This window comes from Rhinoderma darwinii, chromosome 1 (genome assembly GCF_050947455.1).
Source record: "Rhinoderma darwinii isolate aRhiDar2 chromosome 1, aRhiDar2.hap1, whole genome shotgun sequence".
Classification (NCBI taxonomy): Eukaryota; Metazoa; Chordata; class Amphibia; order Anura; family Rhinodermatidae; genus Rhinoderma; species Rhinoderma darwinii.
In genome coordinates, this window is record NC_134687.1 from 607,456,997 (window position 1) to 607,529,085 (window position 72,089).

Below are 72,089 nucleotides of genomic sequence, written 5' to 3' on the forward strand. Positions count from 1 at the left end.
GGAGCTAGCTCCCACCCTCTGTCTATTTATACCTGCCTTTCCTGTTCCTCCTTTGCTTGTGATTCTTCTCGTGTGGTTTCCTGGCCCAGCTACAGCTCCTACTATTTGATCCTGCTCCATACTGACCCTGGCTTGCTGACTACTCTCCTGCTCTGTGATGGGTACCTCGTACACTCCTGGTTTGACTCGGCTCGTTTACCTCTCTTGTTGCTCACGGTGTTGCCGTGGGCAACTGCCCCATTTCCCTTAGCTTTGTGTACCCTTGTCTGTTTGTCTCGTGCACTTACTGAGCGTAGGGTCCGCCGCCCAGTTGTACCCCGTCGCCTAGGGCGGGTCGTTGCAAGTAGGCAGGGACAGAGTGGCGGGTAGATTAGGGCTCACTTGTCCGTTTCCCTACCCCCATCATTACACAGGGGTTAAACTAAATTTGCAAATTATCTCTGTACTGATCTGTATTTGTACTGGTGCTGTGTATATGTACTAAACTAGGTTCTGATGCTGTATATATATATATATACTGAGCTTGGTTCTGGAGTTATATTCATCATAACAACCAAGCTCAATACATATATACAGCACCAAAGAGAAGCTCAGAACATATATACAGCACCAGAACCAAGTTTAGTACATATATACAACATCAGAGCCAAGCTCGGTACATATATGGAGCATCAAAACAAAGCTCATACACATATACAACATCAGAACCAAACTCATACACATATACTACACCAGAACCAAACTCAGTACATATATACAACTCCAGAACCAAACTCTGTACATATATACAACTCCAGAACCAAGCTCAGAACATAAACACAACACCAGAACAAAGCTCAGTACTTAAATATAGCATCAGAACCAAGCTCAGTACATATATACCCACCAGAACCAAGCTCAGTACATATACAGCAACAGAACCAAGCTCATACACATATACAACACCAGAACCAAACTCAGTACATGTTTACAACTCCAGAACCAAGCTCATATACATATATACAACACCAGAACCAAGCTCAGTACATTAATACAACACCAGAACCAAGCTCAGTACATATATACAACACCAGAACCAAACTCAGTACATATATACAACTCCAGAGCCAAGCTCAGTACATAAATACAGCACCAGAACAAAGCTCAATACATAAATACAGCATCAGAACCAAACTTAGTACATATATATACCCACCAGAACCAAGCTCAGTACATAAATACAGCACCAGAACAAACCTCAGTACATATATATCAGAACAACCAGGCTCAAAACATATATAATTCAATTCAAAAAGTGTCTCTTATATATTATATAGATTCATTACACACAGAGTGATCTATTTCCAGCAATTTTTTCTTTTAATGTTGATGATTATGGGAACAGTTAACCCCTTACAAGGAAGGAGGTTGCCTGCAAGCAGCCGAGCCCAATTTCACAACTACTAATTATAGATAAATTAAATAACCTAAAGACCGGACATAGACATAAATTACCTGTACGATTACAGGCATATATAGTAATTGACTTAGGAGCACTATTTCCTTCCCTAGCCAGTTAAATTAAAATCTTAACAGCCCCCCCCCCGACATGTTTCGCTACTAAGTAGCGTCCTCAGGGGTACACGGGGCTAATATCATTAGCCCCGTGTACCCCTGAGGGCGCTACTTAGTAGCAAAACATGTCGGGGGGGCTGTTAAGATTTTAAACACCTACCGCTGACCGGACCTACTGTTTATCTATTAGTTAATCTAACAATTTAACTGGCTAGGGAAATAGTGCTCCTAAGTCAATTACTATATATGCCTGTAATCGTACAGGTAATTTATGTCTATGTCCGGTCTTTAGGTAGTGACAATTTTAACTCAAATCTATGTGGTCTGTCTCGCTATACGTAGCGTAATAAAGGTTATTTATTTTATCTATTATTGGTAGTTGGGAAATTGGGCTCGGCTGCTTGCAGGCAACCTCCTTCCTTGTAATTGTTTATTGTGCCCGCCAACTACCAGGGGTCCTATCCATGTATTGTTCTCTACAGTTAACCCCTTAGCGCACCAGGACGCACCGGTACGTCCTGCATTGAAGTGCTTTAAGGCACAGGGACGTACCGGCGCGTCCTGGCTAAAAACTGTCACCCTGTCAAAGGACAAGGTGACAGAACTGTGCCGTCAACTGTTTATGACAGTTGACCGGCACAGTAAGACGGCAGGGGACCATTCACAGCGGTCTCCTGCCGGCGATCGCTGTGATTGGTCAGTCAAAGCAGACTGACCAATCACAGCTCCATGACGTGTGTATGTGATGTCACCGCCGGGAATCAGCTGTCCGACGCCCCTCTGCAACGGCCAGGACCGGAGCTAGGCTCCGATCCAGCCGATTAACCCCTTTGATCGATGCATCGAAGTGTCTTGTAGCCTGTCGGCAACCACGATGGTTGCCACGGGCGCGGGTGTCAGCTGTTTGTCACAGCTGACATCGTGCCCTAACGGCCAGGACCGGAGCAAGGCTCCGATCCGGCCGATTAACCCCTTTGATCGATGCATCGAAGTGTCTTGTAGCCTGTCGGCAACCACGATGGTTGCCACGGGCGCGGGTGTCAGCTGTTTGTCACAGCTGACATCGTGCCCTAACGGCCAGGACCGGAGCAAGGCTCCGATCCGGCCGATTAACCCCTTAGATGCAGCTATCGCTGCATCTAAGTGATTAGATCGTACCCTATGGTTGCTAATGACAACAATCGGCACCCGCGGGTGTTCCGATGGTCGCTATGGCAACCATAGCCTAACAATCGCTTCCTAGTACGGAAGCCTAATAGGCTTGCTGTCAGTGAACAGCTGACAGCTCTAATACACTGCACTATGTAGGTAGTGCAGTGTATTAGAATAGCGATCAGGACTTCATGCCTTCAAATTCCCTAGTGGGACACAAAAAAAAGTTAAAACAAGTTAATAAAAATGTTGTCAAAAAGTACAAAAAAATATGTTTCATGTTAAAAAACACTATAACAGCCTTTTTTCCTATAATAAGTCTTTTATTATAGGAAAAACCAAAAAACATAAAAAAAAAGTACACATATGTGGTATCCCCGCGTCCGTAACGACCCAAACTATAAAAATATCACGCTATTTTACCCGTACGGTGAACACCGTAAAAAATTTAAATAAAAAACTATTCCAGAATCGCTGTTTGTTAGTCGCTACCCCTCGCAAAGCAGAATAAAAAAAGGGATCTAAAAGTTGCATGTACCCCAAAATTATACCATTAAAAAACGCAGCCCGTCCCGCAAAAAACAAGCTCTCCCACAGCTTTTTTGACGGAAAAATAAAAAAGTTATCGCTCTCAGAATATGGTGACACAAAAAATAAATTATTTGAAACAAAAGTGATTTTATCGTGCAGACGCTTCAAAGCATAAGAAAAACTATATACATCTGGTATCACCGTAATCGTACCGACCTACAGAATAAAGTAAAATTGTCATTCATAGCGCATGGCGAACGCCGTAAAAAAATAAATAATAAAAAACATCAGAATTGCAGGTTTTTGGTCACCTTGCTTGCCAAAAAAATGAAATACAAAGTGATCAAAAAATCGCATGTACCCCAAAATGGTACCAATGAAATCTACAGATTGTCCCGCAAAGAATAAACCCTCACACAGCTCCGGTGGAGAAAAAAGAAAGAAGTTTTGGCTCTCAGAATATGGCGATGCAAAATGTGCAAAGTGTCCAAAAGCGGATAAGATCGGGCGCCATTTATCAGTGTGACATCGGCCACACATCTGTGGATAATTATTTATTTACCCCATTATTATACCCTCTTATTATACCCTGATGTTCTCCGCACAGATTACATATGCCCCCCCCCCCCCACATCATAACTGAAATACCAGCAAAACCCTAAACAAAACAACTAGCGAGCAAAATCCACGCTCCAAAAGCCAAATGGTGCGCCCTGCAGCGTGCCCAAGCAGCAGTGTACGTCCACATATATGACATCGCCATACCCGGGAGAACCCGCTTAACAGTTTGAGGTATTTGTCTTCAGTGGCACGAACTGGGCACAAAATATTGTGCACTAAAATGGCACATACCTGTGGAAATTTGCAATTTTCACTTTGCACCATCCACTGAGCATTCATTTCTAATAGAAAAAACAAACCTGTGTGGTCAAAATGCCTTGAGGGGTGCAGTTTCCAAAATGGGGGTCACTACTTGGGGGTTTGTTTTACTATTTGACCCCAGAGCCCTGCCGTTGTGGGCTAATGCTGCGAAAATCACCAAAATAGGTCTCACATGCGCCTTTCACTCCTAAGCCCTGTCATAACTGATTAACTTACATAAATATATTAATGGCACATACAAAAAATATGGTGATATCCTGTTCCTTGTAAAACCCCCTCAAAAAACAAGGGGGCACTCCCTCCGTCTGGAGAAAAAAAGGTTCAAGCTGCAGAGGCGACAAGGCTTCTTTACAGTAAGAACGGTGAATTTATGGAATAGCCGACCACAGGAGCCGTCACAGCAGGGACAGTAGATGGCTTTAAAAAAGGGCTAGATAATTTCCTAGAACAAAAAAATATTAGCTCCTATGTGTAGAAATTTTTCCTTCCCTTTTCCCTTCCCTTGGTTGGACTTGATGGACATGTGTATTTTTTCAGCCGTACTAACTATGTAACTATGTAACTATGTAACTATGTAATATGTCCAGGCAAATGATAAATGCCTTGAGGGGTGTAGTTTACAAAATGGGGTCACTTCTCATGGTTTTACACTCTACTCTGGTACCCAAGGGAGTTCTGCAAATGCGACATGGCGCCCGTACACCAGTCCAGCAAAATCTTAGCTCTAAAAGCCACATGGCACTTCTTCCATTTTGAGCTCTGAAATGTGCCCAAACAGCAGTTTAGGGCCACACATAGGGTATTGCCGTACTCGGGAGAAATTGGGTAACAAATTATGTGTTGTTTTTTCTCCTATTACCCCTTGTGGAAAAAAAAATTGGGTGCAAAACTACATATTTTTTGGAAAAAAAAATAATTTTTCATTTTCACTGCCTCATTCTAATACAATCTATGAAACACCTGTGGGATCAAAATGCTCAGTACACCCCTAGATGATTACCCTGAGGGGTAAAGTTTCCAAAATGGAGTCACTTCTCAGGGGTTTCTACTGTACGGGTACCTCAGGGGCTCTGCAAATGCGACATGGCGCCCAAAAAACAATCAACCAAAATCTACATGCCAAGTAGCACTCCTGCCATTCTGAGCCCTGCTGTGTATCCAAGCAGCAGTTTATAACCACATATGGGGTATTGCCGTACTCGGGAGAAATTGCTTTACAATTGTTGGGGCGCTTTTTCTCCTTTATTCCTTGTGAAAATGAAAACAATTCAACATTTTAGTGGAAAGAATGTAGATTTTCATTTTCACTGCATAATCCCAATAATTCAGCAAAAAAACTGTGGGGTTAAAATGCTCACTATACCACTAGATAAATTCCACGAGGGGTATAGTTTCCCAAATGGGGTCACTTTTGCCGGGTTTGCACTATTTTGGCCACTCAGTGGCTTTGCAAATGTCACATGGGGCCGCAAACCATTCCAGCAAAAGTTGAGCTCCAAAAGTCAAATGGCGCTCCGTCCTTTCTAACTTCCGCCATGTGTCCAAACAGCAGTTTATTACCACATATGGGGTATTGCGGTGCTCAGAAGAGTTTGCTTTACAAATATTGGGGTGTTTTTTCTCCTTTATCTGTTGTAAAAATTAAAAAATCTGAGCTAAAACTACATTTTATGAGAAAAAATTTAGATTTTCAATTTCACGGCATAATTCCCATAAATTCAGCAAAAAGCGTGTAGGGTCAAAATGCACACTATACCCCTAGAAAAATTCCTTGAGGGGTGTAGTTTCCAAAATGGGGCCACTTTTGGGGAGTTTCCACTGTTATGGTCCCTCCAGGGCATTGCAAACACGACATGGCACCGAAAACCAATGCAGCAAAATCTGCGCTCCAAAATCCAAATTGCCCTCGTTCCCTTCTGAGCCCTGCCGTGTGTCCAAACAGCAGTTTATTAACACATATGGGGTATTGCCGTAATCGGGAGACATTGCTTTACAAATGTTGGGGTGCTTTTTCTCCTTTATTCCTTGTAAAATCTAAAACATCGTATGTTTTTTCAGAAAAAAAGTAGATTTTCATTTTCACAGACCAGTTCCAATAAATTTAGCAAAAAACCTGTGGGCTCAAAATGCTAACTATACCTCTTGAAAAATTCCTTGAGGGGTGTAGTTTCCAAAATGGAGTCACTTTTGGGGAGTTTCCACTGTTATGGTCCCTCCAGGGCTTTGCAAACACGACATGGCACCGAAAACCATTCCAGCAAAATCTGCGCTCCAAAATCCAAATGGCCCTCGTTCCCTTCTGAGCCCTGCCGTGGGTCCAAACAGCAGTTTATTACCACATATGGGGTATTGCCGTAATCAGGAGACATTGCTTTACAAATGTTGGGGTGCTTTTTCTCCTTTATTCCTTGTAAAAACTAAAACATCGTATGTTTTTTCAGAACAAAAGTAGATTTTCATTTTCACAGACCATTTCCAATAAATTTAGCAAAAAACCTGTGGGCTAAAAATGCTAACTATACCTCTTGAAAAATTCTTTGGAGGGGTGTAGTTTCCAAAATGGGGTCACTTTTGGGGGGTTTCCACTGTTTTGGCACACAAGACCTCTTCAAACCTGACATGGTGCCTAAAATATATTCTAATAAAATAGAGGCCCCATAATCCACCAGGTGCTACTTTGCTTCTGAGGCCGGTATTTCAGTCCATTACCACACTAGGGCCACATGTGGGATATTTCTAAAAATTGCAGAATCTGGGCAATAAATATTGAGTTGCGTTTCTCTGGTAAAACCTTCTGTGTTACAGAAAAAACTGTATTACAAATGAATTTCGTTAAAAATTTACTAACTGTCTTTGTGTAACATCTAAATGTTGTGCTTTTTTCTAAGTCATTCATTTGTAAACTTCCTGAAGAAGGGGCCTCTGTGCTCTGAAAGCTTGCATATAGAACTTTTATGGTTAGCCAATAACGGTATCATACCTATTATACTTTTGTCTTTTTTGACACAAAAGTATTTAACATTTCATATTATCTCTGGCTAACACGGTACTACACTATTTTTTACTGTACTTCGTTAAAAAAAAATGAAATTTGCTTTATTTCCTGTGAAATGCCTAAAGGGTTAAAATAATTTCTGAATGTGGTTTTGAATACTTTGAGGGGTGCAGTTTTTAAAATGGGGTGTTTTATAGGGTGTTTCTAATATATAAGGCCCTCAAAGCCACTTCAGAACTGAACTGGTCCCTGAAAAAATAGCCTTTTGAAATTTTCTTGAAAATGCGAGAAGTTGCTGCTAAAGTTCTAAGCCTTGTGAGGTCATAGAAAAATAAAAGCACGTTCAAAAAATGATGCAAACATAAAGTAGACATATAGGAAATGTTAACTAGTAAATATTTTGTGTGGTATTACGATCTGTTTTACAAGCAGATACATTACAATTTAGAAAAATGCAGATTTTTGCAAATTTTCTCTACATTTTGGTGTTTTTTACAAATAAATATTGAATTTAACGACAAAATTTTTTCAGTATCATTAAGTACAACATGTCACGAGAAAACAATCTCAGAATCGCTTGGATAGGCAAAAGCATTCTGGAGTTATTACCACATAAAGTGACACATGTCAGATTTGCAAAAATCGACTGTGTCCACAAGGCCAAAATAGGCTGTGTCCTTAAGGGGTTAATGAAAACCCAAAATTTAGTGTCTCAGAAAATTGGAATATTATGTAAGCCCAATTTAAAAAAATATTTTTAATACCGAAATGTCGTCCTACTGAAAAGTATGTGCAGTATCTGCCCTCAATACTTGGTCGGGGCTCCGACTCTGCATAAATTACTGCATCAATGGCGTGGCATGGAGGCGATCAGCCTGTGGTACTGCTGAGGTGTTATCAATGCGGCGTGGCATGGAGGTGATCAGCCTGCGGCACTGCTGAGATGTTATCAATGCGGCGTGGCATGGAGGCAATCAGCCTGTGGCACTGCTGAGGTGTTATCATTGTGGCGTGGCATGGAGGTGATCAGCCTGTGGCACTGCTGAGGTGTTATCATTGTGGCGTGGCATGGAGGTGATCAGCCTGTGGCACTGCTGAGCTGTTATGGAAGCCCAAATTGCTTCATCACAGACTGGAAACTTCACAGAGTAAATTTTGCATTTCATTTGAAAATCTCGGTCCCAGAGTCTGGAGGAAGAGTGGAGAGGCGTCAATTAAAGTGTCTTGCGGTCTAGTGTGAAGTTTCCACAGTCAGTGATGGTTTAGGGGCCGTGTCATCTGCTGGTGTTGGTCCACTGTGTTATATCAAGTCCAGAGTCGGCGCAACGTCTAGCAGGACATTTTCCAGCACTTCATACTTCCCTCTGCTGACAAGCTTTATGGAGATGCTGATTTCATTTTCCAGCAGGACTCGGCACCTGCCCACACTGCCAAAACTACCAATACCTGGATTTAATAACCACAGTATCACTGTGCTTGATTGGCCAACAAACTCATCTGACCTAAACCCCACAGAGAATCTATAGGGTATTGTCAAGAGGAAGATGAGAGACACCCGACTGTAGCGTCCATGGCCACGGGCTGTCGGGTTTACTCACCTCCCGCCGCCCGCCGCCCGCCGCCATGGATCCGTGAGCGCTGGTCCCCATCTCCTTCCTAGGAGATGCCAGCGCTCACTTCCGCTCCGGTCTGCTGTGTCCCGTAGGGTACGCGCGCGCGCTCGTGCCCGCCCTTAAAGGGCCAGCACACGCACATGAAAACTATCATCATCATCAATCCACATGATTTCCTGGATAGCCCCAGCCCTTCTGATCCTTGCCTGAGCGTTGTTAATTTATCCCAAGTCTGCCTTGCAAATGGTCCCTTAGTGTTTCCCGTTCCAGTTTTTACCCGTGCCCTGTTACCTGTCCCTTTATCCCGTGCTGTGTTCTAGTTCCTGTGCCTACTAGTGTTGGAGTCGTGTCTACTGCACCTGCTGTCGTTTTCCACGTCCAGTGTCTTCTGCCACGTCCAGTGTCTTCTGCCATGTCCAGTGCCTTCTGCCACGTCCAGTGTCTTCTGCCATGTCCAGTGTCTTCTGCCACATCTTGTACTGCCCGCCATGTCTGTCGCTACCTGCTGCACCGACCTCCATCCATGCTGAAGCCACAGCCACTGTCTGGACTAGTTCAGGTACCCAAGTCTTACGAACTGCTATAGAGTTTTTGTATAGACTGTTACCTTGTCAGCTGCCTCTCCGCTACGGCGGAGCGGTCTAGTGGGTCCACATACCCTGTGATCATGACACAGAACCCAACAATGCAGACGAGCTGAAGGCCACTATCAAAGCAACCTGGGCTTCCATTACCCCTCAGCAGTGCCACAGGCTGATCGCCCCCATGCCAAACCATTGATGCAGTAATTCATCCAAAAGGAATACCGACCAAGTATTGAGGCAGATACTGGACATACTTTTAGTAGGACAACATTTCGGTATTAAAAATATTTTTTGTGAAATTTGGCTTATATAATATTCCAATTTTCAGAGTGACTTAAATTTTGGGTTTTCATTAACTGTTACCATAATCAACAACATTACAAGAATAAAAAATCCTGGAAATAGATCCCTCTGTGTGTTATGAATCTATATAATATATGAGATACACTTTTTGAATTGAATTACTGAAATCAATTAACTTTTGATGATATTCTAATTCATTGAGAAGGATTAGTATATATACTGAGCTTGGTTCTGGTGCTGTAGATATGCACTGATCTTGGTTCTAGTATTGTATTTATGTACTGAGCTTGGTTCTGGTGTTGTATATATGTATGGGCTTGGTTCTAGTGCTGTATTTATGTTCTGAGCTGGTTCTAGTGCTGTATTTATGTACTGAGCTTTGTTCTGGTGCTGTATTTATGTACTGAGCTTTGTTCTGGTGTTGTACTTACATACTGAGCTTGGTTCTGGTGCTGTATATTTGTACTGAGCTTTGGTCTGGTGCTGCATATATGTACTGAGCTTTGTTCTGGTGGTGTATATATGTACTGAGCTTGCTCCTGGCATCGTATCTGTTCATTAGCTGGGAGAGCTGTTGCGGCTTACTGCGCACTCCGCACTGTCCTCCACCCTTCTCATGTGCACAGCCTAACTAAATGGGCTGAGCACGCTTAGGATATTGAATGTGCCCATATAGGCCTATACGTAATGGGTGAGTTTAATATAATGTGTGGGTATGTCTGTACGCTTATGTAATTATATACATAGTGTAGCAATACACACTAAAGCATTCTGGACAGGGATTTTCTTTATTTAGAGTCCACTTTAATGTAGGGGGTATTTGGAATATCGTAATTGTTTTATTTTATTATTAAAATAATTTTCAATGGCGCGATACACCACAAAACACCGTGACCCCCACCCCCCACGGCGCGTATGTCTTCGTCCGAAAAACAGGGAACCTGTTGTTAAAAATTTGAATCCCACCCCTGCCCTTATGTACAAGACTATAACTACTATAAAACTGCTCCTATGTACAAGAATATAACTACTGTAATACTGCTCCTATATACAAGACTATAACTACTATAATACTGTCCCCTATATACAAGAATATAACTACTATAATACTGTCTCCTATATACAAGAACATAACTACTATAATACTGACCCTATGTACAAGAATATAGCTACTATAATACTGCCCCCTATGTACAAGAATACAACTACTATAATACTGCTCCTATGTACTAGAATATAACTACTATAATACTGCTCCTATGTACAAGAATATAACTACTATAATACTGCCCCTATGTACAAGAATATAACTACTATAATACTGTTCCCTATATAAAAGAATATAACTACTATAATACTGCCCCCTATGTACAAGAATATAACTACTATAATACTGCTCCTATTTACAAGAAAATAACTACTATTATACTGCTCCCTATGTACAAAAATATAACTAGTACAATACTGCCCCTATGTACAAGAATATAACTACTATAATACTGCTCCTATGTACAAGAATATAACTACTATAAAACTGCCCCCTATGTACAAGAATAAAACCACTATAATACTGCTCCTATATACAAGAATATAACTACTATAATACTGCTCCTATGTACAAGAATATAACTACTATAAATCTGCCCCCTATATACAAGAATATAACTACTATAATACTGCCCCCTATATACAAGAATATAACTACTATAATACTGCCCCCTATGTACAAGAATATATCTACTATAATACTGCCCCCTATATACAAGAATATAACTACTATAATACTGCTCCCTATGTATAAGACCATAACTAATATAATAATGCCATTATATACAAGATTATAACTACTATAATACTGCCCCTATGTACAAGAATATAACTACCATAATGATCTTTTTTATTTGAAAACTTGCAACAAAATATTACAATGTATTTACAAGACACTCATGACAAATATAGGACAAACCTTGTCTCTTAATAACATCACAAATATTAAAAAAGCATGACATATTAATATTCCTCCAGTATAAATTCAAATTATTTTTTATATCTTTCCTATACACAGTCTTAAGACTTTCCAAGATATTATGCCTGACCGTATTACAGGAGAGTTCTTCTTTATTGATGACCAGGCTGCATCGCGCACACCACAGATGATATAGGGTCACCACATTTATGACATATAATGAACTTCTATCATATACACTAAGTTCGGGCTGGAAGTCTCCATACAGCAACTGAGAGTATGACTGTCCCACTAGATGTGGTAACTGCAGGGACAGGGACACAGCTTCCCATAATTGTATACTGAAAGGACACTCTAACAGTAGATGTTCCATGGTCTCTAGTATCTGGGGACACTCTTCTCTAGGACAAAATCTGTCCATTAGCCTTACTAATATACCATCACTGTCAAAGAGCACCTTATATCCTATTATCTGGTTGCATATCAGGCATAACCAGTACATTTCATGCTGTCATCCTATTTCCCAGCACTTTATTTATACCCTATATGTATTATCTGTGTCCCACAATCGGCTGACGCCATTTTTTAACATTGTATGACTCATAATTTTTAATCTTGTTTGTATCTATCTGTTAATAAAATGAACTTCTATTTATTTGTTATATTTGTATTAGTTTTTTGACTATTCTCTATAGGTTCTCTGTATATTCTTAGTCAAAAACACCAAGTCACACTTGGTTATATATTTTCTGAGGCTATCCCTATTTATAAATTGTTTAAAAAATCAAGATATAATTCATCGTATTACTTGATATATTATACTGTATAGTTTTTTTAGATAGCCCATTAGCGCTTCATGTGTACAAATTGGTTGTATATAGAAAGAGCGGGAGGAGGAAGCACTTCACGAGGCGGACCTTCTCCTGATACGTCAGCCGCCAGTGCTTCCAGCTCAGCACCTTCTGCTCACACAGCGCTAACTTCCCCTCCCAGTTCACCTTCCCTTCATCCACAGCTCCAAACACAACCCCCAAAATCTTTATCTTCTCCTCAACTGTTCTGAAGGGCACCGAGAAGACATCGCTGTCACTTCCCAACCACAAGGCCTCGCTCTTCTCCATATTCACAGCAGAATTAGACACCTGGGAAAACCTGGCTTTCTCTTGCTGTAGAGCTGCACAGTCACCAGCAGAAGACAACATGACCGTCACATCATCCGCATAGGCGCAGAACTTTATCTCCTCTACTTTATTCTGCAAATGACATTTCAACCCCACAAACTTTTTATTATCCTGCAATTTCCTTAAAAATGGATCCAGACTAAACACATATAATAACGGGCTGAGAGGGCAGCCATGCCGCACACCCGACTTTATACTGAAGGCGTCTGCCAAGTGACCATTAATCAGAGGCCGGCTAACTGCCTCCTTATACAGAACCTGCAGCCATTGTACAAACTGCGCAGGAAGGCCGTACTCCAACAACACCTGATACAAGAAATCATGATGGACTCTATCAAAGGCCTTACTCTGGTCTAAGCCTACTATATATGTCCCCACCTCATGCTGCTTAATATAAGTCATGGATTCTCTCATCAGCAGCAAGGAGTCCTCTATAGTCCGGCCTTTCACACCACACGCCTGATTAGGGATGATGAGATCATCCGCCACCTCACTCAGCCTGTAATACAAGATCTTGGCCAGGATTTTATAATCCGTGTTCAGCAGGGACAATGGACGCCAATTTTTTAAATCTTTCAGATTTCCCTTCTTTGCTAGGAGAACTAGAACAGATTTATACTGCGATTGTAAAAGTTTCCCAGCAGAGACACAATCATTATATACCTGCACCAGGTCAGGGGCCAATAAATCCCTGAACTCCTTATAAAACTCGCTGGTCAGGCCGTCCAGACCAGGACTCTTCTTGGTTTTTAAGGAGTCGATGCTCCTCTTTACCTCCTCCTCAGATATAGGGTCAGCCATGCTATCTGCCTGCGCTGGATCTAATTTTGGCAGGGTCACACTCTTCAGATAGGATTTTACGTCGTCATCTCTAATCTGACTCCCTTCAAACAGTTTTCCATAATAATTTCCAATGATTTTATGAAGTTTTTTCTGTTCTGATTGCTCCATCCCGTTCTCATTTAATAGACTCACCAGAAGTTTCTTACTAACCCGGTTCTTACAGGCAATAAAGGGATCTGGGGTATGAACCCCCCAACTATCAAACTGGCCTTCTGCCTTCAGGGACTTGAGGCGATCATACTGCAGCTGTCTCATCTTCTGCTTTATCTGGCGGACGCTCTCGCCGTCTACCTGCTCTCCACTATTCATCTTACTATATAGACTGCTCAGTAGCAGTCTCAGTGCAGAATACCTCATATACTCCATATTACTCCGTCTCTTTGCAGCTCTTATAATAAACTGCTTGATGTCTCTTTTCATGTCCTCCCACCACTCCGCTGTATCATCGCACATACACTGGGTAGTTCTCCGGTCGTTATAAAATGTGATAAAGGACTCTTTAAACTGTGTATCCTGGAGCGCAGAGCTATTTACCTTCCAGTAGCCCTTACCATAGACCACAGCATCGTCCAGATCCAGCGTTATACTCACCATACAATGGTCAGAAAACTCTATAGGACTTATCCTATACTGAGAACACATACATTCTTTCTTAATGTACACACGGTCTATTCTGCTTGCATGACCTCCCTTATGATAAGTCTAAGCTTTACGACTACAATGTAGACCATATGGGTCCACTAAATGAGCCTGCTGGACTAGATTATTCAGAAAATTGTCATCATATCTCAATCTTTTGTGACTACTGGAACGATCCACATTACTGGAGACGCTATTGAAGTCACCACTCAAAATAAAGACCTTAGAAGTAAAACAATAGGGCTTAATATTTTGGAATAATTCCCTCCTCTCTTTCCTGGTTTGCTGGGCATAGATATTAATGACTCTATAATGTACAGTGTTCAGGGTAAAGTCCAGCATCAGGCAGCGGCCGGAGCAGATCTCCAGGACTTTCTCCACTTGTACGTCCATGTTATTAAATAGAATTCCTACACCATCATTTCGTTCCAGTCCAAAGGACCAGAATGATGGTCCGTGTCTCCAGTCTCTCTTGGCTGCATACACCTGAGCATTGCTCTTCAGATAAGTCTCTTGTATAAAGATGATGTCAGATTTGTCGCCAGACAGACGCTGGAATATCGCCCGCCGCCTGCTCCTATTCTTCACACTGTTCACATTGATGGAGGTGATTTTCAGCATCATCCTGGTTACAGATCTTTCCTACTTTTTTTCCTTCTTCCACTGCTATGTCCCGTTACACCCCATCTTTTGGTGGACATTGGGGGGTCAGAGTCTTCATCCTGAAGTTAGTCATCTGGGTTGTGTGAGGAGACTTGCTCCATCTCTGCTTCTTCTTCCTGGTCATCTTCTCCCAGCGCACAGTAACGTCCCCCAGTTATCGCCAGCACTGGAGACTCCGGTGATTTCTTTGCAGCAGTGATTTTTTTCCTAGAATAATCATCTGTTTTACTTCTCCTTTTAACCGTCTGAAATCCCTCCTCATCCATACTGGTCGCTGCGGCTGGATCAGCTGGTTTTTTACTGGTCGCTGCGGCTGGATCAGCTGGTTCCTTACTGGTCGCTGCGGCTGGCCCAGCTGGTTTTTTACTGGTCGCTGCGGCTGGATCAGCTGGTTCTTTACTGGTCGCTGCGGCTGGATCAGCTGGTTCCTTACTAGTCACTGCGGCTGGATCAGCTGGTTCCTTACTGGTCGCTGCAGCTGGATGAGCTGGTTCCTTACTGGTCGCTGCGGCTGGATCAGCTAGTTTTTTACTGGTCGCTGCGGCTGGATCAGCTGGTTCCTTACTGGTCGCTGCGGCTGGATCAGCTGGTTCCTTACTGGTGTTGGGCAGATGTTTAGATGTTTTGGTGACAGAGTGACTGGATATTTTACTTTTAGCATGACCTCTATTTTCAGTGGCTGGTGACACTTGTGCAGCATCCACAGATGAGACATTCGTCTCTGGAGCACGATCTCTGGTACTTCGGCTCACATAATCGCTGGGGCTTCCAGGTTCTGGGGTTGTATCTACACATATGGAGACATCCTCCTGCTCTTCCTCCATGGCTCCTTTAAAGGTCTCCTCCTTATTATGTTCTGCATGCGGACACTCCCGGAATGTATGTCCAGGTCCTAAGCACAGGTTACAGATGACAGGTCCTGTACAATCATCCTTCACATGCCCAAACTGACCACATAGTGAGCACTTAATACGGGAACAGTTGAATGCCAAGTGTCTGCCCCCACATCTATGGCACCGTCGCGGTTGACCAGGGTAGTAACATACGCCTCTCTCCGAGCCCAGGTAGAAGGAGTGCGGCAGATGTCTGGTCACTCCATTCTCCTGAACCAGCTGGATCTTGACAGAATATCCTCCATTCCAGATCTCCTCCTCATCATAGATCTTTATTGGCAGTCTCTTCACCTCACAATATCTGCTCAACCAGTGCTGCAAATCTGCCAGAGCCACCACCTCAGACTGGAACAGGACGGTGGCGGTGACTACCTGGGGTTTAGTCAGCTGGATGACATGTAGATGCTCCCACATCGCGTGCTCCTTTGTATCGTTATAAATACTCCAGAACAAGTCTAGACTATATTGCAACTTGAAACTGATGTCATAATTCCTGCTGGAGGGAACGTGGATCAGAGCAAACACCTCAGAAGCTTTAAACTTCATAAACTCCTTCAACAAAACTTTCCCAATGTAGAGCCTGGAGGGGAGGTTTTCCTCTGGTCCTGAGTACCTGATTCTGACCGCGTTCCTCCTCTAAGGTGTGGGGTTAGTCGGTCTTGTGACGCTGGAGAACAGTCTCCTGTACTGAGGTCTGTCAGCAGGTGGGTCAGGACTGGACCTCTCCTCAGCTGATTGTACTGCAGATCCTCCTGTGTCTGCTCCTGATCGCTGTGTAACCTGTACTCCATTCACTGACACTGCGGGCGCCTGAACCTCCAGAACAGGGTCTGCAATGTCCGCCTCAGCCTGTGCCGCTGGTTCATCAGATATCAGACTGTCAATCACCACGCTGAGCGAAGTCTCACTTATAATATCAGGACATGAGGCACTTTCTTGCTCACTCCCAGGAGTGCCACTCGCATTCACTTCATCTGTACTGCACATAGAGTCTACTGCAGTTAACCCCTCGTCAGCTGGCACACATTTCTCTGCAGCTTTAGCAGCATTTGTGTTGGCTGATTGCACAGACCTCACACATGATGAGAGATGTGATCCTCCAGCCACCGCACACTCATATCTTCCAGGGTTTCCCTGCTCCACAATATTATACACAGTCTTATAGTCAGTGTCTTTTTTTGCAATGATATTTTTTCTCTTCACAGTTTAGGCTCTGGTCTCCCTTTTATTCTCCATTGCCCGGTTCTTTATTTTGGGTACTGTGCATGATTCTTTCTGCAATCTCTCCTTCAATATCACCAGCTCACGTGTGCAAACATCCAGACACTCACATTTCATCAGCTTTGCCTTTGGATCAGTCTCTTGGTTAATTTCAGTTCTCAACTTGCGAACTTGCATTTCCATTTTAAAGATATTTTTCTTTGTCATTTTTGTGCACAATTCACCAACATCATGAGATTCAGTTGACTCACCAGCCACCATTTCCAGATCATCACCTCCACCATCTCCATGCTGCAGGCCAAACTCCAGACTCTGGGCTTTCCCAGGATCATCAGTCCAGGACCCCTCCCCTCCACCTGGGTCAGAAGCCATGCATAGTCCTAACAGGGAGCTCACAAGCACACGTCTATCCTCTCCTATGGACAAGAATAGAACTACTATAATACTGCCTCCTATGTACAAGACTATAACTACTATAATACTGCTCCTATGTACAAGAATATATCTACTATAATACTGCTCCTATATACAAGAATATAACTACTATTATACTGCTCCCTATATACAAGAATATAACTAGTACAATACTGCCCCTATGTACAAGAATATAACTACTATAATACTGCCTCCTATGTACAAGAATATAACTACTATAATACTGCCTCCTATGTACAAGAATATAACTACTATAATACTGCCACCTATATACAAGAATATAACTACTATAATACTGCCCCCTATATACAAGAATATAACTACTATAATACTGCCCCTATGTGCAAGAATATAACTACTATAATACTGCTCCTATGTACAAGAATATAACTACTATAATACTGCCTCCTATGTACAAGTATATAACTACTATAATACTGCCTCCTATGTACAAGAATATAACTACAGTACTATAATAGTGCCTCCTATGTACAAGAATATAAGTACTATAATCCGGCCCTCTATATACAAGAAAATACACCTATGATGGTCAATTATATACAGTGTCGTAAAAAAGTATTGGCTCCCTTTTTCATTACTTGAATACTGCGGCAATTGTTTTAGGTTTGCAAACAAATTGTAGAAGAGTGAAGAAAAAATTCAGGTTTTAAATCATCATTTCCATGTTGATAAAGGCACATTTACTGCTCATCTCTCATCTCTAGGCTGGATTGTCCCTGTCCTAATATAAGAAGGGAGCAGCTTGGCAGGAGTTACTATTCTCCATCTCTGCTTGTTGTTAGTCTTACCAGTAGATGGGGCTATTGCACTCCTTATAATTACAGTTCTTTCTAAAAAGCTTTACTTTATCTTAGCAATGTTATCATATTAAATAGCAGCCTGAAAGTTACACAATTCTGTCAGATAAGTTTATTTAGTCCATTCTGTTTGAGCAAGTCATCTATTAATTAATTTATTTGTTTAGCTATCTTTCTTATATATGTGGAATATCTATCTATCTATCTATCTATCTATCTATCTATCTATCTATCTATCTATCTATCTATCTATCTATCTATCTATCTCTATCTATCTCTCTCTCTCTCTCGCTATCTATCTATCTATCTATCTATCTATCTATCTATCTATCTATCTATCTATCTATCTATCTTCTATCATCTATATCATATTAAAGGGTACACATACATTAGCAGGTGCTATGGGACCCTTGTAGAGAGGGGGGGGGCAGTCTTGGTTGGTCCTTTCACATTCGCTATTGGATGGCAGGAACCTGTGCAGCACTCCCTTCTCAAGAGCAATTTCTTTGTTACCAAACATTGGGGGTAAAGTATTGGCCCCGAGGGTCATGGAACAGACGTGGAGGGGGAAAAAAGAGAAAGCCTTTTTGTCCTGGATGGCAAAACCTAGCATCTTAATGCATGGGGGGGGGGGTGGGGGATTTTTATATTTTCTATGAGGCCCCTTGGCATCTGTGTACACCACTGCCCCAGTGTGTTTATTTATCCAACCGTCCATCAATCTATCTATCTATCTATCTATCTATCTATCTATCTATCTAACTAGTACCTAAAACAGTGGCGTAGCTATAGGGGTCGCAGCGGTCGCAATTGCGACCGGGCCCTGAAGCCTGGGGGGCCCACGGCCCCCCCCACCACATTTTCGTGAGGTTACTTATGTAAAAACGCTGCATAAGCAGCATTAAAGTTGGACAGATGCCGTTTGCTAAAGGACCTTTAATGATGTCATGCCCATGTGACCTGATTCGCCTTTGAGGAACAGAAGCCACGCCCACCGATCAGGTCCTTCTATCACAGTATAGCAGCAGCAGAGTCGGCAGAAGAGAAGGCACGTCCACCTCTCAGGTCCTGGTGAGCGCTTCCTTAACCCCCTCTCTCCCTGCATCCCCCATTGTCTCTTCTTTACTTGTCTCTCCTGACCCCAACTCCTGTAGGGTTAGTTACATTTTTTAATTTACCATGCGTTTTGCTGCGATTTTCGTAATCGCGGCAAAAATGGCGCGGTTTTGCCGCGATTTTCGTAATCGCGGCAAAAATGGCGCGGTTTTGCCGCGATTATGAAATTTGCAGCAAACCACACCATTCATATTAGTACCCTATCTCCTACATAAGGAGATTGGCGCTATAATGTAGGTGACAGTAATGCTTTTTATTTAGAAAAACTATCTATTTTAAACCACTTTATGAGTGATTTTTAGCTTTATGCTAATAAGTTTCTTAATACCCAAGTGGGCGTGTTTTACTTTAGACCAAGTGGGCGTTGTACAGAGGAGTGCATGATGCTGACCAATCGGCATCATGCACTCCTCTCCATTCATTTACACTGCACTAGCGATATAGTTATATCACTATGTGCAGCTACATACACAAGCCCTAACATTACTAGTGTCCTGATAATGAATATACATGACCATCCAGCCTGCACGTCATGTGTACTCAGAATCCTGACACTTCTGAATCTTTTCTGTGAGATTTCCAGCAAGGGAAACGAAATCTCGTTTACCTCGTAATCTCGCGAGATTTCGTATCCGTTGCTGGAATCTCACAGAAAAGACTCAGAAGTGTCAGGATTCTGAGTACACATGACGTCCAGGCTGGATGGTCATGTGTATTCATTATCAGGACACTGTAGTAATGTTAGGGTTTGTGTATGTAGCTGCACATAGTGATATAACTATATCGCTAGCGCAGTGTAAATGAATGGAGAGGAGTGCATGATGCCGATTGTTCACTGATTGGTCAGCGTCATGCACTCCTCTGTACAACGCCCACTTGGTCTAAAGTAAAAACACGCCCACTTGGGCATTAAGAAAGCTCATTAGCATAAACCAAAATCGCTAATAAAGTTGTAAAAATAGATTGTTTTTTTAAATAAAAAGCACTGCTGTCACCCACATTACAGCGCCGATCTCCTTATGTAGGAGATAGGGCACTTATAATGTGGTGACAGAGTCTCTTTAACTACGCCCCTGAGACCCAGCAATTGAGCTGAAAGCTGTGGGCCATCAGCCATTAACTGGGGGGGGGGGGGGCCCATGAAGGACTTTTGCATCGGGGCCCATGAGCCTTTAGCTACGCCCCTGACCTAAAATATTCAAATGAAGCAGCACTCGTGTAATAAAGTGGTGGATACAAAGCAACTAGAGCTTAAAGAGGCTCTGTCACCACATTATAAGTGCCCTATCTCGTACATAAGGAGATGGGCGCTATAATGTAGGTGACAGCAGTGCTTTTTATTTAGAAAAACGATCTATTTTTACCACGTTATTAGCAATTTTAGCTTTATGTGAATTACTTTCTTAATGCCTAACTGGGCATGCTTTTACTTTAGACCAAGTGGGCGCTGTACTGAGGCGTGTATGACGCTGACCAATCAGCGTCATGCACTTCTCTCCATTCATTTACTCAGCGCATAGGGATCCTGCTAGATCCTTATGTGCTGTCTTATACGAACACATTAACGATACTGAAGTGTTTAGACAGTGAATAGACATTTCTTCCAGAAAGGACGGGATCGTAACGTTTCTGTGGTATTTACAGCAGATCTCGCGAGATCACGCTGTAAATGACAGGTTACAGCGAGATTACGATTGCCCTGCTGTAAATACCACAGAAACGTTTTACGGAATTGTCGGGATTGTGAATAGACATCCCGTCCTGGCTAGAAGAGATGTCTATTCACTGTCTAAACACTTCAGTAACGTTAATGCGTCATTATAAGACAGCACATAGCGAACAACGCAGGATCCCTATGTGCTGACTAAATGAATGGAGAGAAGTGTATGACGCTGATTGGTCACTGATTGGTCAGCATCATACACTCCTCTGTACAACGCCCACTTGGTCTAAAGTAAATACACTCCCAGTTGGGCATTAAGAACGTAATTAGCATAAAGCTAAAATCGCTCCTGACGTGGTAAAAATAGATCATTTTTCTAAATAGAAAGCACTGCTGTCACCTACATTATAGCGCCGATCTCCTTATGTAGGAGATAGGGCACTTATAATGTGGTGACAGAGCCTCTTTAATCCACAGCTCAAGATACCATACAAAAAAATAAAAAATATTGCAGCACTCCAGCAAGGTTCAGTAAGAAAATCTGTGGTTTTATTTGCCCATGTTTAAAGCCAAGCAACGTTTCCGTTCCACCATGGAAGTACCATGGTCGAGCCCAAATGTCACTTGACTTTACACATGGGCAATTAAAATAATAAATTCTGTATGGTTTCTATCTATCTATCTATCTATCTATCTATCTATCTATCTATCTATCTATTTATCTATCTATTTCTTATCTATCTATCTATCTATCTATCTATCTATCTATCTATCTATCTATCTATCTATATATCTCATATCTATCATTTATCTATCTATCTATCTATCTATCTATCTATCTATCTATCTATCTATCTATCATCTATCTATCTATCTATCTATCTATCTATCTATCTATCTATCTATCTATCTATCTATCTATCTATCATCTATCTATCCATCTATCTAATATCTATCTATCTATCTATCTATCTATCTATCTATCTATCTATCTATCTATCTATCTATCTATCTATCTATCTATATATCTCATATCTATCATTTATCTATCTATCTATCTATCTATCTATCTATCTATCTATCTATCTATCTATCTATCTATCTCATATCTATCTATCTATCTATCTATCTATCTATCTATCTATCTATCTATCTATCTATCTATCTATCTATCTATCTATCTATCTATCTATCTATCTCTCTATCTATCTCTCTCTCTCTCTCTCTCGCTATCTATCTATCTATCTATCTATCTATCTATCTATCTATCTATCTATCTATCTATCTATCTTCTATCATCTATATCATATTAAAGGGTACACATACATTAGCAGGTGCTATGGGACCCTTGTAGAGAGGGGGGGGGGGGCAGTCTTGGTTGGTCCTTTCACATTCGCTATTGGATGGCAGGAACCTGTGCAGCACTCCCTTCTCAAGAGCAATTTCTTTGTTACCAAACATTGGGGGTAAAGTATTGGCCCCGAGGGTCATGGAACAGACGTGGAGGGGGAAAAAAGAGAAAGCCTTTTTGTCCTGGATGGCAAAACCTAGCATCATAATGCAGGGGGGGGGGGGATTTTTATATTTTCTATGAGGCCCCTTGGCATCTGTGTACACCACTGCCCCAGTGTGTTTATTTATCCAACCGTCCATCAATCTATCTATCTATCTATCTATCTATCTATCTATCTATCTATCTATCTATCTATCTATCTATCTATCTATCTATCTGCATCTGACCTGTCAATCATGCTGCAATATACAGTGTATAGACCACAATGATATTTCCTTCCATGCGATCAGTGGTTTTGGGATTCAGAGGCTCTCTGTATAATAGCTTCTTATCCAGCGTCGTCCACTCCAGCAGTTTCTATAGTCTTGTTCCTATTTAGCTATAGCCCTTGGCTGCCTTTATGCACATTTAGTTCCCACAGGGCTTCATTATAAGGACTTTAATTGATCAGTGCTAACACACATACTTGAATCCAAATATTTGAGCTATTCAGTGTGTATCTTCTATTGAACGCAGTAATTATGTTAATTATCTTATGAACAATGTGAGTAAATAAAGAGCCATGTGGAATTGTGCCCGAACCACATCACGCTTAGGAACGAAAAAAGAAATGAAGAAAATTGAGAGCAAACGAAGTTACACTATCGAAAATTGTGTACAGCTGCACAGATGGAAACTTTACACCTACAATAACTGGCCTTACTCTGTTGTACTGTATATCAATACTGTTGTATGAATGGCCGGCCTTACCTTGGATGGCGCCCTATGTGGTACGGTCTCTTGGCCCCCACTCATATGGTGTACTGTCATAGCGTGTATGAATAACTATTTCATGATAGTGTTGATGTTTCATACATTTTCTTGCCTAGAAAGAGTTAGGGCTCTTGCACACAATCATGTTTGCCACCCGAGTCCCGTCCGTGATCCGTGGTAAGATAGGACATCTGTGATTGGCTGCAGCGATCAAATGGGACAAAACTCTATCATGACGTAGCTGTCCCTTGTGACCGCTGCAGCCTGTGATTGCCTGCAGTGGTCACATGGTAGAACTGCGTCATCTCACCTCCTGGCAGGGATGCTTTACTACGGGGGACGAGCGGAGGTGGTGAGTACGTTTTTTTTAAAACAAACATTTGTGGAATTGCAGGTGCCCCGATTGCCTTGTTTAACTCTCTGATGTCTTCTAGGACTGTATCTCACTTGGATTCTAAACGAATTTCAGGAAATTCTCTCATCACTATCTATCACGAAGCGGAATTGTAGCACGGTCATGTATGAAGAAGGCAAACCTGTGGAGCAAGTGCTAAAAGTAACTGTGGCTGATATTATGGAGGTAACTATCGGGGGTGCAAAGGTAGCAGTGGCACCTAGGCCCCGGTGCCTGAGAGGGACCCTCTGTCACAGAAAAATCACGAGTGTTATAAATGGAACACAATAGGTGGGGCCTTTTTATAGATTATGCACTGGGTTCTAGGTGCTTCAATATACACCTCTGGCTGTAATCATTATGGGGGCGCTGGAGTATCTAAGAAAGAGACATGCAAAAACTGAAGCCGCTTCCTCGGTACCACATGTGTCTGTCCCTGGTCCGCAATAGATCACCTATCTCAGGCTCCACAAAAAAGAGCCCATACTGCAAGTGTTTAGCCGCTTCTACCCTAAATAGTAGGTCCAACACAGTAGTGTTCTTCTATGCTGCCCATACAATTTCATACCACAGTAGCACCAATAAAGTTTTGCCACATAGTAGTCCTCCTTTCTAAGGGTAAAGATCATTTAGCATCCAGTTCATAATTTCCAATAGAAAATTTACCATCTGGTACTTTATGATATTCTTAATCTGGATCATGCTTGTCAATGGTACTGTCAATAGTCCAGTACCTAGTGGACAATGGTACAATGTAGAATGGTACAATTCAGCTGTATACTCAGTGTCAGGTGTCTGCGGGTCAGTGGTATTATCTTGGTCCCTAGTAGGTTTAACATTTGGTTCTTGACAGCCTAAGGAACATTTAGTATTTGGCACTTGGTGCTTTCTGTACCTGACACCATGTAGTTAGTACTTTTGGTACTATTCTCTTTTTTGGTAGTTAGTAAAGAATTCAGTGTTGCAGGGTCTTACGATGACCATTCTGACTGTCCTCAAGACAATAGTCAATTCAACCAAAAAACCTGAGGAGCAGCAATCATTTCAGAATAATCTCTAGATGGTGGGGCTCACAATTGCTCCTCATGGACCTTGTTATGTCTGGACCACATTTTCTACAAGGTGGTAGAAAGGAGCCACAAGTCCCTCAGCTTCAAGACCCTATAGAAGTCTTTTTAGTAGCATGTAATTTGAAATTCCCTGTTAAATTCCCTGTTCCATGTTATAAGGCTCCTCTAATAAGCTAATCACAAGTTGTCCCATTGTTGGGACCACCAGAGATCAGCTGTATTTTAAGGTGTTCAGTTCTCCTGCAGCGCCACCACAGGTGAAATGAAGCATTACACAGTTCTCACTTAAATCAATGAACTGTCTATGTAATGCGTGTTCGCTAAGAACGTATTTTCAATTGGATTTTCTAAACCAGAAATCCCTTTAAATGTGACCATAAAGCATGGCGGTCGTGGGAAATGTAAAAGACCATGAACATGTTGTTATAACAGTCTACTGCCTGCGTGCCACAGGCATTTGAATTCCCTGAACTGTAATATTTTATTCTATGGAATATCCCTTGGAGATTTTGCAGTCAATTAGCCTGTTGATTCCCTGACACTGACAACTGTTAAAGCTGTGAAGCGAGATTACAAGCAGCAGCTAAAGAATTTCACATAAGATTATCAGAGTTTAGACTAATATTTGTCTCACACAATGTAGCGACTGGGTTTCGGTGAGCCGAGGATGACCCCCACCGCACCGCAGGTCGCTCCGCATTGTACTGGGTGCTGTGTCTCCTGACCTCCTTTCTGTCACCCTGACAAAGGCAGATTCATGGTCTTCTTCCTTATTCCAATGGAGGATTTTATCTCCAAAGAAAGGAATAAAACAAACAAATCTGTCTCTTCAAGTTACTGACTTCCAGGTCTGTTGGGCTTTATGTCCGACATGTTCTATATATTGAAGAAGTATGTAATAAAGTTACTGATAGATTTTCTCTACATATTGTGCCGTTAAATGAAGGAAAGGAGGCTTTATAAATAATTGATAAAAACAATAATTAGAAATTTCTCTCAAATGGTTGCATATTGCATTTAATTATTTATTAATTATTGAGTATATAATAGAACAATGAGAATAGAACAAATAAAAAATATCTTCACAGTCCATTCCACTTGCATTAAAATTACATTTTTCAGAAACAAAAGTTACATATACAATACATAAAGACTTGCACCTTCTTTTCTATTTCTTTATTTAAGTTATTGTAGGAGGAGGTCAAATAATTTATACATTTTTATGGTTTTTATAGTGATCAAGATCACACTAAATAAATGGTGTACCCCTTTAAAAATCTCTGCCATTGCTTGTAATACTTTTATTTATTAGTTAATTTATTATTTTCACTAACTTATTATACATTTTGTCATAATTTATTAAAATTTATAATTTATTACAACTACAAATTATATTACATATGTAATATTATTATTATTATCATTATTATTTTTTATCGTGATCCTTAATTTTATTATTATTATTACTACTATTGCTGCTGCTATATTATGATCGATCATTAATATTGTTGTTATTATTATTGCCATTACTATTATTATTACTATTAGTAGTAGTAGTAATAGTAGTATCAGATGATTATTATTATTATAATTATTATTATTATTATTATTATTATTATTATTATTATGGTTCGATTTTTATTAGGATCATTATTATTAATATTATATTTATTATTATTATTATTATTGCTGCTGCTACTATTATTATTGTCATTATGAGTGTTATTCTTATTATTACTATTATTGTTTTATCATGATCCTAAAGTTTATTATTATTATAGTAATAATTATTATTATTATTATTATTATTATTATTGCTGCTATATTATGATTAATATTATTATTGCCATTACTATTATTATTATTATTATTATTATTATTATTAGTAGTAGTAGTAGTAGTAATAGTAGTATCAGATGATTCTTATGTTTTAGATTTTTATTAGGATCATTATTATGAATATTAAAATTATTATTGCTGCAGCTAGTATTATTATTACTATTATTCTTATTATTAATATTGTTAAAGTTATTATTATTATTGTTGTTATAATTATTGCCATTATTATTATTATTATTATTATTATTATTATTATTATTATTATTATTATTATTATTATTATTGGTATTATTACTTTTAGTAGTAGTAGTTGTAGTATTTTTATTAAGATGAAAATGATGATGATGATGATTATTATTATTTTTATAATTATTAATATCACCTCAAATATATAATTATTCATTGTTTTTTCTATTTTACAATATCATTTTGCAAATAAAAACTTAAAGAAACTCAAAAAAAAACCTCAACCTAGAATCTAAATATTTTAAATACGGTCTTCCCTATCATTTTAAGACCTCCAATCCAACCCAGTGGACGCAGTTAATAGTCCGTAGACCAGACAGACTGGGCTTTGGGCGCATTTAATATTCGCAGAAGTGCTTCTTCTTGTACTCAATTATAACTCGCTACTTGCCATCTTAATAATTTAAACCTGTCCACCCCCTAAAATTCCTAATCTGGGGGCCGTGAATGCAAATTTCGCTTTTGACAGCGTTAAATTAAAACTAAATGCTAGATTGAGTAACTGTGCAAGTATAAAAGACATTAATGAGGTAATTTCATTATGAAGACCCATCCAAGCTTGTGTGGAAACAGGGGGGGCGGGTTAAATGGAGAGGAAAGCTGATGAGGAAATTAGGGTTCCTTCCACACTAATTAATGTTTTCGGGCATTTTGTACAGGCACCAAATTAACTGCTCCAAAAAACTTTCATTGAGAACGAAAAAAAAATACATTGTATCCCTCCCGTGTAATTAGAAGACTGTACGACCCAAGCACTTAATGAGCATAAAGGCGACCATCAACTTATCCTGCCTGGTCAATGAAAACATACCATTATGGAGACCTCAGTTGAAGGCATACAATATAGAATTGTTTAGGTTCTTCTGTTTTATGAGTTGTAAACAGGTAGACCATGAATGAGGTCTTTGAGACACATGGGAGGCCTGTCTTCCCAGAAAAACAATCTTGAAGGTGAATAGGAGCTGGACAGCCCTGACAATGAAGCCTGAATACTGTCTTAAGTGATTACATGATGTTGTACTGCCCCCTCTCATTGAGTTATCTTTACACTGTTTTTGTCTGCTCTAATTGGAGCTGATGAGGTGCTAATTGGTTCCTTTTTAAGAAAAAAAAAACGCTACTTAAGACCTGGCAAGTAGAGTGAGACAGCATGAGTGGAGTTAATGAGGGTTTAGCCATAAAGATCCAAAAATTATGTCTGAAAAAAAAAAATTTTTTTTTACTTTGAGATTTTTGGGGGTATTTTTCTTTTTATTTTGTTTGTTTTATTTATTTGTTTAGAGGTTTTTTTCTGATGTTTATTTACATGAAGCATAGCCAATATTCATGTGGTTACCTTTCTGTGCGTGTCACATTCTCTAGCAATACAAATTCTCTTAACACCACTCCAACTTGAAGAGCCACTTCTTATTTATATAATTTAAGATTACCAATGCTAGGGAAACTTGTATTCATTCGATATTTTCCTTTGCAATGGTGCTTTGGCTTTTAAATCTGGATTCAATCTGGATTCAAAAACGTTTTCATGCATTGTTCTTTTAGGTAATATATTAAGTTACTAAAATAATTAAATTGAAAGGTATTACTGGCACTATAAATAAATAAATAAATTACATCAAAAGTAAAATAAAACATAAAAAAAAAGGAGATATGGGATATAGATAGACAGACAGACAGACAGATAGATAGATAGATAGATAGATAGATAGATAGATAGATAGATAGATAGATAGATAATATATGTCACGGTTTGTGGGCATGTGGACCCACTAGGCCGCACCGCCGTAGCAGGAAGGCAGCTGGCCAAACAACAGGAAACCCCAGCAATGCAAAGTCCTGCACAAGGGTACCTGAAAAGTCCAGACAGTGGCCGCAGCTCTGGCACGGATGGGGATGGGTGCAGCAGGTAACGCCAGACATGGCGGATGAGAGCAGATGCCGCAGGTTGCGCCAGACGTGGCGAATCCCTCTGGACGTGGCAGATGACACAGGCCTTGGCGGATGACAAAGGTGCAGTAGACACAACTCAAATTAGTAGGCACAGGAACAAGAACCCAGCACAGGATACAGGAACAGGTAACAGGGCATGGGTAACAACTGGAACGGGAAACACTAAGGGAACATTTGCAAGACAGACTTGGGATAAACTAACAACGCTCAGGCAAGGATCAGAAGGGCTGGGGCCTTCATATAGTCCAGGAAAGCATGTGTGTTGATGATGATAATTTTCTTCATGTGCGCGCGCTGGCCCTTTAAGAGTGGGCACGAGCGTGCGCGCGCACCCTACGGGACACAGCGGATCCATGGCTGCAGGCATCAGGAGCTGAGTGGACCCGACGGCCCACGGCAAGGGACGCTACTATATATAGATGCATATTAGATAGATGAATATGAGATGATAGATAGATAGATAGATAGATAGATAGATAGATAGACAGACAGACAGACAGACAGACAGACAGATAGACAGATAGACAGATAGATAGATAGATAGATAGATGATAGATGTTTTTAGCATTGGTATATTCTATTTTATTTAGTTCAGATGTGTTGCTGAACATTTATCATATAGTTAACATTTCTATATTGTGTAATTCATTTTTTTATATTACATATTTCATTTCTATTATTTACTTTGCTGTTTCTTAAATTCTACTAAATATGTTATGTCTCCTTTTATGCATGTAGTATATAGTTTTTCACATCCGAGGTTGGCCACGTTCGTGTGAATGTATCCTTACTGTATAACTTAAAAAGGTAAAGTTCTAATTTGACAGATCATTTTAATCGATAAAATTCTGCATTTGTAATTACTAAATTTTTTTTATTTTATTATTCCATTTAATACATTTTTAAATAAAAAGCCAAATTTGAATTGACATTGCTGAGTTTATTAGCTTTATAGACTACAAGTAGGGTCAAAATATTAGACTTCCTCCTCCAGTCCCCAACATTAGGGCTTCATGTAGCACAAAAAAAATAAACAAAATAAAAAACTCACAAAAATCTCCTAAACAAACATCAGCTGCGTTACCCTCACAGAACCCGGATTATACGAGTAACATCCATATTATTATATGTAATTAGGTACTTAACCCACACCAGCTAATTATACAACAAAAGGCGCTCAGGTTTATAGAGCAAAACCCACATGATTATTGTTGTGACTTGTGGTTCATGTGAGTGCAGTGGGTGGCCATTTAACATCTCCTTTACCACCTACAGGTGTAGCAGAGCCAAGTAGGTCTGTACAGTAGAGCTAAATTATGGTTTTCCATAGTACTGCAAGGTGCTCTGTATTCTGTGGACAACCCCCTCCACCATATGGTGTGCAAATAATCATACCATACAGTGTCTAATTAATAGCACCATACAGAGTGGTTAATGCCATATAATTATATACAATGCCACCACATCATACACAGCAAACATCATATACTGTACAGGGACTGAACAACAGTCTTAAGTAAATACCACCCTGCATTGCTCATATAATACCACTACACAGTATTCATATAATACCAACATACAGTGTTCATATAATACCACCTTACAGTGCTCATATAATACCACTACACAGTGCTCATATAATACCAACATACAGCGTTCATATAATACCACCATACAGTCCTCATATAATACCACTACACAGTGCTCATATAATACCACCATACAGTATTCACATAATACCACCATACGGTTCTCATATAATACCACCACACAGCGCTCATATAATACCATCATACAGTGCTCATATAATGCCACCATACAGTGCTCATATATAATACCACCATACAGTGCTCATATAATACCATCATACAGTGCTCATATATAATACCACCATACAGTGCTCATATAATTCCACCATACAGTGCTCATATAATTCCACCATACAGTGCTCATATAATACCACCATACAGTGCTCATATAATTCCACCATACAGTGCTCATATAATGCCACCATACAGTGCTCATATAATACCACCATACAGCGCTCATATAATGCCACCATACAGTGCTCATATAATACCACCATACAGTGCTCATATAATACCAATATACAGTGCTCATATAATACCACCACACAGTACTCATATAATACCACCATAGCAGAATTGGGGCTCGTCCACACACTGTGAAATTGCCGCGTTTTTTCCAACCAGAAATTGACCTGCGTCGCATATTTTTCATACCGCAGCATGTGAATTCCTGCTGCGGATAGTGGACAGAATTGCTGCGTTTTTCAGAAGAGATGTCAGCATCTCCCAACATTAAGAAATGTTTTCTACTTTCTGCAGAATTGCTTCAGAAATTTTCTGCAGCTATTCCACTACGTGTGAACAGGCCCTTACTGAGCTTTGAAACATCAGACCAATTCAGTTCTGCTACATCCGTACAACTCAGGCATACCAAATCTGACTAAGGCAAAGTTCACTCTGCTTTTAGGCTCTTTGTTCAGTGTATACACTAGGAATTTCTGATATATACAGTACGTGTCCATAGACTTATATTTGCAAGATATATATGCCAAACAGCGTACCTTTGTCTGACAAACGTTCAGCGACACTTTTCAAACATTTCCACCAATAGTAATGTCTGAATATCGTAAGAACCTAGCTTAAAAGCCCTTTTACACGGGCCCAGGATTCGGTGAACAAGCGTTCATGCGAACGCTCGTTTCTGAATATTGTCCTGTGTAAACAGGGCAAAGATCAGCCGATGAACAGGGAAAAGCTTGTTCATCAGCTGATCGCATCTTTTATGCAATATAAAATATCATCGTTGTCGGCAGCACTCATCGTCTCCCTGTGTAAATAGGGAGACGTGCTGCCGACATAATGGAGATGTACGTGGACGAGCGATCGTAGTAATGATACTTTGTCCCCATACTAAAAGATTATAGCTTTATTTAAAGGGAGCGATGAGCGCCGATCGACAAGCAGTATTGTTGATCGGCACTCGTTTTAAAAGTGGTTAACACGGGCCATATCTGCCCACGTAAATCCACCTTAACTCAGCTCTGTTATATTGGACCAACTCGGATCGGCTACATCTGTAAAAATGGCCAGCCACAAGTATTTAAAGCTACTGTATTTTGGTTGCAGAACAAGAAGTTCAGGACAGGACAGGAATTTTCCCAAAATCTACAGCTGAATCCTTGAGCAAAATGTTTTATTGGGCCGCACAATCCCTCAATAGCTCCAGACTATGTAAATGTTTATCCCGGGCAATTTGTACTTTCTATTGATATTTAAAACACGCCTAATCCTTTCTTTCAGCCTCATTCAGGAGCACATTGACACAGTTCTGCCATTGTGAAGAGACTAAGCATTTCCTACTTGGTTTATTGTAACTTTCTAATGAGCTTGTTGTGCGGCAGAGTAAACATGGTAATTCCACAAATGTACTGTGCAGGTCTATTGTCCCACAACAGCGTATTCTAGTCATTAGACCTGAAACAATGACACCTGGGATTAAGTCTGAGATTACCCATAGGAATAATGAGAACTTCATTTGTCGCTTACTACATGGACTCTTTATTGACATGTCTGAATCAACATAACAATGTCTGCAATGGAGTGTTAAGAAAATGTTTGGGCACAAAGATCCATAGTGTAAATTCACGCAGAGAAATGGGACATTATCTGTGCTCATGTCGAGGACTAATTTAAAGAAACCCCAAGGGCTAAAAACTCCAGGACTTGCTATAGATACATAAGGTATGGGGCCTCCTGACATAAACAAGCCCTTATAACCACACCTGGGCCCATCCTGCCGCTTGCTGTGCGCAACAGGGACAGATTTAATGTACATCTGAAGGTAACAAAGTCTTGATTAATTGCTTCCAATTGGTTGGCACCTTTTGCACCTAAAAATTACCGGCCAGCACATTGCGTAAAAAAAGCCACCCTGACATCGGTAAACAGTGGGTATGGTCATGGGGTTGTGGCATCATACTGAATGTGATCACTTAGCCATGACTGCTGTAAAGGTGGCCATACACCTTAGATAGTTGACGGCTGAACGCTTGTTTGACCGTCAACTATTCTTCCCAAACCCTCCACCACAAACATATACGCTTGGCCATTCGTACATGTGTTCTTAATGAGGAGAGGGGAATAAGCTGCTGCCAGACACCTCTGGTGCCGGTTTATCCCCCATGAGAGCGAAGAATTGGGCATGATGAAATTCAACATGCCCGATCCATCTTTTCCCCGACATCTGCCATAGGGGGGAGAGTCGAGATACTCTCAAACACATTAAATAATCGGCCAGTCCCACCTAAATCAGCATACATCTAATGTGTATGGGCACCTTAACTCAGTCAGCCTCCTCCCCGACCTACACTTTTGACTCTCAGGTTTGTGCAAGTCGGCAGTGTGTGTCTCCGGCTGCAGAATGTCAGTATTTATGGCTCTCTCCCGCTGGCGCCAATTCCACGCTTCTCCTAGCCTGACGCTACTGACTTTCCTAGAGCTGGATGGCCTGGCAAAGGAGGACAATTCAATAATAACTTTTAAGATTAGCAGCTGGACTGCTGCTAATCAATGATTTCTGTTATCTTTCTATTTGAGCATTGCTAGGCAATGTCTTTGGTCTGAGTCTGGATTTGGTCATGTTGGCTTTGCCTGGTTATTTAGGGCAGAGTACTTTTCTTGTACTTATATATACTTCAGACCCGGATTAATCAAGTCCTGGTTATACTGTTTCTGGCATGTTCTAAACACTTTCCAGATTCTAGTTGGTGACTTTGTTTTTGTGTATGTGTTTGTTTGTACTGTGACACATGTTGGTCCTCTGAGAGATCTAGTTTTTGTATAGGTTTTTTTTGGATATCCTACGATAAGTAGTGCCTCTGGTTTGTTTGCTTTTCCTTTGCGTTTGATCTGCTGCCAAGCTGTTGTCTTACCCTGCTGTGGGATAGCATTAAGACAGGATCAGTGAGTGCTGTTAATTCTTGTCCACTGTCTATTCATCTTTTAACTGCTTACATGCTATTCATCCGCCATCCACTCCATTTATGCATCGTCTCCACCTTCTATTACCTTCAGTATTCGGTTATACTTATTCACTGGTGAGTTACTTGTGCCGTTTGTTTACTGTCAGTATTCATGCGTGCTTCACCCATGTGACAGAGATTGTCTGAATTTGTGGTGTTGAACACCACCGGCGGCTTGTCGCTAACATAAAGTAATCTTACTGCGCATGCACTTATTATGCAAAATTAAAAGCACTTACTATTGCTAGTAATATATTTTTACCAGTACTGGCCACCCAGTGTTTATACCGGCTGAGCCGCTAGTTCACTGACCTGGTGGCAACCCTACTTCCAAAAGGGTGAAGCCACATGTTGTACATAAAAAAACAAATAATGTAGAAAACTGTGTACAATTTTTATATCCCTTAGAAGATACTGATTCTCCTTGCGGAGATCCAGCTGGTAGGAAGCTCCCTGGGTAAAGTATATCAACTAGTTCTCCTCCAGAAGGAAGAAACTTGTTTCTGTTTTGGCTTTTAACCTGAGTTTTAGAGCTCTATAGAGTTTTGGACATTGATTTACAGGATAGTCACCTATAGGTGGCACTAGAGAGACAGTTTTCTTACTTCTGTAGGAGAGCTTTTTTTGGAATATTTTTGTATTCCATCATGCAGTTTATTATGTGGTCTTTGGCAATGTATGACCTTATCCATACAGTTCAATTACAGTTGCCACCAGGCCACTAAATCACTTGCCCAGCCAGTATTAACACCAGGAGCAAGTGCAGTTATTTTCTTAATAAGGCAGTGCATGCACAGCCAGACTACTTCTTATCTGCTCTCACTTTCCCAGGGTTCACCCAGCCGTAGGAACATCAGAACAATCAACAATCAGAACTTGGTCACTGTGGGATTGGCGTAGCTTGATAAAACCAGAATAAAAATTCTCATGTAAATATTACCTTACAGTCAGTGTCTGTCTGAGCCTCTCCTCACTAGGTATTATCGGATACTAATAGTTCGGGCCTGTTCATACCTGTGTTAGTATTTTCATTTATCTGCTCCGTCAGGGGAGCAGAACAACGAAAATCCTGGAAGCGCCCATTCCATTGTATGACGGACACCATTGGCGCCTGATGGAACCCTTTGACTTTAAAGGGTTCCATCAGTATTCTGTCAGGGTGTACGTGGTTTTATCCAAAACAATAGTGCAGCATGCTGCACTATTGTTTTTGGTATTTTCGGCCAGATCTGTGACGGAGGCTCCTAACACAGATATGAACAGGCCCTTAGTAGGAAGAACACAATCACAAATAAACCATCTTTTAATTCCCCATTAGGCTCCGTTCACATCTGCTCCGTTGCAGATACTGTCATATTTGATGGAAAAAATAGGACTGCATGCATCGCTAATTTTTCTGTCAAAACGATGGCCCAACCCTACTATAATTCAAATAGTGTATGGTAACCAATCAAATTGCAGCTTCCATTTTTCCAGGGCAGATTTAAACTTCAAAGCAGTTATCTGATTGGTTGATGTGGTCAACACTGACACTTATTGGGCCTCATTTACCATAACCGTCTAATAGATAAAACTGGTCTTTTATCCCACAGCAACCAATCAGAACTCCGCTTTCATTTTACCAGAGCAGTTTAAAAAATGAAAACTAGGCTCTGATTGATTGCTATGGGCATCAACGTCAGTTTTCCTGTTAGACTGTCTTGATAAATGAGGCCCATTGTCTCTATGCATAAGTCCAGCCCCCATGTTTTATATTAGAAGTTAGATTCCATGATGAATCCTTTTAACGGCAGTTTCTTCCAGCTGCCTTGGAGAAAGGAAAATAAGGCTCTTTTTTTTCACTGCATCAAGCAGTGTCCATCAGAGGTTTCTGTCATGAGGATTTCCCAACGAAAAGGTGTAAGGGTAGTGGTTAAAAGCCGAAGCAGTGGATGAATGGGTGGCTGTAAGAGGGTGGGAGAGAAAAAGAGCTCACCATAACTAAGAGGGGCACTATGCAAGGTTACCAGGTAGGCAGATTCCTGACATATTGGGCAGCCTTTTTTGCAACGCTGTGGGTTTTTATCTTATCTTATTAATGTGCTTACATATGCTGTGCTAGTTATTTAGAAGATATGTCGCAGGGGGCAGCATCACCAGCAGAGAGTCTCTTCTTTGCTAGTAATGCTTCCTGCTACTCAGACAGGACTCATCATGGAGGCGAATGATGCTGAGGGGGCTGTCACTATATTGGAGGGCACTGTGGCTGTGACACTTTATCTGGGGGCACTGTGACTGTCAGTATCTGGGGGCACTGTGACTGTCAGTATCTGGGGCACTGTGACTGTCAGTATCTGGGGGCACTGTGACTGTCAGTATCTGGTGGCACTGTGACTGTCAGTATCTGGGGGCACTGTGACTGTCAGTATCTGGGGGCACTGTGACTGTCAGTATCTGTGGGCACTGTGACTGTCAGTATCTGTGGGCACTGTGACTGTCAGTATCTGGGGGCACTGTGACTGTTAGTATCTGGGGGCACTGTGACTGTCAGTATCTGTGGGCACTGTGACTGTCAGTATCTGTGGGCACTGTGACTGTCAGTATCTGGGAACACTGTGACTGTTCGCATCCGAGGACAATGTGACTATCAGTATCCAAGGACACTGTGTCTCTCAGTATGTGGGGGCACTGTGCCTGACAGTATCTGGGGTCACTGTGACTGTCAGTATCTGGGGCACTGTGCCTGACAGTATCTGGGGTCACTGTGACTGTCAGTATCTGGGGGCACTGTGACTGTTGGTATGTGGGGACACTGTAACTGTCAGTATCTGGGGGTACTGTAACTGTCAGTATCTGGGGGTACTGTGACTGTCCGTTTCTGGGGGCACTGTGACTATCAGTATGTGGGGGCACTGTGACAATAAGTATGTGGGGGCACCGTGACTGTTGGTATCTGGGGGCACTGTGACTGTCATTACCTGGGGACACTGTGACTGTCAGTATCCGAGGACACTGTGACTGTCAGTATCCGAGGACAATGTGACTGTCAGTATTTGGGGGCACTGTGCCTGACAGTATCTGGTATCACAGTGACTGTCAGTATCTGGGGGCACTGTGACTGTCAGTATGTGGGGGCACTGTGACTGTCAGTATGTGGGGGCACTGTGACTGTCAGCATCTGGGGGCAATGTCACTGTCAGTATCTGAGGCATTGTGAATGTTAGTATATCTTGGGACACTATGAATTTTAATATCTTTGGGCACTGTGACTGTTACTATATCTGGGGGCACTGTGGCTGTAACTATATCTGAGGGCACTGTGACTGTCAGTTTGTGGGGGAACTGTGACTGTCATTATCTGGGGGCACTGTGAGTGTCATTATCTGTGGACACTGTGACTGTCAGTATCTGAGGACACTGTGACTGTCAGTATCCGAGGACACTGTGACTGTCAGTATCCGAGGACACTGTGACTGTCAGTATGTGGAGGCACTGTGCCTGTCAGTATCTGGGGGCACTGTGACTGTCAGTATGTGGGGGCACTGTGACTGTCAGTATGTGGGGGCACTGTGACTGTCAGTATGTGGGGGCACTGTGACTGTCAGTATCTGTGGGCACTGTGACTGTCAGTATCTGGGGGCACTGTGACTGTTAGTATCTGGGGGCACTGTGACTGTCAGTATCTGTGGGCACTGTGACTGTCAGTATCTGTGGGCACTGTGACTGTCAGTATCTGGGGACACTGTGACTGTTCGCATCCGAACTGTATATAGCGACTGTTCGCCCCCACTGTATATAGCGCTATACAGCTCCCATTGTATATAGTGCCACACAGCCCCCCTCCCTTGTATATAGTGCCACACAGCCCCCCCTTAGTAGATAGTGCCACACACAGCCCCCCTTAATAGTTAGTGCCACACACAGCCCCCCTTAGTAGATAGTGCCACACACAGCCCCCTGTAGATTGCGCCACACTCAGCCCCCTGTAGATAGAGCCACAGCCCTCCCCCTTTTAAATAGTGCCATACAGTTCCCCCATGTGTATAGTGCCACACAACTCCCCCTTGTATATAGTGCCACACAGCTCCCCCTTGTGTATAGTGACACACAGCTCCCCTTTGTGTATAGTGCCACGCAGCCTGCCTTGTGTATAGTGCCACACAGCTCCCCCTTGTGTATAGTGGCACACAGTCCCCCTTTGTGTATAGTGCCACACAGCCCCCCCCCAGTTGTGTATAGTGCCAGAAGGCAATGGCGCATCCGAGAAAGTTGTATCAGCCAGGATGTCATGTAGGGTTCGTGGACCCACTGGGCGGTACCGCCTTGGCGGTATGGCAGCTGGCCCAGGGCGCAGGTCAGAGTCTATAGTTCATATAGGGTACCTGTGGCAGCTTGGACAGTAGCAAGGCAGGCTTGGCAGGAGCTAGGCAGCAGGTAGACGTCAGGCGTAGAGAAGCAGGACAGGCGTGGTATACAGCACGGCTACAGCTCAGCATGGCACTAGAACAGGATACAGGATACAGGAACAGGGAACACTGGGAGCAGGAAACACTAGGGGACCATTTGCAAGACAGACTTGGAATATGACAACAACGCTCAGGCGTGGGAGGATGGGGCTGGGACCTTCTTATAGCCCAGGGTGCTCTGGGAGCAATTAGCTCAATCTTCAACATGCGTGCCCTCTGGCTTCTTAAGTCTGGACTGAGCTCGTGAGTGCACCCTGGTGGTCACTGTGGAGCAGGACAGCCATCTGTGAAGACATCTCTTGAGAGAAGGGCATCGACTGGATGGAAGGAGTTTGTGGTCAGCGACCACAGACGTTACAGAAACCCCCCTCTTACACCCCCTCCTCTTTGGACCAGAACGAGAGACAAACTTCTTAATGAGGGTAGGAGCATTGAGATTCTCCTCTGGCTCCCAGGACCACGGACGTTACACAGGGAGATGTCACTCAAACATGGAAAGGTGGGTTTGGAGGCAGGACTATGTGACTCTTCAGGATAGCGGCACCGCCCCATGACCCTCTAATGAGTAATTAGCATATAGTGTGTGCCATTTTAAAAGTGGATTTTAAAGATTTTGCTGCATTTGAAAAAAACATACAAGGGAATATTGTCAGGTCATGTATTACCACATGGTGGCGGTTAAAGGGGTTAAAACTACTTGACAGATTCCCATTAAATATACAATGAATTGAGAACAATTCTATCTATCTGCAATTTTGTTATTATAAATATATCCTATATAATTACAGATCCAGAACCAAGCTCTGACATATACGGCACCCTAGAACCAAGCTCAGTACATATTTACAGTACCACGACAAAGCTCAGTACATAAATACAGCACTAGAACCAAGCTCAGTACATAAATACAGCACTAGAACAAAGCCCTGACATATATATATATATATATATATATATATATATATATATACAGCACCAGAACCAAGCTCATTACATAAATACAGCACTAGAACCAAGCCCTGACATATATATATATATATATATATATATATACAGCACCAGAACAAAGCTCAGTACATATATACAGCACCAGAACCAAGCTCATTACATAAATACAGCATTAGAACCAAGCTCTGACATATATACAGCACTGCTAGCGGCGCCACCGGCACATGGGCCCAAGCCGCGGGTCCCGTGAGATAATCGCTGCAGGAGTGGTGGGGACCATTGGTGCTGAAGCAGCGGGGGAGTTAAAAAGTGAGTATTGTTTGATTTTTTTTTATTTTATATAATTTCCTGATGGCAGAATAATTTATTCAGCCTCAGGCCCTATGCACACGGTCAGTGATTACGGGCACGGCCATCCGCTTACGGCCGTGGACAGCCACCCGCATTTGCGGGCCGTGCTGCCATATAAAGTATGGGAGTACAGTCTGCAAAAAGGAAAAAATAGGACATGTCCTTTGTTTTGCGGAGGCTTTCTACGGCACAGACACCTTCCCGTAAATATACGGGAAGGTGTTCGTCAGCCATATAAATGAATGGGTCCGTAATTACCGTCATTATGGTCCATAATTACGGACGAAATCTATGGTCCTGTGCATGGGGCCTTAACCAGTATCAATTTTGATTTAGATTTACAAGTCTGAGCGATCAAACAGCAGTTGGCTAATAGGATATCCTACTTATGATTTTTATGGTGGAGGCGTCATTTAAATTTTCGGCTCAGGAAGCAAAAAAGCTAGAATCGGCCCTGCTACAACCAGTATTAATATGTAGAGGTTATTTAGTCTTGTGATGCAGGCTACATTGTGGTCACATCACTCAGTAGGCACAGGGAAATCTAAATAGAGACAAAATCTTTATTTTAAGATTTTTCTTTATTGAAGATAAAGGGGAGTTGTGATAGTGAAGGAAAAAAGTGGGGGTTACAATAGTTTATAGTGATGGTAGATACAACTGTCAGTAAAGAATTTGCCATAAGTTTTCTTTAAATAGAGAGGTTTTAAATGTTTAGCATTGGTTCCACAGCCTCGTTCCTTGGCAAGAGGCTTAGACCATCAAGCTCATGACCATCATGACTAGAAAGTGGCAACTATTTAAGCTCCAATCGAGGTTGTTACCAATTACTTCTGTAAGGCTATGTTCACACGGAGTATTTTGCCGAGTTTTTTGACGTGGAAACCGCGTCGCAAAACTCTGCAAAAACGGCCAGAAAACGGCTCCCATTGATTTCAATGGGAGGCGTCGGCGACATGCCCTATCTTCGGGTGTTTCCGCCTCTGACCTCCCATTGACTTCAATGGGAGGCAGAGAAAGCGTATTTCGCGCTGTTTTATGCCCGCGGCGCTCAATGGCCGCGGGCGAAAAACGGCGCGAAAATCGGCGTGCAGGGAGAGGAAAATCTGCCTCAAACTTCCAAACGGAATTTTGAGGCAGATATTCCTCCTGCAAAATACCCCGTGTGAACATAGCCTTAGTATGACTACAATGGGACCCTTTCCTTGCCCCTTTATTGTTTTATCGCTTGGCAGATGAGACATTTTGGGGCCTTGTGTATGGCCAGCTTACGGGTCAAATGGCTGTACAACAGCAGCTGTTACACTTCAGAAGTTTCCATTGACTGGTCTGTTGATCATGTTGATCATGGTGACCATTAAATAGAGTATGGCAAAACAGCACTAGCTTTCCCTCTAAAGAAAGGGAGGATTTTCTGCCCGGCAATGAGCACTGCTCGACAATAGTAGCATGTCGATCACACTTATTTGATCCGTTTACATGGAGCAATTATCGGGAGTATTGAGGACATACAAATGTTACTACGATTGTTCTTCCCATTAAGCATCTTGTCGGCAGAACTTCCCCTGTTTACATGGGTAGATGTGCTGCCGGCAAACTACCATTTTTATGGCGGAATAAAAGATGCAATCAGCCAATGTGTAACGAGTGTTCGTTCGCTCGATCATTTTCCCGTGTAAAAGGGTCCTAAGTGACCTACATGTTGTAGCTACAAGAGCAATAGAGTTTAGGAACAGCCAGCCCTGGATTGATAGGTAGTGATGCCACTGTCCAAAGTCAGAATAGTTCTTTCTCAGTCCAACAATCAAGAAAAATGTGGGGTGGACAGCATCATAGTGCAAATATAGTTATTTATTTATGCCCCAAAATTCATGACTACGAAAAATGTCTTGTAACGCCGGCGGCAGATGCTGTTCCTGCTGGCGGCCTGGTCCTTCTGCCTTGCTTGGCCACCGGCGTCCTCAGCCTGCTTCTCCTTCTGCTCGGAGCCATGTGGTCCTTGGGGAAGCGGGCACGATATGGGCGCCTCACAAGGGGACAGCTCGCTTGCATTGTAAAACCTACTGTCGAATCCCTGTATGATCGTGGACTATTTAGGGCACCTACTCAGATCACCTGGTGCCTAAGTAACATTGGGGCAACCTAGTTGTGTCCTGCAAAGGTTCCTGTTTGCATACTGGTTCCAGCCTACACCTGCTATCTGTTATCAGTCTGTACCCAGTTATCAGCTATTATATTGTATCTAGCTATCCGTTATTAGTCAGTATCCAGCTATCCGCTACCAGCCTGTATCCTGTTATCCGCTTCCAGCCTATATCCAGTTATCCACTTCCAGCCTATATCCAGTTATCCGCTTCCAGCTTGTATCCAGCTAACCGTTACCAGCCTGTGTCCAGCTATCCACTACCAGCCTGTATCCAGCTATCCGCTGCCAGTCTGCATACTGCTACTTGCTATCAGTTCGTATCCTGTTACCTGCCATCAATCTGCATCCCGCTGTCTGCCACCAGTCTTATCCAACCACCTGAGACGAGCCTGAGGCTTTCTACCTGTCGCAAAATGTGACTTCGGATCCTCACCCATCTGCCAAGACATCATCTGCCAGTGCCTGTACCCTCGATGTACTACACTGTTGTATCCTTGTCTGCTGGACCAGCCACCCACACTCACACCAAGATCACCTCAAGATGTAGCGACCTGGCAGTCTCCCCACAGCAAAGTCCATATGGGAGTTAAAGGGTGAAGACCAGGATGGCTACTTAGATAATGCCCTTAGAGGTGGCAACAAATCAAAGTCGTGGAGTAGCACAGTGGGTCCACAACCTGCTGGTCCTAACATGGCTATTTTTGTATACACTATTTTGTTGGTTTGAATAAATAACTATATTTGCACTAAAGATGCTGTCATCCACTCTCATTATTATTAGTAGCTAAAAGAGTGAGACAACCATCAGATAGAGTATGAAAGAACAGCTGAGGATCAATCTCTGGAAGAACACACATGGACTATTGTAGAAAGTAGTAGCTGGATCTTTATAGGAACTCTTATAGACTCTAGTGTTCTAGTGGTAGTACAGCAGAGGCTGGATCTCTGTAAAAGCACTCATGGACTGAAGTGTTGTACCTCTAGAAGTGTGGCAAAAATTAGGCAGAGTATGGTAGAACAGCAGAAGCTACATCTCCGGAAAAGTACTAATAGACTGGGATGCCACAGCTGCAAGAGCATGGTGACCATCGGGCAGAGCATGGCAGAACAGAAGAGGCTGGATCTCTGGAAATTGCTCATTGACTGTCATGTTATAGCTTGCAGGAGCATAGTGACACTTGAGCAAAGCATGGTAGAAAAGCAGTAACTGGATATCTGGAAGAGTACTTATGGACTGGTATGTCCTACTGTAGCTGCAGCATGTTTTCAGTACGTGACAGTTTTCCCGCAGTGAGGCAGTGACACCTAGCGTCATAGATAACGATGATGCTAGGAGCCCAGCTCCCTGCAGTGTGCTCAGTCCGGGAAATGCGGCCGACCTGCGGACCGTATATCACGGACTGAACACGCCTGTGTGAATCCGCCCTAAGGCTGCTACACTAACTTCTCCACAAATGGCCATCTAAATATCTTGTGCTCTTCCAGGTAAGACATTTCCTGCTGTGTCCTGCTGCAACCTCTCATGAGACTACAGATTTTGGACAGCCAAAAAAAATCTGATTTAGACCATTTTATGCTGACTGTCAGTGCCATTCCGTGATAGATGCCAACCATAGACAGATTTCTGGGGAGAAGTTGATCTGTCACGTTGGATTTTTACTTCATGACAGTGCAGTCCTTGGAAAGTCGTTCATGGCAAACGTCACAACTACATCCCACCAGTAGAAGCCCAGACCAGGCAATTAGTTGTTTTAACTTGGCAATAACGACAACTTTCACAGACCAAAAGTGAATGGCAAGTCATTCAGAAAACGGGCGTCTGGAGTCACTAATGTATGGCCAGCTTCATCCAAGGTGGCTGGCTCTAGATTGGGGAAAGAGGAATATACTGTGAAGGCCTCACTCTCTGGCAATATGGCCCACAATACAGAACCATACAGTCCGAAATAAATACATCAGACATTTTATTTGGGTGTAAAATGGCCATAACTTTCATTGTAATAAAAATGACCCATCAATCCCAAATTTATTTTGTGAATTTGCCGATATGAAAGTAATAACTGAAGGTAAATTTGTACTTGCAGATCCAAACCCTTTTTTTGGGTGACCGACAGCTATCCAACTAATTTGACAAATCGCACATAGCATGTATGACAGTCCTGGTGTGTAAGGCCATACCACCTCAGAAATATTTCAAGTTGGATTATATATGGACATTAGGGGATTACATCCCAGTCTTCTTCTTACTATGGAACATGGGTCATTAGCGATTGACAATGAGTAGCAGTTTAACTTAAATAAACAATCGATTTACGGGCTTGTAAAACCTGACAATGTTATCATTAGTGTAACTGGAGAATAAAGAGTAGGAAGACAAACCACTGCTATGAGTATTCACTGCAAAAACGCCATGTATTAACGCTCTGTCCACATCTATCAGTTTTATGGTCGGCTACATTATGGATCCCATTGATTTCATTTGGATTTTGATTGTATCAGTCATTTGTTACGACTGTGGACATATTTTGACATGTACAGAAAGATGCAACATGACCGTTTTCCCTATATATCACAAATAGAAATGATGTTTTTCAGGTGTAGGTTTCATATTCGTATTCTAAATCTGTATTACACAGATCATGAATATGACTGCTATGGGCCCACACTGGACCTCCAATTTCAGACAGAGGTTTTTGCTCACAAATTCCAAAGTAATACATCTGAAAATAAATAGTGGCATGTCATATCGCATGTAATATTATGGAGGAACCATGTGGAAGTACACATACTGTCTACAGGTCTATGATACAGATCTATAGTAGCTCCATGTGGCACCATATACAGGGTGCATGCAATTTTAGCAACTGTACCTTCTTTCTTGGTTTGGAATCTGGGGGTTTTCCTGGTTGGCTGAATTAGGGAGGTAGGGTGTATATTGATTTTTGTTGATAGATTGTTTTGTTTTTGTATTAATTTTTTTATTGTTTGTTACGTAATTGAAAAAAATTATAAAAATAAAAAAGGAATCTGGGTGTCACCGTGCCAGTGTGCAACCAGAGTAAAACACAAAGTGCCACTAATTACAGAATCTCACCAATTTATAAATGGACTTTCCCCCCTCCAAAAAATTGTGTACTTATGGGGTGCGGGTATTTAGAAAATGCTAATTTGATTTAACCCTCTCAGCTACTCCCTCGCAATCTATGTAGAAAGACTGGATACAGATTTTCTAATGAATTTTCCCCCATTAATCTTTATGGTGTGTCGATTCAACATGCCAATAGTGCAATAAAAAACGCAATATTTGGCAGGTCAGTCGACCTCCTGGAAGCCCCAAGTACTACACTTTTATGGCATTTTGGATTTCCATGCCATAAATGTAGATATTGAGATATACCCAAGATTCTGCTGTAACCAATAGGGCAAAAAATGTAATCCGGAATAATCAAAGGACAGACCTGAGGCCCCTACTTACTTTTGTTACCATGGAGGGTGGGTCACTATATAGGGTATTGAAAGAATTTAAGCAGGGGTGGTAACCTTCTATAGGCGGAGTGTATGTGTCGAAATCGATATGGTTAATTCAGAGATATAACATGTAATGGAAAGTAATGCACATGTTTGTGAATATGAATGGATACTGGCCACTGTTGTAGTCACAATATTATAAATAAAATGGTGGCTATTTACCACCACATTGTTTTGTAGTTTGGGCCATATTGTTAAGAATTGAGGATCCATTCAATATTAAAATATCATGACTGACTATGGTTGGAGCTTAATGTCCCTAGTTCCAGTACGAAGAGCATCTCTAGAGTACAAACTTCTGCTCTAACACGTGAAATACTGTGCAGACATGAGCATGTTTTTCAGAGCTGATTTGCATCAATGTGGGACCCGTTTTCACAGATCTCCCATAGACTTGAGTCTATTAATGAATCTGTGAAAACGGGCAAAAATAAGACATGTCCACGGGCTATTCACAAGGTCCGTTAAAGAAAATGCTGTGTGAACAGCCAGCAGAAATACATTGATCTTTATGCAGCACTGTGCGAGTCATTAAAAAAAGTCTGTCACCCTGCCGTTTGAACCGTTTGTGTGAATAAGGCCTTAAACTAAACTAAGAATCCTCTTGGCTTCCTGTTACCAGAAAGCAGTGCATTGTGGGTAGTCCCATAACTGCTACACAGTTAGATCTAAGTTGTTAGGTCATGTTACGTCCACGGCTGCGGGCCATGGTTCTGACTCACCCATCGATGCCTGTGGCTATGGATCTGTGAGTGCTGGGCCGCATCTCCTCCCCAGGAAACGTCAGCACTCACTTCCACTCCCCTCTGCAGTGTCTTATAAATTATGTTACAAATTAGCCCTAATCACTCTGGACTATAAAAGGGGCTCTGCCCTTTCACTCCTTGCCTGAGCGTTGTTTGTATTCCTATGTTAGTCTTGCAAATGTTCCCCTAGTCGTATCCTGTTCCCTGTGTTCCCGTGCCCTGCTACCTGTATCCTCTGCTGTATTTGTTCCTCCGCTATCTCTAGTGTTGGAGTCGTGTTGTGCCGCCTACTTCTCCTGCTGACTTACACCACGTCTGGTGTCATCCGCCACGTTTTGCATCTCCTGCTGCCAAGGTACCATCTGTGCCTAAGCCGTTGCTACTGTCTGGACTATTACAGGTACCCCTGTGCTTGGACTTTATATTGACTTGGTACCCTGCTGTTGGGCCAACTGCTACTCCGCTATGCTCTGACAGAGGAGTAAAGATTAACAGCTGTCTGTTTCCAAAGGTATCCAGAAGAATTTTGAAAGTAGCTATGGCTGTAAATTAAGAAAATGACATAAAATAACTCAAAATCAGTACAAAAAAGGTAAGTATTTGCTCAACTTTATAAAACACATAAAAAAAATTAAATACTACTAAAAAGAGAAATTATACTTGAAATAAGTTGTTTCATGTAATGCATGGTGGTGTAAGGTCTTACAGAGCGACTCTTCATTCTGGCACATAAACGGGGGTCTTAAAAGGGCATATGGACAGGGGTTCTTTTTGAGAGACAACCCCTTTTAGCCTGTATAGAAAATGTCCCCATCACCTGAATACAGATCTCATCTTTTAGATGTAATTCCTCATCAGTGGTAAATTCCCATTCTGAGTATTGCTTGTTTTAATAGAGTGCAGAGTTTTCCCTCCCGTGGGCGTGAGAGTTACGCTCCAGACGTAATAGGATCTGACAATTAGGTGTTAAATGAGAAGAAGTGATCATGTGTGGAATGAAATGATTCACAATAACACTTCCATGAAGCATCATTATCTCTCAATGGATATATCTGGCACACGGACAGCAGTGCAGTTATAACTGACATCGCTGATAACTGATGTATTCCTATAGCTAAAACAAAGACAGATTAGAAAATTGGGATAAAATAAAGTGTTTCCTATCATTCTGTATTGTCTGCTATTCATGGCACATGAACGGTCACATTGAATATTATACAAAAGCAGATTGCTAAGAGGAAGGTTCAGGGATATTATGAGGCCTATATAATTAGGATACAGGTATGCTATGAAGATTATAACGTTTGACTTTACAGTATTGGCCGGGTCATGTTGGGAGGTGTAGTGCTCTATGTATAGAGTATAATAGAATTGTGTTATGGTCATGTCCAGTGGTTGGGTCATGTTGGGAGGTGTAGTGCTCTATGTATAGAGTATAATAGAATTGTGTTATGGTCAGGTCCAGTGGTCGGGTCATGTTGGGAAGTGTAGTGCTCTATGTATAGAGTATAATAGAATTGTGTTATGGTCATGTCCAGTGGTCGGGTCATGTTGGGAGGTGTAGTGCTCTATGTATAGAGTATAATAGAATTGTATTATGGTCATGTCCAGTGGTTGGGTCATGTTGGGAAGTGTAGTGTTCTATGTATAGAGTATAATAGAATTGTGTTATGTCATGTCCAGTGGTCGGTTCATGTTGGGAGGTGTAGTGTTCTATGTATAGAGTATAATAGAATTGTATTCCGTCATGTCCAGTGGTCGGGTCATGTTGGGAGGTGTAGTGTTCTATGTATAGAGTATAATAGAATTGTATTATGTTATGTCCAGTGGTCGGGTCATGTTGGGAGGTGTAGTGTTCTATGTATAGTGTATAATAGAATTGTATTATGGTCATGTCCAGTGGTCATGTCATGTTGGGAGGTGTAGTGTTCTATGTATAGAGTATAATAGAATTGTATTATGTTATGTCCAGTGGTCGGGTCATGTTGGGAGGTGTAGTGTTCTATGTATAGTGTATAATAGAATTGTGTTATGGTCATGTCCAGTGGTCAGGTCATGTTGGGAGGTGAAGTATTCTAGGTATAGAGTATAATAGAATTGTATTATGATCAGGTCCACTGGTCAGGTCATGTTGGGAGGTGTAGTGATTCATGAGGAATTAGAAACACTTAAATACTTATCTCATTTTCTATACAAGTTGTTATCTGAATAAGTCATATATCAGACTTTAACCTTGTGACATGCCATTGCCTTTACTGTAAATATGATCCCATGTAATTGTAGTCTACAAAGAGTTGAATCAATATCCTTATCTTCAAAGTTCCTATCTTCCATTGTCCCCCGAGTCTGCCTGAAAACGGCCATTTACAATAATGGCTCCAGTGTCAACTTTCAGGATAATTATCCAAAACTCAATCTTTACTCTCAGCAAAATGGCCGATCAAAGACATTTTGAGCGCAAGGGAAGAGGCTTACAATTTGTTATGCACCAGACAGGCAATACTGTAATTTGTGAAGCTTTCATAAGAACACAATCCCATTGTAGAATATTTACAGTCTGTGAACAAGTTCTATAGATAAATACTTCCTGCTCCGTACAGTACAGCGGATCTCACATGACGTTTCAAAACCGGCACGAACCTTGATGTAACAGTAGATGTTGAAGAGGAAAACATGGAAAAATACATTTCTAGGTTTTTTTTCTCAAAAAATTACCAGTAAATAGGATGACTACCACTATTTAATACTACAACTCCTAGTTGAGAATTCCCATGTGCTTTACCAGTTATGACCCTACAGTGACAGTATTAGTCACATATATGGCAATTTCCTAATGTACTGTAATTAACAGAATCGCTCCCTATACAAACAGGAATAATCCAATACCAGAGTAGGGAAGTCCATTTCCATTTATCGCAGCTGCCCTCCAACAGTCATAGATTTTTTTATTGTCTCCGACATCCCTGCTGATAGACAACTCTGAATTCCTGGAAAAAAACCTGAGAACTTAGATAGAGCAAGCATTAGGAGCAGGGGCGTAACTAGGAAAGACTGGGCCCCATAGCAAACTTTTGACTGGGGCCCCCCCTCTGCTGGGTATCACACAACCCCCCCCCCCTTGTAGATAGTGCCTCCCTATAGATTCCACCACACAGCGCCCCCCTATAGATAGCACCATACACAGCCCCCTATAGATAGCACCATACACAGCCCCCTGTAGATAACGCCATACAGACCCCCTGTAGATAACACCATACAGCCCCCTCTGTAGATAACACCATATAAGTCCCCCCCCCAAAAAAAAAACGGCCTATAGTTTGTCCTACAAAAGACATGCATCCCCTATCCACAGGATAGGGGATACATGTGTGATTGCTGGCAGCGATAAGGAGAACGGGGGACCGAAATTCCCCCGAAGTTCTCCATGACTAACCTCGGACTTCTGGCGTCTGCGCAGTTCAATAAAAATGAAAGGAGCGCTGGTCACGCATGCGCACAAGCGCGACTGGCGCTCCATTCATTTCTACGGAGCTGCCGACACAGACCCCGGAAGTCCGAGGTTTGTCATGGAGAACTTAGGGGGGACTTTCGGTCCCCCGTTCTCCTCATCGCTGGGCGTCCCAGCGATCCCACATGTATCCCCTATCCTGTGGATAGGGGATGCATGTCTTTTGTAGGAACAACCCCTTCAGTGGCGTCGCGCTGTAGCAGCCATAGCGGCTGCTAGCGGAGCCTGCGGCCATGGGAGGGGGCCGTGCCGGCGGGTGCCACGGGCCCCCTCATGCTGCAGGCCCCGTAGAAGTCGCTACGGCTGCTATAGCGGTAGTTACGCCACTGCGTATAGGTTTGTACGGTGTAAAACTACAGCTCCCAGCATGGCCGGAACAATGGTAAGGATATGCTGGGAGATGCGGTTTCACAAAAATAAATCCTATCATAATCATACCACCCATCATCTCACTGCAGATCATACAGTGACTACATTACTGTTTAGAGGCAGAATAAACATTTACATTAAGTGACTCACCGGTGACATCTCAGATTCTAGTTCTTTTCTTCTCCCTCCGGTTCAGACATCTATGATGGATTTCTCCGGGCCATGACCCATTTCTGCAGTTTTCCGTTTAGATGTCTTCAGCTTCTCAGTTTTAAAACATTTCTGCACCTGTAAACAGAGTTAAAATTCTCAACACATCTAAATATAACTGTCTCACACACACACACACACACACACACACACACCGTGCCCCCTGTAGATAGTGCCCACATATGGACTCCAGAGCTGCAAGGCAATAGCGTTAACCACTGAGCCACTGTGCTGCCCTACATATAGCTTCCCCTATAGTTAGTGCTCCACGTATAGCCCACCTCTGTAGATAGTGTCTCACATATAGCTCCTCCTGTATATAGTGTCCCACATATAGCCCACCCCTGTAGACTGTGCACTACATATAGCCACCCTGTTGCTAGTGCCCCACAGGTATCCCACCCCTGTATATAGTGTCCCACACATAGCCCACCCCTATAGAAAGCACCCTAAAAAATAGCTCCCCTATAGATAGTGCTCTACATATAGCCCACCCTTGTATAGTGTCTCACATATACTGCCCCACATATAGACCCCCCTGTAGATAGTGGCCCACATCCCCACATACAGACCTCCCCTGTAGCTAGTGCCCCACATATAGACCCCCCCCTGTATATAGTGGCCCACATATAGACCCCCCTGTATATAATAGCCCACATATAGAGCCCCCTGTATATAATGGCCCACATATAGAGCCCCCTGTATATAGTGGCCCACACCCCCACATATAGACGCCCCTGTAGCTACTGCCCCACATATAGACCCCCCTATATATAATAGCCCACATAAAGACGACCCCCAACCCCATTATAGATAATGCCATTCACATTTTTGAAGAAAAAAATAAATAAATTGCCATACTCACATGATCCCGTTCCCACGCTGTTCACTGGCGATGCAGATCTGCTCTCTTCTGAGCATGTCTGCAGGAGCTGAACGAGCGTCCTCCAATGAAGCTGATTGGCGGGGCAGATTGACTTGCCCCGCCAATCAGCACCTTCCCAGCATGGAAGCGGCGCGATGATGTAATCGCGCCGCTAGCCAATCAGTGTCATTGTAAGGCACTGGATGGTCAGGCACGGAACATGCCCGGCCATTCAGTGCTAACACATGTATTTGGCTGCCGCTAGCACTGGGGCCCCCTCCGGTGCTAGCGACACCTACAGGCATGATGAGAGGGCCTGTGTAAGGCTCGGCGGCGTGGGCCCCACAGTAGCGGCGCTACCGCTGTAGCAGCCATAACGGCTGCTAGCGGCGCCACCGGGCATTTGGGTGGGCGTGTCGGCTGGCGGCACGGGCCACCTCAAGCCCCGGGCCCCGTAGCAGCCGCTACTGCTGCTACCGCGGTAGTTACGCCACTGATTAGGAGGCATATACTAGTAAGAGTAATTCTAAGAACAAGATTGTATTGATGTAACTTCTCAATATCTAAGGGTCCTTTTAGATCGGCAGATCTCTATACAAGCACTGATCGACGATATTGCACATCGATCAGCGCTTGCCATCGATCAGCATCGTTCGTCCCCATACAGTTTTCATCATTGTCGGCAGTACGTTCCCTGTTTACGTGGAGAGATATGCTGCAGTTAACAATGATTTTTACTCCGCAAAAAAGTTGATCAGTTGACAAAATAGCATTTGCTTATTTTTTTGGCCGATCGCTAGGTCCTTTTATGTTTGGGAACGAGTATTCTGTTCCCCCGATCATCACCCAGTGTTAAAGAGCCTTTGGCGTATAGGTATATTATGCATACATTGCCATGGACCTAAACCAAGCCTCCCCTCCTAACTGCACAATCTGATAGAATGTGATGGCATGATGGCATTATCTTTAGAGGGCCCCCTCTGCTCTTTAAAAGATAGGGCCCGGATTTATTTTTTCTATTGGGGCCCAGGAACTTCAGGTTAAGCCTTTATGAGTCAGAGTGGGGATTTGCTAGAAAGCAGGGGCGTAACTGTAGAGGTGGCCCGGTTGAGGTCACACCTGAGCACTGGAGCATAAGGGGCCAAAAAGGTCACTCTATAGTAAACCAGTACTATAAATAACAAATGACAGTTGGAGGGCCCATTATAGATTTTGCGCTGGGATCTAAAAGCTTCAAGTTACACCTTTGCTAGAATAAAGTTAATGAATAAATATATTCAACAAAAATGTATCTTAAGCACCTATCATACCACCAGATATAATTATCAATAATCAATGATCCAAAAATATACCTGATGCTTAATTAATCTCAAATAAACAGCAAGAGTACCAAAATATATCTTTATTGTCCCAATAGGGAGAACATTACCCACAAAATACAAACATTTAAAATACAGATAATTTAAAAACACCCCGGATAGGAATGTCCACCGTATCCCATAGAAATGGTCATACTATATACCATATAGCGATAAGGAAATGTATAATCCTAGTACAGATTCCCCCAGGAGATCAGAAGTCTAGAATGATCAACTGGGTAGACGTAGAAACCTCATATAACCCATATGTGGGAGTGCAGAGGCAAATCTGTATCAAAAAATGAGCACTTAATTACCTGGGGTGGACATGATGAAAAGAAGACCTAATCCGGGGAACACCTCGACGCGCGTTTCGCTTCCTTCGTCAGGAGGTGAAGTATGCTAGATGCTTCCTCCCTTAAGTACACCTCAAATGAGGTGATGTTAGTCGGCGCATGACAGGTCACGCCCATCTCCAGGTGCCAGACCATCCGCGTCAAGTCCGGAAGTCGTACCTGGCATCAGGTATATTTTTGGATCATTAATGAATAAATATAGTTTTAGAATTTTTGCGTTCACACAATTGAAATAGATAATAAAGCCTGGACAATAATGCTTAAAAAATAATTTTAATGTTATATTCTTAAAATGGGCTAAATAAGCCAATAGTTTCCTATAGATACCAGGCTAACAAGGTAGGTAAGACTAGATAAGGGTGCAAATACTGAATAATAATCTGTATGAGGTTAAAGAGGCTCTGTCACCAGATTTTGCAACCCCTATCTGCTATTGCAGCAGATAGGCGCTGCAATGTAGATTACAGTAACGTTTTTATTTTAAAAAAACGAGCATTTTTGGCCAAGTTATGACCATTTTTGTATTTATGCAAATGAGGCTTGCAAAAGTACAACTGGGCGTGTTTAAAGTAAAAGTCCAACTGGGCGTGTATTATGTGCGTACATCGGGGCGTTTTTACTACTTTTACTAGCTGGGCGTTCTGACGAGAAGTATCATCCACTTCTCTTCGGAACGCCCAGCTTCTGGCAGATCACGCTGTGACGTCAATCACAGGTCCTGCATCGTGTCAGACGAGCGGGGACACATCGGCACCAGAGGCTACAGATGATTCTGCAGCAACATCATCGTTTGCAGGTAAGTAGCTACATCGACTTACCTGCTAACGCCGATGCTGCTGCAGAATCAACTGTAGCCTCTGGTGCCGATGTGTCCTCGCTCATCCGACACGATGCAGGACCTGTGAGTGACGTCACAGCGTGATCTGGCAGAAGCTGGGCGTTCTGAAGAGAAGTGGATGATACTTCTCGTCAGAACGCCCAGCTAGTAAAAGTAGTAAAAACGCCCCGATGCACGCCCATAATACACGCCCAGTTGTACTTTTACTTTTCAACACGCCCAGTTGTACTTTTGCAAGCCTCATTTTCATAAATACAAAAATGGTCATAACTTGGCCAAAAATGCTCGTTTTTTAAAAATAAAAACGTTACTGTAATCTACATTGCAGCGCCTATCTGCTGCAATAGCAGATAGGGGTTGCAAAATCTGGTGACAGAGCCTCTTTAAATTATTATGAAACTACTCCAAATATCTAGTTTAAACATATAACACCTGTCCCTACCTGGACTAAATAGCAAAGTGTGCATTCACACTAAGTAAAGATCTGATACCTAACAGAGTGTGCATGAACACTCAATAGTGGAAACGCAACACCTACAATACAGTGTGCATTCAGACTGTAGTGAGCCACAGCACATAGATTATTTATGCAAAATTACTCATAGATAACAGTAATCACACTCCTCAGTAACAGCGCAGCACCTATAGTAGTAGTGTGCATTCACACTCCTCAGTAACAGCGCAGCGCCTATAGTAGTGGTGTGCATTCACACTCCTCAGTAACAGTGCAGCACCTATAGTAGTAGCGTGCATTCACACTCCTCAGTAACAGCGCAGCTCCTATAGTAGTAGTGTGCATTCACACTCCTCAGTAACAGCGCAGCACCTATAGTAGTAGTGTGCATTCACACTCCTCAGTAACAGTGCAGCACCTATAGTAGTAGTGTGCATTCACACTCCTCAGTAACAGAGCAGCTCCTATAGTAGTAGTGTGCATTCACACTCCTCAGCAACAGCGCAGCACCTATAGTAGTAGTGTGCATTCACACTCCTCAGTAACAGCGCAGCACCTATAGTAGTAGTGTGCATTCACACTCCTCAGTAACAGCGCAGCGCCTATAGTAGTGGTGTGCATTCACACTCCTCAGTAACAGTGCAGCACCTATAGTAGTAGCGTGCATTCACACTCCTCAGTAACAGCGCAGCTCCTATAGTAGTAGTGTGCATTCACACTCCTCAGTAACAGCGCAGCACCTATAGTAGTAGTGTGCATTCACACTCCTCAGCAACAGCGCAGCACCTATAGTAGTAGTGTGCATTCACACTCCTCAGTAACAGCGCAGCACCTATAGTAGTAGTGTGCATTCACACTCCTCAGTAACAGCGCAGCGCCTATAGTAGTGGTGTGCAATCACACTCCTCAGTAACAGTGCAGCACCTATAGTAGTAGCGTGCATTCACACTCCTCAGTAACAGCGCAGCTCCTATAGTAGTAGTGTGCATTCACACTCCTCAGTAACAGCGCAGCACCTATAGTAGTAGTGCGCATTCACACTCCTCAGTAACAGTGCAGCACCTATAGTAGTAGTGTGCATTCACACTCCTCAGTAACAGAGCAGCTCCTATAGTAGTAGTGTGCATTCACACTCCTCAGCAACAGCGCAGCACCTATAGTAGTAGTGTGCATTCACACTCCTCAGTAACAGTGCAGCACCTATAGTAGTAGTGTGCATTCACACTCCTCAGTAACAGCGCAGCACCTATAGTAGTAGTGTGCATTCACACTCCTCAGTAACAGCGCAGCTCCTATAGTAGTAGTGTGCATTCACACTCCTCAGTAACAGCGCAGCACCTATAGTAGTAGTGTGCATTCACACTCCTCAGTAACAGTGCAGCGCCTATAGTAGTGGTGTGCATTCACACTCCTCAGTAACAGTGCAGCACCTATAGTAGTAGCGTGCATTCACACTCCTCAGTAACAGCGCAGCTCCTATAGTAGTAGTGTGCATTCACACTCCTCAGTAACAGCGCAGCACCTATAGTAGTAGTGTGCATTCACACTCCTCAGTAACAGTGCAGCACCTATAGTAGTAGTGTGCATTCACACTCCTCAGTAACAGAGCAGCTCCTATAGTAGTAGTGTGCATTCACACTCCTCAGCAACAGCGCAGCACCTATAGTAGTAGTGTGCAATCACACTCCTCAGTAACAGTGCAGCACCTATAGTAGTAGTGTGCATTCACACTCCTCAGTAACAGCGCAGCACCTATAGTAGTAGTGTGCATTCACACTCCTCAGTAACAGCGCAGCTCCTATAGTAGTAGTGTGCATTCACACTCCTCAGTAACAGCGCAGCACCTATAGTAGTAGTGTGCATTCACACTCCTCAGTAACAGTGCAGCACCTATAGTAGTAGTGTGCATTCACACTCCTCAGTAACAGCGCAGCGCCTATAGTAGTAGCGTGCATTCACACTCCTCAGTAACAGCGCAGCACCTATAGTAGTAGTGTGCATTCACACTCCTCAGTAACAGCGCAGCGCCTATAGTAGTGGTGTGCATTCACACTCCTCAGTAACAGTGCAGCACCTATAGTAGTAGCGTGCATTCACACTCCTCAGTAACAGCGCAGCTCCTATAGTAGTAGTGTGCATTCACACTCCTCAGTAACAGCGCAGCACCTATAGTAGTAGTGTGCATTCACACTCCTCAGTAACAGTGCAGCACCTATAGTAGTAGTGTGCATTCACACTCCTCAGTAACAGAGCAGCTCCTATAGTAGTAGTGTGCATTCACACTCCTCAGCAACAGCGCAGCACCTATAGTAGTAGTGTGCATTCACACTCCTCAGTAACAGCGCAGCACCTATAGTAGTAGTGTGCATTCACACTCCTCAGTAACAGCGCAGCACCTATAGTAGTAGTGTGCATTCACACTCCTCAGTAACAGCGCAGCTCCTATAGTAGTAGTGTGCATTCACACTCCTCAGTAACAGCGCAGCACCTATAGTAGTAGTGTGCATTCACACTCCTCAGTAACAGTGCAGCGCCTATAGTAGTGGTGTGCATTCACACTCCTCAGTAACAGTGCAGCACCTATAGTAGTAGCGTGCATTCACACTCCTCAGTAACAGCGCAGCTCCTATAGTAGTAGTGTGCATTCACACTCCTCAGTAACAGCGCAGCACCTATAGTAGTAGTGTGCATTCACACTCCTCAGTAACAGTGCAGCACCTATAGTAGTAGTGTGCATTCACACTCCTCAGTAACAGAGCAGCTCCTATAGTAGTAGTGTGCATTCACACTCCTCAGCAACAGCGCAGCACCTATAGTAGTAGTGTGCAATCACACTCCTCAGTAACAGCGCAGCACCTATAGTAGTAGTGTGCATTCACACTCCTCAGTAACAGCGCAGCACCTATAGTAGTAGTGTGCATTCACACTCCTCAGTAACAGCGCAGCTCCTATAGTAGTAGTGTGCATTCACACTCCTCAGTAACAGCGCAGCACCTATAGTAGTAGTGTGCATTCACACTCCTCAGCAACAGCGCAGCACCTATAGTAGTAGTGTGCATTCACACTCCTCAGTAACAGTGCAGCACCTATAGTAGTAGTGTGCATTCACACTCCTCAGTAACAGCGCAGCGCCTATAGTAGTAGCGTGCATTCACACTCCTTAGTAACAGCGCAGCACCTATAGTAGTAGTGTGCATTCACACTCCTCAGCAACAGTGCAGCCCCTATAGTAGTAGTGTGCATTCACACTCCTCAGCAACAGCGCAGCACCTATAGTAGTAGTATGCATTCACACTCCTCAGTAACAGCGCAGCACCTATAGTAGTAGTGTGCATTCACACTCCTCAGCAACAGTGCAGCTCCTATAGCAGTGGTGTGCATTCACACTCCTCAGTAACAGCGCAGCATCTATAGCAGTAGTGTGCATTCACACTCCTCAGTAACAGCGCAGCTCCTATAGTAGTAGTGTGCATTCATACTCCTCAGCAACAGTGCAGCGCCTATAGTAGTAGTGTGCATTCACACTCCTCAGCAACAGCGCAACTCCTATAGTAGTAGTGTGCATTCACACTCCTCAGTAACAGCGCAGCATCTATAGTAGTAGTGTGCATTCACACCTCAGTAACAGCGCAGCGCCTATAGTAGTAGTGTGCATTAAAACTCCTCAGTAACAGCGCAGCACCTATAGTAGTGGTGTGCATTCACACACCTCAGCAACAGCGCAGCACCTTTAGTAGTAGTGTGCATTCACACTCCTCAGTAACATTGCAGCACCTATAGTAGAAGTGTGCATTCACACTTCTCAGTAACAGCGCAGCACCTATAGTAGTAGTGTGCATTCACACTCCTCAGTAACAGAGCAGCAAATACAGTAGTAGTGTGTATTCACACTCCTCAGTAACAGCGCAGTACCTATAGTAGTAGCATGCATTCACACTCCTCAGTAACAGTGCAGCAACTATAGTAGTAGTGTGCATTCACATTCCTCAGTAACAACACAGCAGCTATAGTAGTAGTGTGCATTCACACTCCTCAGTAACAGCGCATCACCTATAGTAGTAGTGTGCATTCACACTCCTCAGTAACAGCGCAGTACCTATAGTAGTAGCATGCATTCACACGCCTCAGTAACAGCGCAGCACCTATAGTAGTAGCATGCATTCACACTCCTCAGTAACAGTGCAGCAACTATAGTAGTAGTGTGCATTCACACTCCTCAGCAACAGCGCAGCAGCTATAGTAGTAGTGTGCATTCACATTCCTCAGTAACAACACAGCAGCTATAGTAGTAGTGTGCATTCACACTCCTCAGTAACAGCGCATCACCTATAGTAGTAGTGTGCATTCACACTCCTCAGTAACAGCGCAGCAGCTATAGTAGTAGTGTGCATTCACACTCCTCAGTAACAGTGCAGCACCTATAGTAGAAGTGTGCATTCACACTTCTCAGTAACAGCACAGCTCCTATAGTAGTGGTGTGCATTCACACTCCACAGTAAGGGTATGTGCACACACACTAATTACGTCCGTAATTGACGGACGTATTTCGGCCGCAAGTCCCGGACCGAACACAGTGCAGGGAGCCGGGCTACTAGCAGCATACTTATGTACTATGCTAGGAGTCCCTGCCTCGCTGCAGGACAACTGTCCCGTACTGAAAACATGATTACAGTACGGGACAGTTGTCCTGCAGCGAGGCAGGGACTCCTAGCATCGTACATAACGATGATGCTAGGAGCCCGGCTCCCTGCACTGTGTTCGGTCCGGGACTTGCGGCCGAATTACGTCCGTCAATTACGGACGTAATTAGTGTGTGTGCACATACCCTAACAGCGCAGCTCCTATAGTAGTAGTGTGCATTCACACTCCTCAGTAACAGCGCAGCACCTATAGTAATAGTGTGCATTCACATTCCTCAGCAACAGCACAGCACCTATAGTAGTAATGTGCATTCGGAATTTCCCATTATGGCAACATTTTATAGCCTACCCAAGTTACATAAAGGCCTAGTACCACTTAAAAGGACGGCCTATTGTAGCAGGCATTGACAGTGTCACACAGAATGCTAGCTTGCATGTTGATCGTATTCTCCGTCAATTTGTGGTGGTCCTGCCGTCCTATGTGAGGGATACAATGGATGTTCTTAAACAATTAGAGGGTATACACAGGGGATTAACTAGGAAAGACTGGGCCCCATAGCAAACTTGTGACTGGGGCCACCCTCCCCTGGGTGTCACACAACCCCCACTTGTAGATAGTGCCTTTTTTACAGCCCCCCCCCCCGTAGATAGCGCCATACAGCCCCCCCCCTGTAGATAACGCCATACAGACCCCCTGTAGATAACGCCATACAGCCCCCCTGTAGATAACACCATACAGCCCCCCCTGTAGGTAACGCCACACAGCCCCCCCTGTAAATAACACATACAGCCCCCCTGTAGGTAACGCCATACAGCCCCCCCTGTAGGTAATGCCATACAGAACCCCCCTGTAGGTAACGATATACAGCCCCCCTGTAGGTAACGCTATACAGCTCCCCTGTAGGTAACACTATACAGCCCCCCCTGTAGGTAACGCCATGCAGCCCCACCCCCCCCAAAAAAAATCCGACATATAGTGTGTTCTACAAAAGACATGTATCCCTTATCCACAGGATAGGGGATACATGTGTGATCGCTGGCAGCGATAGGGAGAACGTCCCCCGAAGTTCTCCATGACTAACCTCTGACTTCCGGAGTCTGCGCAGCTCAATAAAAATGAAAGGAGCGCTGGTCACGCACAAGCGCGACTGGTGCTCCGTTCATTTCTACGGAGCTGCCAACACAGACCCGGAAGTCCGAGGTTTGTGATGGAGAACTTCAGTGGACTTTCGGTCCCCCGTTCTCCCTATCGCTGCCAGCGATCACACATGTATCCCCTATCCTGTGGATAGGGGATACATGTCTTTTGTATGAACAACCCCTTTAATGGCAGAGCGGGGAGATACCTCCCTGCTCTGCCGTAGTGTTCCTTGGCGTCGCGCTGCAATAGCCATAGCGGCAGCTAGCGGAGCCTCCGGTCATGGGCTGTGACTCAGTGAGATACTTCCTAAAATCTAGAAGTACTCAATTGACAAGCCATAATGAGTTTGTTATGAAGTTTCTTCAATTTGTGTTGGGACAGAAATAGCCGGACACATCATGCTATGATTGGGGGAGGCAAACATGACCAGGGTTGCAGGGGAGAAGGAATGAGGTGAAAAGTTCAAGGGAAGGAGGGGGAGGAAGGTGGAGGGGAGGGGGCGTGGTGGACAGAGGGAATATAGGAAGGGTGAGAGACAGTTTCGCGCCATTCACGCCCCAGGAAAGCAGTTAGACTTGTACTGACCTTGTGAACGATGTAGGCCCTGATGGAGCAAGTGCGGCAGGCTGTGGCGGAACGGGGCATGGCCTGGCTTGAGGAGGAGCTCAGGAGGACGGGTCCGGTTGCATCAGGGACGGAGTTGTCGGCAGGGCTGGAGGAGGCAGCGGGTTCGAGTGCGGCCGGGACGCAGGCAGCGCCTGATGTGATGACATCCCCCCTCCGCCAGAACGCCTTAGCCCGGACGAATTGCCTAGGGCTCGACGCAGGCTTGGGAGCCCCTCGAGGGACGCTCCGGGCCGGGTTTACGCTTCCACCACTAGGAGGCGGAGGTCCCGGTCCGGGAGGAATACCGGTCGCCGGTCAGGCCCTCCAGAGAGTGGAGGGAAGGGTCCCAGGCCAGTGGGACAGCCTCCCGTCTCCAGGTCAGCACCACGAGGATTTGCGGCGGGCCGTTCTGGCGATGCTCCAGTCGGGCGGCCCGCCTGTCAGCATGAAGATGTCCCCGGACGGTCACGCAGGCCACAATCGGTGGTGCTGCAGAGACGGAGGGAGGGGGCAGCGGTGGAGAGAGAGCGGAGGCCGGAACGGCTCTTGACGTCTGGCGACACTTATGCGGTTCAGGATGGTGTGCACGGCTGCAGAGCCTGCTGTGCGGCTTCAGGCCCTAGATGTCCGGAGGTGGGCGAAAACGGAGGTGTGCCAATGGAGGATGATCGTCAAGGAGATCCCGTCGCCCCGGCTGGTGGGAACTCAGCGCCCATGCAGTCTGGTGAGTCGATGTCACCATTACATACATTTCCAGCGTTATTTAGATCCCCGGGGTTTGGGGAGGGTTCCCAAGGGGAGGCAGTTAGGAATGTTGATAATAGTGGGTTGTTGTCTGTTGGGAGAGGGGGGGGGAGATGTGCAGGAATTGCTTGGCTGTGTAAAGGCGTTGCTAGCGCGTTGTGAGGAGGGTAGGTTGCCTGCTGCATCCCCGGTTGAGGCGTGGTTTTCGGGAGCGGGGGGGGGGTGGTGAAGCGGTGCAACCCCCGATGACGGTATCCGAGGTGGAGGTCGGGGGAGTGACGGTTGCGGTTCAGACTGATAAAGATAAGGATGTGGATAGGGTGAGGTTAGATGATAAAGCTAAAGGCGAGGTGTACGTTTGTTTTGAGCGGTTGTTGGGGTCGCATTTGAAGACTGAAGTGAAAGAAAAAATTTGGAGGGATGAGGACGTAGAAATCTTTTCGCTTCTTCCTCTGGAAAAGTTTAATTTAGATAAGGGTAAAAGGTGGGAAGGTAAAAAAGAGGAGGAAGAGAAGCGTCGATATCGTTTAATCCCGCAGACGTTTGTGAATTGGTTGCAGGCGGTTGCCATACTGGCCAGTGTTATAGGGGAAAAGGCCCCGGAGAATTGCTCCGCCCTTTTCGGGTACATGGATTCGATAGGTGAGGCGCATCGCTCGTATGGGGGTCAGACTTGGTTGCGGTATGACGAACAGTTTCGTCAGAGGAAAGCGGTTCGTCCCAACATTAGATGGGATAATAAAGACATTGGGCTTTGGTTAAAAGTAATGGCCCCGGCTAAGTTCGGGCAGTTCTTTCAAGGGGGGGGGGTTGGGGTTGCCGACCCCTCAGGACAATCGGGGCAATCGGGGGGAGGGACAGGAGGAAGGGCGGGCTTGTGCTGGCAGTTTAACGACGGTCAATGCAAGTTTGGGGCGGGTTGTAAGCTTAAACACTCTTGCTCCTCTTGCGGCGGGACTTCGCACGGGTCTGCCAAGTGTTTCAAAAAAGGGAAGGGAAAAGGGGGAAGTGGTGGGGGTCATGGTGCTGACGCCGGTGAGGTGGGAAGAGATGGAGCCGTACCTAAATAGGTTCCCGGACAGGGAGAAAGGCGAGTTGTTGTTGCGTGGTTTTCAGTTTGGTTTTGTGATCCCTTCCCCGGTTTATGCGGTCCCCCTTTCCCTACGGAATTTAAAGTCGGCAATGAAGTATCCGTTGGTAGTGTCAGACAAGTTGCGTAAAGAAGTGGGGTTAGGGCGCATGGCGGGGCCGTTCCCGGTGCGGCCCGTTCAGGACATGGTTGTGTCTCCGTTAGGGGTTGTTCCAAAAAAGGAGCCAAATAAATTCCGGCTTATCCATCATTTGTCGCATCCGCGGGGGTTGTCTGTAAATGATGGCATTGTGTAAAGGCAGGAAGGAGGTGAAGGGAACAAGTGAGCCCTAATCTACCCACCGCCCTGTCCCTGCCTACTTGCAACGACCCGCCCTAGGCGACGGGGTACAACTTGGCGGCGGTCCCTACGCTGTCTAAGTGCAAGGGAGACAAACAGGGAACACGCAAGGGAATACAGTAGCCCACGGAACGCCGCGAGGAAAAGGAGCGGTGAATGAGCCAGTCAGGATCAGGAAGTAGTGGAGTATACAAACGGGAGCACGGAGCAGAAGCAAGCCAGGGGTAGAGCAACGCAGGATAAACGGAACTGAAGCAAGGCAGAAGCACGGCAGAAGCAGGCTGGAGCAAGGCAGCAGTGGGGCCAGGAATCCAAAAAGAATAACAAGCAAGGAGGAAGAGAAAACGGCAGGTATAAATGGACAGGGGGCGGAGCTAACTCTGACTGACCAGGCCGCGATAGGCTCTCCCACTCCTGAGCCTGCCACCCTGATTGGTGGGAGCAGGTGTCAGTCTCAGAGGTCTGGCCTCAGGTGTCGACTGATTAATCCTGGGAGTATACCCAGATGTAGTACCTGGCAGATCCTTTACAGTACTCCCCCTTTTATGAGGGGCCACCGGACCCTTACAAAGAGGACCCGGTTTAGTGGGGAAGAGAAGGTGGAACCTCCTTATCAATACCCCAGCGTGAACATCTCGAGCAGGTACCCAAGTCCTCTCCTCCGGCCCGTATCCTCTCCAATGGACCAGGTACTGGAGGGAGCCCTGGATCATCCTACTGTCCACAATCTTGGCCACCTCGAATTCCACCCCCTCAGGGGTGAGAACGGGAACAGGAGGTTTCCTCGGGGGGAGCAGGACGGGGAGCAGCGTTTCAGGAGGGAGGCATGGAAGACGTTGTGTATGCGAAAGGATGGGGGCAGCTCCAGACGGAAGGATACAGGGTTGAGGACTTCAATGACCTTATAAGGTCCAATAAATAGGGGAGCAAACTTCCTGGACGGGACCTTAAGGCGCAAGTTCCTTGACGACAACCACACCAGATCCCCGACGACAAACCGGGGGTTAGCAGAACGTCTACAATCAGCCTGAATCTTTTGTACGCTCTGGGACGCCTCTAGGTTCTTCTGAACCTGGGCCCAGACTGTGCACAGTTCCCGATGAACGTCCTCTACCTCGGGATTATTGGAACAACCAGGGGAAACGGAGGAGAACCTAGGATTAAACCCGAAATTACAGAAAAACGGGGAGACCCCTGACGAGTTACTGACCCGGTTATTCAGGGAAAATTCGGCGAGGGGAAGGAATGAGACCCAATCAAATTGACAGTCAGAAATGAAACACCTTAAATATTGTTCCAGGGATTGGTTAGTCCTTTCCGTTTGGCCATTAGTTTCGGGATGGAAGGCGGAGGAGAAGGATAGATCAATCTCCAACTTTTTACAAAAAGCTCTCCAAAATAAGGAAACAAATTGTACCCCTCTGTCCGAAACTATATTGACCGGGGCCCCGTGGAGACGCAGAATGTGTTTCACAAACAAAGAAGCTAACGTCTTGGCGTTAGGTAGTTTCTTAAGGGGCACAAAGTGGCACATCTTGCTGAAGCGGTCTACTACCACCCACACCACCGACTTGCCCGGAGATGGAGGCAAATCGGTGATAAAATCCATGGAGATATGGGTCCAAGGTCTCTGGGGAATGGGCAAGGAAGGTAGTAAGCCCGCAGGTCGGGACCTAGGGGTCTTGGACCTAGCACAGACCTCACAAGCGGCGACGTAAGCCCTAACGTCTTTAGGCAACCCAGGCCACCAATAGTTTCTGGTAATGAGGAGTTTGGTACCCAAGATGCCAGGATGACCAGATAGAGCAGAGTCATGGTTTTCCCTGAGTACCCTTAGCCGGTATTGCAGGGGGACAAACAGTTTGTCCCCAGGGAGGTTCCCGGGAGCTGAACCTTGATCAGCCGCGATGTCAGAGGCTAAGTCAGAATCAGTGGCAGAAACAATTATACCAGGGGGTAAAATACAAGCAGGATCCTTCTCAGAAGGAGGATTAGCCATGAAACTACGTGACAGTGCATCAGTCTTAATATTTTTGGACCCAGCCCTATAGGTAACCAAGAAATTAAATCTGGTAAAGAACAGTGCCCAACGAGCTTGTCTAGGATTAAGCCTCCGGGCAGATTCTAGGAAAACCAGATTCTTGTGGTCAGTAAGGACCGTTACCTGGTGTCTGGCCCCCTCCAAGAAGTGACGCCACTCTTCAAAAGCCCATTTAATGGCTAAAAGTTCGCGGTTGCCAATATCATAGTTACACTCCGTGGGCGAAAACTTCCTAGAGAAGTAAGCACAGGGGCGGAGATGGGTGAGGGAGCTGGTACCCTGGGACAAGACGGCCCCCACTCCCACCTCGGACGCGTCAACCTCCACAATAAATGGCTCCCTTTGGTTGGGCTGAACCAGCACGGGGGCCGAGATAAAGCACTTCTTGAGGGTCTCAAAAGCCTGGACGGCCTCAGGGGGCCAATGGAGGACATCAGCACCCTTGCGAGTGAGGTCCGTAAGAGGCTTAGCGACGACCGAGAAGTTGGCAATAAATCTCCTGTAATAGTTAGCGAACCCCAAAAAACACTGTAGCGCCTTCAGGGAGGCAGGTTGGACCCATTCCGCCACAGCCTGAACCTTGGCAGGGTCCATGCTGAATTCATGAGGAGTGAGGATTTGACCTAAAAATGGTATCTCCTGTACCCCAAACACACATTTTTCGGTCTTCGCAAACAGATTATTTTCCCGAAGGACCTGGAGGACCTTCCTGACATGCTCCACGTGGGAGGACCAGTCCTTGGAAAACACCAGTATGTCATCAAGGTACACTACAAGAAAATTACACAGGTAATCTCTCAGAATTTCATTAATAAAATTCTGGAAGACGGCAGGGGCATTACACAACCCAAAGGGCATGACTAGGTATTCGAAATGACCTTCGGGCGTGTTGAACGCAGTTTTCCACTCATCCCCCTCTTTGATGCGGATAAGGTTATATGCCCCTCGTAGATCGAACTTAGAGAACCATTGGGCCCCCTGAACCTGATTAAAAAGATCCGGAATCAAAGGAAGGGGATACTGGTTCCTAACTGTGACCTTATTCAAGTTCCGATAATCAATGCACGGCCTAAGACCACCATCCTTCTTCCCCACGAAAAAGAAGCCAGCACCTACAGGAGAAGTCGAGGGGCGAATGAAACCCTTGGCCAGGCATTCTTGGATATACTCCCTCATAGCTTTACGTTCAGGACATGAAAGATTAAATATCCTCCCCTTAGGAAGCTTGGCACCAGGCACCAAATCGATGGCGCAATCGTAATCTCTATGAGGGGGCAACACCTCGGAGGCCTCCTTAGAAAACACATCAGCGAAGTCCTGAACAAACTCAGGAAGCGAGTTTACCTCCTCCCGGGGAGAAATAGAGTTAACCGAAAGACATGACATCAGGCAATCACTACCCCATTTGGTGAGATCCCCAGTATTCCAATCAAACGTGGGATTATGCAGCTGCAACCAGGGAAGACCTAATACCAGATCGGAAGATAATCCCTGCATCACCAGTACAGAGCACTGCTCCAAATGCATGGAGCCAACACGGAGTTCAAAAACAGGAGTATGCTGAGTAAAATAACCATTAGCAAGAGGAGTGGAGTCGATACCTACTACAGGGATAGGATAAGGTAAATCAATAAATGGCATTTTTAGAGACATAGCAAATTCCACAGACATGATATTAGCAGATGAGCCCGAATCCACGAAGGCACTGCCAGTGGCAGACCGGCCAGCAAACGAGACCTGAAAGGGAAGCAAAATCTTATTGCGTTTAGTATTAACGGGAAATACCTGTGCGCCCAAGTGACCTCCCCGATGATCACTTAGGCACGGAAGTTTTCCGGCTGCTTATTCTTGCGCCTGGGACAGGTGTTCAGTAGATGCTTGTCGTCCCCACAATAGAAGCAGAGACCATTCTTCCTGCGAAACTCTCTACGTTGTCGAGGGGACATGGAGGCCCCCGAGTTGCATAGGTACCTCCGAGTCCTCCGTGGAAGAGCGAGGAGACGGGACCTCGGGGGGAATCGCAGGGCAGTCAGAGGGGAAAACATTGAAACGTTCAAGCTGACGTTCCCTGAGACGTCGGTCAAGTCGTACTGCTAGGGCCATAACCTGGTCTAGGGAGTCAGAAGAGGGGTAGCTAACCAGCAGATCCTTCAGGGCGTCAGATAATCCTAACCTAAACTGGCACTTTAGGGCCGGGTCGTTCCACCGAGAAGCTACGCACCACTTTCTAAAATCAGAACAGTATTCCTCAACAGGTCTCCCACCCTGACGTAAGGTCACCAGCTGACTCTCGGCTAAGGCAGTCCTGTCAGTCTCGTCGTAAATGAGACCGAGGGCAGAGAAAAACCGATCAACGGAGGAAAGTTCAGGGGCGTCAGGAGCCAAGGAGAAGGCCCACTCTTGGGGCCCTTCCTGGAGTCGGGATATAATGATACCCACACGCTGGTTCTCGGAACCTGAGGAGTGAGGTCTTAGGCGGAAATAAAGTCTGCAACTCTCCCGGAAGGAGAGAAAAGTCTTACGGTCCCCTGAGAACCGGTCAGGTAACTTGAGGTTGGGTTCTAAAGGTGAGGTGAGGGGTACTACAAAGGCAGCGTCAGACTGATTGACCCTCTGAGCCAGGGCCTGGACCTGTAGGGAGAGGCCCTGCATCTGCTGGGTCAGGGTCTCAAGGGGGTCCATGATAGCGTCAGCGTAGAAGAAATGGTAGACTAGGTAAGGGCTTGTTATTATGTAAAGGCAGGAAGGAGGTGAAGGGAACAAGTGAGCCCTAATCTACCCACCGCCCTGTCCCTGCCTACTTGCAACGACCCGCCCTAGGCGACGGGGTACAACTTGGCGGCGGTCCCTACGCTGTCTAAGTGCAAGGGAGACAAACAGGGAACACGCAAGGGAATACAGTAGCCCACGGAACGCAGCGAGGAAACGGAGCGGTGAATGAGCCAGTCAGGATCAGGAAGTAGTGGAGTAAACAAACGGGAGCACGGAGCAGAAGCAAGCTAGGGATAGAGCAACGCAGGATAAACGGAACTGAAGCAAGGCAGAAGCACGGCAGAAGCAGGCTGGAGCAAGGCAGCAGTGGGGCCAGGAATCCAAAAAGAATAACAAGCAAGGAGGAAGAGAAAACGGCAGGTATAAATGGACAGGGGGCGGAGCTAACTCTGACTGACCAGGCCGCGATAGGCTCTCCCACTCCTGAGCCTGCCACCCTGATTGGTGGGAGCAGGTGTCAGTCTCAGAGGTCTGGCCTCAGGTGTCGACTGATTAATCCTGGGAGTATACCCAGATGTAGTACCTGGCAGATCCTTTACACATTGCGCCTGAGCTGTGCTCGGTGGTATATACGTCGTTTGACGCGGCAGTTGAGTGGGTGCGGCGGTACGGGGCGGGGGCCCTTATGGCAAAGACTGACGTGGAATCGGCTTTCCGGCTTCTCCCGGTTCATCCGGACAGCCAGCGGCTGTTAGGGTGTTACTGGGAGGGGGCTTATTATATGGATCGGTGTCTCCCGATGGGTTGTTCAGTATCTTGCGCGTACTTCGAGGCGTTTAGTTCGTTCCTAGAGTGGGTAATCCGGGAAGTGGCAGGGTTAGAGTCGGTTATACATTATCTAGATGACTTCCTGTGTGTGGGCCCAGCGGGTTCGGAGGTGTGCGCCAATTTGCTGGGGGCAATACAGTGGGTCGCTCAGCGATTTGGGGTTCCGTTATCTCCAGAGAAGACCGTGGATCCCAGTACTTGTATAGTTTTTCTTGGCATTACCCTGGATTCGGTGGCATTGGAGTGTCGACTTCCTAAGGACAAGCTGGAAGCGTTGCGATTGGAAGTGAGCAGGGCGGGTCGGCTTCATAAGATTCAGCTGCGGGAGTTGCAGTCGTTGTTAGGAAAACTTAATTTTGCTTGTCGGATAATGCCCATGGGCAGAGTTTTTTGCAGGAGGTTGGCTTCAGCAACGGCGGGGGTTAGAGCCCCACATCAGTTTGTGTGGTTGACGCGGGAGCATCGGGATGACTTGGCAGTATGGAGAGAGTTTTTGAATTTGTATAATGGAAAATCGTTGTTGATCTCGCCGGTGGTGGATAATGTGCAATGGGAATTGTTTACCGATGCTGCAGGTAGTGTGGGTTTCGGAATTTATTGTGGAGGACAGTGGTGCGTGGGCCAGTGGCCGGAGGAATGGGTGTCGTTGGGACTGGTTCGTAATCTTGTACTTCTGGAACTATTCCCAATTGTGGTGGCGGTGGAGATTTGGGGGGAGCGTTTCCGTAATAGCAAGGTGCGGTTCCACTGTGATAATATGGCGGTGGTGTTGGCAATCAATAATGTAACGGCTGTGGTGAGGTTGTTAAGGCGGCTGGTGTTGCGTTGTTTGGAACTCAATGCGTGGATTGTTGCGGTTCATGTTCCGGGGGTACAGAATGACATCGCGGATTCTCTCTCTCGCCTACAGTGGGAGCGGTTTCGTCTGTTGGCACCGGAGGCGGATCTGGAAGGGGTCGCGTTCCCGGGATGGTTTTGGGACGTGGTTTAAGAGCAGCACGAGGTTTGATCAAGTCTTCTCTAGCGCCTGGTACATGGTTGGCGTACGACGCGGCGTGGAGGGACTGGGTGTCGTGGTTAACAGGTTCACCCGGAGGCGGGTCGATGGAGGAACAAGTGGTAGCTTTTTGGGGTTTTTGGGATTGGTCTCAGTGGAAGGCTGGTCGGTGTCTAAAGTGAATCGGTTCGTGTCAGCTTTGGCCTTTGGTTTTAAACTAAGGGGTTGGGGGACGTGACGAAAGATTTCTTGATTGTCCAGGCGTTGAAGGGGTTTCGGAAAAAGGGGACGGGGCGGCCGGACGGCCGTCGCCCGGTTTCTTTCGCGCTTTTGGAGCAGTTAGGTGAAGCGTTGGGGAAGGTGTGTTTCTCAGGCTATGAGGTAGCATTGTTTCAGTTGGCTTTTTCATGGGCGTTTTTTGGGGCTTTAAGAGTGGGCGAGTTAATTTCCCCTAGTAAGAAGAGGGCGGGGGGTTTGCAAGCTGAAGATGTAACAGGAGGAAGGGGGAGAGTGGAATTCTGGGTAAGGCGGTCGAAATCGGATCAAAGTGGAAAAGGTAAACGAGTGGTTCTAGGGGCGGTGGCAAGGGCGGGGTTGTGCCCGGTGAAATGCTATGAGCGGTACGTCGCGCTGCGAGGGTGTAGGGGGGGGGGCCGCTGTTATGTCATACGGATGGGGCTTTCTTGTCAAGGTGCCAGTTTACAGCTGTCTTCCGTAGATGTTTGCAGGTGTTGGGTTTGGATAAAGGTATTTATTCACCACACTCCTTTCGTATAGGAGCAGCCACGGAGGCTGCGTCATGGGGGTTGGGGCCTGATGTGGTGAAGCGCATAGGTCGTTGGGAGTCAGGGAGGTATAAGTCCTACGTGCGTCTCCACTTTATGTGATTTGTTTTCTCGTATCAACGTGCTGTTTTGGTGGGTGTTATCGTTGTTATTCTTTTATTTCAGATGGTACGCCGGCGCTGGTGTGGATTCTTGGGCACTCATATGTGCACTGGGGGGCGTTAAGGGCGGATGTGCGGCCAGATGGGCGGCAACTGGGGTTCCAAAGGTTGGCGGTGGTGATACGGTGGCTGGGCACGCGCGGTATGGTGTGGAGTCGAGTTTTGCCGGATTTCCATCGGTATGCGCAGCTGGATCGGGTTCCTGATTTTTTGGTCCTTCATGTAGGGGGAAACGACTTAGGTACTCGCCCGTTTAGAGAATTAATTCGGGATGTGAAGTATGACCTTCTCCGGCTTTGGTCCTGTTTTCCGAAGGTAAAGGTGATTTGGTCGGAAATAGTGCCGCGTAGTGTATGGAGAAATGCGCGTTCGGTAGAGTGTGTGAACAAGGCCCGGGTAAAAGTCAATCGGGCGGTTTCCAGCTTTGTGGTAAAAAACGGGGGATTTTTTGTGCGGCACTACGATTTCGAGGATGGCCAAGGGAAGTTTTGGCTAGGTGATGGAGTGCATCTCAATGCGGTGGGCATTGACCTATGGGCCTTGCGGATTCAGGAAGGAATCGAGCGGGCGATGATGGATGGTGGGGGCTCGCATACTTAAAGTTGGTCTAAGTATGCTCGTGTGGCGGATTGGGGGGTCCTTGGAGTTGGTGGTAATTTGAAGTAGGGGATTCATCAGAGGTATGGTCCCTAACAAATACATAATTGCTCATGGAGATGGGCGTATTTTGGACTCCTGCTGGGTGGTGTCCCGGGGAGTGGTTTTACATACTTGGCAAGCCAACTGCGGAGCAGAAAGGTGCCTCTGAGCCTGAAGGGGACGGCTGGGGGTAAGTAGCTATACAGGGGGCAGTTTGGCGCCAAAGTTTTGGAGCTCCAAGGACTTCCCCTTTCCTAGTAATGTTATTTATAAAGGAATGTTTTATGTTCATGTAAATTTGTTAATAAAATGGCTGCTGTGGCCGAAAATTTCCAACCCACTGTCTCGTGTGCCTCAGTGGAGAGTGACATGGGAGGAGGGGAAAAAGGCCTGGAAGCAGGAAAGGGGGTGGACAGTATTGATGGTAAGGTTAAGCAATAAGGGTTCGAAATGGAGCGAGCTCTCTAATCCCATGGTCATGATTCCTTCACGTTTAATGGGAAGTTCTTTCACCAGATCAGAGGAGTGGCAATGGGCAGTCCATGTGCCCCTACCTTTGCTGAGTTGGTGGGAGAAAGAAATTGTCTTTCAGGAGGTGATGGAAACTTGGACCTTGATCCTCTGGCTTAGATTCATTGACGATATTCTAATACTATGGAATGGCTCACAAACCAAATTCAGAGAGTTTGTACAGATATTGAATGTCAATGATATTGGTTTATTTTTTACCTTAGAAATACACACGGATAAAATTACATTCCTGGATTTGTCTATAAATAAATCAGTGTCAGGAAGAGTAAACACACAAATTCATAGGAAACCAACAGCTACAAACACTCTACTAAGGTGTGATAGCTGGCATCCAAAACCCATTAAAAAAGGGATTCCAAAGGGATCTATCTGCGAGCTCGTAGAAACTGTACTAACATGTCTGATTATCAGAATGCAGCCTCGGACTTGAAAACGAGGTCTGGTCAAAGGGAATATCCAGATTGGGTTCTCAAAAATGCATATCAACATGCCCTATCAGTTGGGACCTATGATTCACAACATACACAAGTAAGGGAGGTTATTCAGACATTCTGGGGTATTTTAAAAGCTGACCCAGATATAGGGAATATTTTAAGTGATAGGCCAGCAATAACCTACCGTAGAGGACCCAATTTAAAAGACAAATTGTTCCAGAGCCACATGAAACCAGCTACTCAGTCAACATGGTTGCCTAAACCCCCATTTGGTACATATAGCTGTGGTACCTGCAAAGCCTGTAGATCAATCTTAACAAGTAAATCATATTGTAGCACCACATCAGGCCAGTCCTACAAAAATTATTATTTCATCAATTGTAAGACCCAGGGTGTTATATACTTGATGAC

General features: G+C 44.3%; 1 long non-coding RNA gene across 1 annotated transcript; it reads left to right on the top strand.

Moving 5' to 3' along the window:
• Window positions 1–23,765: 23,765 nt before the first annotated feature.
• On the top strand, window positions 23,766–32,501 carry LOC142747346 (uncharacterized). The gene is made up of 3 exons (XR_012881714.1): window positions 23,766–23,898; window positions 29,556–29,624; window positions 31,973–32,501. It is a non-coding gene; the product is annotated as an uncharacterized LOC142747346 (long non-coding RNA).
• Window positions 32,502–72,089: the final 39,588 nt, after the last annotated feature.